General features: G+C 33.4%; 5 protein-coding genes and 1 pseudogene across 7 annotated transcripts; 1 reads left to right on the top strand and 5 right to left on the bottom strand.

Annotated features, from left to right (window-relative positions):
• Positions 1–10,351: 10,351 nt before the first annotated feature.
• TFIIIA (transcription factor IIIA) lies at positions 10,352–13,049 on the bottom strand. The gene is made up of 6 exons (XM_085750764.1): positions 12,842–13,049; positions 12,319–12,456; positions 11,351–11,646; positions 11,014–11,245; positions 10,769–10,912; positions 10,352–10,684 (listed from the first exon to the last, which is right to left on the bottom strand). The coding sequence occupies exons 1-6, from the start codon at positions 12,968–12,970 to the stop codon at positions 10,532–10,534; spliced, it is 1,092 nt and encodes a 363-aa protein (XP_085606890.1). The 5' UTR covers positions 12,971–13,049; the 3' UTR covers positions 10,352–10,531.
• An 8,472-nt stretch (positions 13,050–21,521) lies between these two features.
• LOC146935607 (uncharacterized) lies at positions 21,522–23,357 on the bottom strand. The gene is made up of 3 exons (XM_085757640.1): positions 22,690–23,357; positions 22,303–22,595; positions 21,522–22,221 (listed from the first exon to the last, which is right to left on the bottom strand). The coding sequence occupies exons 1-2, from the start codon at positions 23,196–23,198 to the stop codon at positions 22,331–22,333; spliced, it is 774 nt and encodes a 257-aa protein (XP_085613766.1). The 5' UTR covers positions 23,199–23,357; the 3' UTR covers positions 21,522–22,221; positions 22,303–22,330.
• Positions 23,358–23,402: 45 nt separating this feature from the next.
• Positions 23,403–25,468, bottom strand: LOC146935606 (uncharacterized). The gene is made up of 2 exons (XM_085749070.1): positions 24,848–25,468; positions 23,403–24,480 (listed from the first exon to the last, which is right to left on the bottom strand). The coding sequence occupies exons 1-2, from the start codon at positions 25,006–25,008 to the stop codon at positions 23,403–23,405; spliced, it is 1,239 nt and encodes a 412-aa protein (XP_085605196.1). The 5' UTR covers positions 25,009–25,468.
• A 681-nt stretch (positions 25,469–26,149) lies between these two features.
• KEG (protein kinase KEG) lies at positions 26,150–39,093 on the bottom strand. 2 transcript variants are annotated; one of them, XM_085750762.1, is made up of 17 exons: positions 38,413–39,093; positions 37,826–38,215; positions 36,278–36,640; positions 35,951–36,181; positions 34,848–34,970; positions 34,424–34,760; positions 34,182–34,339; positions 32,864–33,021; positions 32,139–32,260; positions 31,922–32,056; positions 30,763–30,887; positions 30,466–30,570; positions 30,121–30,360; positions 28,742–29,078; positions 28,470–28,658; positions 28,041–28,346; positions 26,150–27,806 (listed from the first exon to the last, which is right to left on the bottom strand). In XM_085750762.1, the coding sequence occupies exons 1-17, from the start codon at positions 38,763–38,765 to the stop codon at positions 26,592–26,594; spliced, it is 4,887 nt and encodes a 1,628-aa protein (XP_085606888.1). In that variant the 5' UTR covers positions 38,766–39,093; the 3' UTR covers positions 26,150–26,591. The 2 variants fall into 2 exon arrangements, with proteins under 2 accessions (XP_085606888.1, XP_085606889.1); XM_085750763.1 differs by having other exon boundaries at positions 37,826–38,209.
• Positions 39,094–50,337: 11,244 nt separating this feature from the next.
• LOC146935604 (putative disease resistance RPP13-like protein 1 pseudogene) lies at positions 50,338–54,548 on the top strand (annotated as a pseudogene). The gene has a single exon (XR_015030282.1). The product of XR_015030282.1 is annotated as a putative disease resistance RPP13-like protein 1 pseudogene (transcript).
• A 2,459-nt stretch (positions 54,549–57,007) lies between these two features.
• LOC146935603 (protein FAR1-RELATED SEQUENCE 5-like) lies at positions 57,008–60,947 on the bottom strand. Its single transcript, XM_085750761.1, has 2 exons — positions 60,854–60,947; positions 57,008–60,028 (listed from the first exon to the last, which is right to left on the bottom strand). Exons 1-2 carry the CDS (start codon positions 60,867–60,869, stop codon positions 57,945–57,947), a joined length of 2,100 nt encoding a protein of 699 aa, XP_085606887.1. The 5' UTR covers positions 60,870–60,947; the 3' UTR covers positions 57,008–57,944.
• Positions 60,948–62,019: the final 1,072 nt, after the last annotated feature.

The following is a 62,019-nucleotide window of genomic DNA, read 5'->3' as shown; positions in this document are numbered from 1 at the left end:
ATTTCCCTTTCATATTGTTTTTGAATTCCAACTTGGAAGTTGGAAATACTCTTTTTTGTTCGGCAAAATCGTGGCACGATTTTGGTTTATAAATTGGAGTTTTAATTCGACAAAAATCGGGCCACAATTTATAGAAATTGGGGCACGATTTTGGATAACATTCATTTGTACTGTGTATTAGCTGGAAAATCGAAAACACTATTTTAGCACTCTTTGACCCATTTGTTAAGTAAGCTTGGTCAATCTCATGGAAACCAAATGAGGGAACTTTTAGGATATTTAGATACTAAATATGTTGAGGGTCATTGGGTGAGCTTAAAATCTTCAAGATGTGAATCTTGAAGAACCATAAGAGGGGGCTCTTGGGTGTAGGTTTGTGCCTTTTGGGGAGAGATTCATGGGGTTGGGAAACACATCAAAGGAAAGTCTTTGTGAGCAACTTAGTGATTCTTAGGAGACCAAAAGAGAAGATCCGTAGGAAATCAAAGGCTAAGGGTTGGTTCTCTTTTGGGGGTTAGATTCTAGAGTTGGGAAACACCTTGGGTGAGTGAAATCATTCAGTCTCTTGCTCATGGGATGAGATTGGGAAAATGGTAGAAATTAAGTTTGTTCTTGGAGACTTTGTTGAATCTAATTTCTTGTAACCATTTTGTATCTCTTTGTAAAGAACTCATTGATACTGGATTTGAGAGATCAATCTCTCCTTTAGAGTATGTCATTGTCTGACCAAACTGGATAAACAATTCTTTGATGTTGTTCTCTTTTCTCTACTCTCTTTATCTTGTTTATTCTTTAGTTCGATTGTGGTTTTGCTTTACACTTGGCCGCTAGATTAGATTTAAATCTGTTGTTGTTGCTTGTGGTTATTTTAGTTATTGGTTGTCATTGATACTTATTCTACGAATCTAAATTTCATCGATGTAAGGTTTGAAGTTACCAAAATTCACAACATTTCTCTATATCATGTGTAGATACAAAATATTTACCATCGTTTAATGGTGATTATTCTTCTCTCTCACGAGTCTATTAAACACAAAATAAATCATTTTCACTCACAATTTCTTTCATATGAAAAACTTAAAGATTGAGTGACTGAGCTCTTTCTCTGACACAAATATATGTAAGAATTGTTCCACAAAGTTAAGGATAGCGATCACTCATTTAGCTCAAGTGATATCCAAATTAAGTTTCATATATTCGCGAAATTATTTTCTCTGTTTTGTGTTTATTTTATTTGGAAAACCTTCAAACAAATATTTGTCTAGAATTTTTTTTTGAGGGACTTTGTCTAGAAATTTTAGAACACCGATTAAGGAATTAATTTTAATATAGGTTGACACTTGAATTTGGAAGGACTTAAAAATTCTCTATTTTTGACCCCAAATTATGATAAAGTTTTGATACGACCAGTAAATGTGTATAATTTTTTTTTCTTTTTCTTGAAAATATCTCTTACTATTCATATTAATACTATTATTCTTTCAAAAAAAAATATTAATACTATTATTTTTTAGTTGTAGTTGTATATGCTTCATTTTCTGCGACAGAATTTTCCAACTCGTCAAAATGGTCAAAATTTTCATATTCCATTAGTACTACTAGCTTGTTATGATCAATTCGTGACATGTGCTTTGAATTTGCGCAGCCATGACCAGTTCGTGATGTCTGCTTAGAAAATTAAACTCGCAACATAAAAATGAAATTAGACAAAAAAAAAAAATTTAAGAGGGTAATTAGACAAAAAAAGTTACACTCTTCTTAAGAAATTTGAATTCTCTATTTATTATATTGAAAAATCAATATTTAATTATAATTTTGTCGTCTAAGAGTTGACTAAATTAAATTTAGAGCATCTCTAACGGTGGTATTTGAAAAGTAATTTTTTATTGAAGAGTCTCAAAGACCGTCGAAAACAACAATAAGTTAGACGATTCAGGATCAACAAAAGATCGAAACATGTACATTTTCGGTTATGGAAAAACAAAAACACTATTTTTTTTTTTTCTCTCTTCACATACTGTGACCGTCAAAATTTCGTGAAAGAGAGACCAAGAGGCACAAAGTCATCAATTTTGACGAATAATTCAAATGTAGAAAAATAAAAGGATCATTCCCATTGTCTGAAAATGACATTTACAGAAATCCACTAAATGCTCTTCACCTGGTCGACTACAATACAAACCTAACATTTGGAACTCATGCATGCATGATTAGACAACGTTTTAATTCTGTGGCTTTTTATGGTATATATGGTTGGTAAAATATTGCCCTTTTTTACTAGGGTAAACTATTGCTTGGTGTACAAGTTGGTTGCTCCACATTTCAACCACAAAAAGTTTACTAGAATTTTTTTCTCTTCAACTAAAAAGATTAATTTTTGCATAAATTTATAAAGATTATGTGAGAATACTTAAAAATAAATACTACTAGTATATAAAAAATATAATGATTTATAAGATTTTTCTTAAAGACTTTTATATTACACAGAGGGTTATAACTTATAACGCCTAGGAAAAGGAGAATAAATAGTTAACCCAGTCTTCCAAAATTTCAAACTTCTAGCATACTTCAAACCTTCATATGCTCTCCAAAGCTCTGTCGTATGAACACTACACACAAATGCTTTTATCAAAGCCATCAAGCCATTCATTGTCATTATCTCTCTTTTTTAACAAACCAAAATGAAACTTATATTAAACGATAAAAGTTACTCCTCTCAGCACAAAGCGTGTCAAGGAAGAGCAATAAAGTTCAACTACAACACTTCACCAAAAAGAAGAAGCAAATAAAAAGCATATAATCAGCGTCCAAACAATCTAAAGGACGTTGCCACCACCCAATATAAACATTTACAACATTTTTCTTTGGCCACTAGCTCGATAAATACTTGACCTTATCCAACAAGTGAGACATAGATTTTGGCTTATTATTAAAGATTCTATCATTTTTTTTTCTTGCCAAATCACCCAATATGTAGCAAGCCACAATAAACGCACAAAAGATTGCTGCTTTTTTGAACCACTTGACAAATAAGCATAATGATGGAAATGATCCACCGTAGAATTTGTATCAACTCCCGAGACCTCCACCCAATCACAAACCAAGTACCATAGAAAATAAAAAATATTACAATTCAAAAATAAATGGTGAACCGATTCCACCCACCACATCCAGAAACACACAGAGAACCCTCGTCAAGTAAGACACCACGCCTACCTGAATTATCTTTGGTAAGCAACCTGTTTTGAAGGAGGCGCCAAACAAAAACAGAAATCTTTAATGAAACATCTTTATGCAAGATCAACTCAGAATTCACGTGTGCCTGATGCATACTCTTATGTCAGACATATTAAAACTTCATCACAATTTTTGGGAAATAGCAATATATGTAGTCACTGTTATTAGAGTGTGAGCCACTGCATAAACTTTACTCCTTAAAAGTTAAAACTCTACCGATTAGTTATAAAAGCAAGAAGATCATTTTTTTTTTTGAGATAGAAAATGTGAAATTCGTCTCTAGTTGTGGTATAATGAAATTTTTTAGATCAATTTGTTTGTCTCTAATTTACAACACTATTTCAACTTTTTTTTTTATATGGTAGTGAAATTTATTTAAAAAATACAGAAGAAATAAACAAACCTATTAAGATAACTTAAAAAAATGTTTATTTATTCTCAATTTATCATTGGGAAACAGAGATAATCAAAACCGTATCACGACTTGAAAGACCATAATTCCCAACTCCCACAAAAATAATACACAATCCCATACTTGTCTTTTTAATTTAAGTTCCAATGGTTAAAATATGTACAAGATTGAGATTGTATTTCAAAGATGCTCCCAAAATCCAAGAATGCTTTGAGTTGGAAACTTCAAATGCCAACCCAAAAAGATATAAAACAAGAATCAATATGGGAATAGGAGTGGAAGTAGTGAAGATGAGATTGCTATCTCTAAAAACACGGTAGATAAGAGCTTCTATTAGGCAGTGTAGGTGTCCCAATTCATTGCATTTCCTAAGATTGTGTCAAAATGGAAATGGGCTGTGCCTTTTGTTATTATTGTCATAATCCATGAGTAAATTATTGATTCTTTTCATTAAAATTAGAGCAATGATATTCTAACAACCAAAAATCAACAACTTTTGTGACAACCACCAATTTTCAAAGGAAAAGTAGATAGTGACACGGAAACCAAAGCAATAGAGAGAGAAAGTAAAAAATAATGTGAGTATGAGAGATAAAGTTGTCACATAGGTTGTCACAAAATGGTTGTTAGAATATCATTTCTCTTAAAATTATAGTTCAAGCAAGTAGAAGAACTTTTCAATTAGATAACTTCTAAAATTATGTATACTATTGAAAATTCTTAAGTACATTAGTCTCTTTAAAATAAGTTTAAGGAATAAATTGATGAACCAATTAGAATATCATAGTCAATGATTTAAAATAAGCGATTGTTTTAAAAAAAATTGTTAATTTTAAAGGCAAATTAGCATACACCTACAAGTGTAGGTCATAAGTCTCACATTGGATGAAAAATTGGATGTTGAACAACAGATAAGAGAATCCATATATTTAATGTCTTAAGATTTTGGATTACGATATGGTGTTCAATTCACGTGTGTGGTTGCATGTAGCTCAATGTGACGATCTTTAGACTACCCTCATGATCAATGGTATTAGAGTTTTGGTTTGGTTTGGTGCGAGAGCGGGAGTGAGATTCTAGTATTTGGATCAAATATAGGATGTGGGAGACTCAACTTGAGGGGGAGATTGTTGGCTTCAAGTGTGAATGTTTAGTCCCACGTTGAATATGAGTGAGTTAAATGCTGGATATATAAGAGATGCAACCCTTATTTTCAATACCTTAAGAATTTGGGTGGAGATATGGTCTCTCTCTCTCTCTCTCTCTCTCTCTCTCTCTCTCTCTCTCTCTCTCTCTCTCTCTCTCTCGACCCATTTTTACTTGTAGGACTCCCATGAACTCCCCTAACAAAGTAGCAGAGTCAATAGGTCATCCAACTTCTCGTATTGAAAGCCTTTCAACAATGTTGGTTATGTGGTGTGTGTCTCGTTGATGATATGACAATCGTTATAGGAAGAAGTATCACATTAAAATAAGTATCACATATAGTCTCCGATAGATTTGTGTTTGAAATTTCAATAGCGCCTAACATCACTACCTTTAAGTAGAACTTTAAGGTTTTCGACGTCCTTACAACTAAGACGATGATCTTATTTCTATATTGATTCATTAAATGCAAGACAAAAATATGGTTGTTAGAATTTTCAAATAATTTTCTAAAGAAATTGATATAGTGACCATTTGACATACTTTCTCATATCTAGAAGTCACCCTACAATTGAAGGACCAAGTTGAAGATTGATTTAAGTAAACTTTGGTTAAAATGAAAGCTGGCGTGTCAGAGACAAGAGCATCACATTATGATTATGGATTGTAATTGCAAAAATGCATGGGATTGAGGGTGGCAGAAATGTGCAAAAAGGGGAGAATATATGCAAGTTGGTACAAATCCCATATGATATGTCATTATCTGTTTTGGCTTTGTGCAATGTATCTCACAATCACGTGCCTTTTACTTGCCATATCATGCACCAACTCCTTTTTATTTTCTTCTTATTATTCTACTTTGTGTGCTACTTGGCTACTTAAATGAATGTGTTTCTTTCCATTTTCTAAATTTTGACTAATACATTGCACTATGCCCCCTATTTAGAAAACTCAAATCTTTGATTTACTATCATTAATTAATTAATTGAACTTGTCTTGTTGTTAAAGATGTGTTTTTCTTAAGTAGTTTGTCTTTAAACACCATTCAACACCAACTTTTTCAATTTCCAACACTCCACATCATCTTCTCTCTCTTAATTCAACACCCATTCAATTTTTACTCTCCAATGGTTTTCATTCAACACCCTACCCCACCACTTTTTATTTCTTATTCTTATTTAATTTTTGTTTTTATAATTACATAAAATTATAATTATCGATTATAATTAAATTAAAGTAATACAATTAACAATTTATTTTTTAGTTTAAAATGGAAAAACAAAATTTTGTAAAATAATTTATTTTTATTTTCTTAACTTAAAATGTAATACAACAAACTAAGCACGCGACACACAAATAATAAGATTAAGAGAGTGAAAAACTTGGTTTTTGTTTATGTATCCAAATGAAATGATCCAAGTCTCTATTTGTAGAGAAAAAAAAATTACGAATTTTAGTAAAAAAATAAAAAAATAAAAAAATTATTTGCAACGAAATAATTGAGTCCAAAGCATTAAGAAGATTAAAAATTGAAACAGCCAATCATGTTGCACCACCTGTCCCTCCTTCCCACAGAATTCGTTTTCTCTCTCCGTCCTCTGCACACTCACGCTCCTTGTCGGCGCGTGTGCTACACGCGCCAGGTTTTGGCCAATGAAGCAGCGCCGCGTGGCATCCGGTGCAGGTTTCAATTGTGTTGAATGGGTTCATCATCTCTCTCATCCATGTCTTCATTCAACACACATTAAACACACCATTGCAATGCTTTTGCCTGTTGAATGTCAGATTCAACACAACCATTGCAAATGGTCTTAGGTGGGTTAAGAAACGTGAAAATAAACATGTATTGTGGTCATGAAAAATAAAGTAAGATAAAACTTACATAAGTAGGTTGTAATTTTTTACACGAGGTCTATTTTTATATAAAAGTTTATGTTTTTATTTGCCAATATGTGTGCGTAGTGGTTTCTTACTATATTGTTTATATGAGTCGTTTTTCTTTGTGGGAGTCTTGATGTATTGATGTAGTGACATTGTGTATTGATTTTGAGATGAAAAATGTTAACTTGTGTCCTTATGGCACATGTTAAGGAACTTAAAATAAAAAATTTATCTAAGAAAATGTGCCAATTTATTATTCTAAAAATTAAAAATTAATATTTTGAAATAAATATTTACTATTTATGGAATTCTAAACATGTGCCTTAAAGGCACAAGTTAGCATGACCCGGGATGAGATTATTGAAAGTTTGTCTTGTATTTTGTTTAGGTCCAATTGTCTAGTACATGATAGCGGAGGCTCTTTGCAATTCTTTATAAAAGGTGAGTGAGTGAAGTGTGTTTACGTTGATGTTGTATCGGACATTCAATTATATAAAATTCATTATTTATCAAGGAAATAATGTGTGTGATTGTTTGAATCTATGGTTAGGGGTGTTTTTTTTTTTTTTTAAGAAAATATACTTCTTCCATCATAAAATGTAAACAAATATGGATCAACATAAGTTAATGTATTTAATACAAATTTTAAATTGAATGCATTCACTTTTGTTGAACAATTTTTTATTACATTTTGGGACGAAGAGAGTACAAACGTATCGATCCCTGATGTTTTTGGCGTGTTCTTAAAGATGTAGGCATGTAGTACTTTGCACTTTTCTTTTCCTTTCTTTCTTTTGCTAAGTTGGTGCGCACATCACATATTGTATCGAGATGCCATTTTTTGCGTAAAGTATGGCAATATACAAGTAAAGTAAATTATTCCATTATTTTCTAAAACAACAAAGATTAGAAATACAATTTAGAAACATTAGTGATTGTTTCAAGAAAACGTAAAGATTTAATTTACAGGTGAGGGTACATAAGTAAAGTAAGACATCTTAATTATTGTAATTTAAGCACATTTAAAATACATCCAAAACTGAGTGTATTAGGTGGTCGTTTCGTGCTCAAAATTACCACTCCTCCTCAAATACATGTAACCATGACATTATTCTCTCTCTCTCTCTCTCTCTCTCTCTCTCTCTCTCTCTTCTTTTTTAATTAAAGATTGTTGAGTGCTTGTTCATCAGACGTATAGAATTGAATTTTCAAGTCCAGTTAAAAGAATAACTATTCTTTGTACAACAATTTTAAGGGAATTTTAGAAAAATGTCACACCTCAATGTAGACTCGAGATGTTGTAATGAAGAATTTGGTTTGACTTTTGACTGTGTAGGAGCCATCTAAAAATCGTGTCTATAATGAATTTCTTGGAAAGAGATTGTGTATATGGATATCACTGTGGTCGTCAACAGTCAACCATTATTAGGATATGTACAATTTTTTGGTGAGCTAGACTCTTTAATAAGCTCTTATTAGATATAATTAAGAAATTAATAAAAAGAAGGTTTAATAGCAATTTTAGTTTTATTATTTATACTACTTTGCGTAAGTGGTATTCCGATTCTAAAATTTAACAGTTTTAGTCTCTTTATCAAGTATTTGGTCTAAAATATTATGATATGATAGATTTTAAATGAAGTTTTAAGCAAATTACTTACAATTTTATTGATCTTGTTTTTCATCATTCAAATCATATGCCACATTATTTAAAACATGTCATATCACCAAATGCTTTGTTTAAAAATACGATGGATGGACGAAAATCACAGTTAAGCTAAAAAAAACATGTCAAGAGAGTACTACTTTGCGTAAGTGGTATTTCGATTCTAAAATTTGACAATTTTAGTCTCTTCATCAAGTATTAGGTCTAAATATTATCATATGAAAGATTTTAAATGAAGTTTTAAGAAAATTTCTTACAGTTTTATTGATGTTGATGTTTTTCGTTATTCATATCATATACCACATTATTTAAAACATGTCATATCACCAAATGTTTTGTTTAAAAATATGATTGATGGACGAAAATCACAGTTAAGCTAAAAAAAACATGTCAAGAGAGTACTACTTAAATATTTGAGTTAACTAAAGAACATATGAAATTACGATAAATCAATGGTCAAAAGGTGATAAGAGAAATTTGAATGAACATATGTATAGATCGGACCTTCTTGAGACTCCGATATCAAAAACATTGATTGTAAGTCATCGTCATCCTTAAGATGAGACCAATAATGAGGTATGCAATGTGAGACGCTGTCTGTGTGTCACCATCTAATGAAAGAAATGGTTAAGTGTGCTCCCACCTTATAATATACATCTCCATTGGTTCTTTCAAATGATCAAAATTTTTTAATTGAGATAAAATGATAGAAATTGTAAGAAAATGAAATCTTGTGTTTTGTTCAACAATGCTAGGTTCAATGATGTTCGATTTTGAATCAACGAGAGATTGAACTATAATTACATATGCATCACAAAACAAAACCAAAAAAATCTATCAAAACATTACATGAAATGCAAAAAATACAGTGCAGTTTTGATTTGTAGCTATCGAAAGATGCATTTCGATCACCTAACAGATGTTTCAATGTTAGTGAAATTTATGAGGGAATTCTAGAGTAAAGCAAGCTTTAGTAGCTCTCTTGCTTTTGCTAATCTGCTTAGTGAAATTTCCTCCTGCAAACGACTCAAGTACTAGAGCAACAATTTTTTTAAGAAAATACTAGAGCAACTTTCTTTGCTTCTCATGTAGGAATTGTAGGAAAACAGATTCAGTGTCCAGGTTATAGGACAGGTTTCCCCTTTAGTCTTGTTTATTGTGATCATTTAGACCCATTTAGTCTTCAAATTATAGGATAGGATTCCCTTTACTGAAATCTCTTGTTAATGCATGGCATTTTCTATTTAAAAGAAAAGAAAAATGCAAATCACACTTCATTATACAATTCAGAATTTTTTGGTACATTTCATCACGTAGGGTTGTTTGTAGTGCAGTTAAAAAACTATCTGATCCAAAATAAAAACTATGTGCAAATCGGTTTGTAGGACAACTTTTAAAAAAATATATATATCTGATTTCAGTTTTATTTGGATCGGTTTTTTTATATTCAAAATACAACTGTAATTTTCTTATTAAGATTACAACAGCATAAAAAATAGGTAGAAGGAGAATTGAAGAGTTCTGAGAAAGTAGTCTAAATACATCAAATCCAAACAGTTTTCACAAAACAATTGCAGAAAACAATTGCAGAACTATTTTGGATTGAATTGAATTTAAATGGATTTGAACACCCTTTTATCACGCACATAAATTGGATCATCCCAATTGCCAATTGGTTGCAAGATACATGGAAATCAGTAACTGGAAATAAAAAGAGGTCAGTCTTGTCAGAGTAGTCAAGGTTAGGTTGATAATTGCTAGACCAGAAAACATTGAGTGAATGAAAGCGTGAGCCACAATGCCATATATGTTAAACAATTTCATCAAACATATAGATTACTAATGTGACACAACCCATATGATTATGTTATACACATGCAATTCAGTGCACTGAAACTTAGACATTAGACTAGTTTAAGCAACTTAATTATCATTAGTAATAGTCTTATTTTTATTTTGAAACAGCAAATTGGCCATTCTTTTTATTGCATAAATAAAAGCACACAATATAACTGTCAATCATAATTCTTCCTTTATATATAAAAAAAGATCATCACTCATGACTATACATTTATCTAGTGTAATACTATTACTGATCATAATCCTAAATATATAATCTCTACACAATACAATCAATCAAACCAGGTCACCACATAACTTTTAGCCTAGAGAGAGAAGTATGATCCATCTCACTGACAATCCTGCACAAATAACAAGTTCTCTAATTGACTAGGTGGGGTAACTCTCTTCCTAACCAACATTTCTACTGTGGGGGGACATTTTCTCTTCACCCCTCCCCTTGGCCTTGACCTGAATTCTTCATCAGCTTCTTCAAAATCACCCTATATATGAAGTAAATCTTGATGAGCATTTCAATTCATCTCAATTTTTTATACCACAAGAATAGGCATGGACGGAGAACTTACAAGGGCAAAAAGATGTTTTGCGGTCTTTTCATGATTATCTCTCACGTGTTTGTAAGCAAACCTCATCCCACAATTAGGAAACCCACACACAAACGGCTTTACTTGATAGTGTACAGCCTTCTCATGCTTATGTAGATTAGATTTCTGTTGAAGCACATCCACAATTAGAAGTTAAAAAATGTAACAAACTTTGGAATTAAGCGTAGTGTATGCAATGCCAATGTATGATGGAGGAGGTATCTTACAGTTGAGAACGTGCTGTCACAACCCTCAAACTGACATTTAAATGCTTCGGATGAATTGCTGGCTTCGTGTGTGCGGAGATGCCTCTTCATATTCTTCTTCAGTTGCTTAGTCCCACAAGTGTCGCAGGTAACATATTGATGGCAGGATTTAACATGAGCTTTAAGGCACTCGGAGTTAGTGAAAAATTTCATGCAACCAGGCTCTAAGCACACCACTTCAATTGTATCAAGCCTAACTGCAGAATAAAGGTTTTCGTCAAAATCATGACAACAACTTTCATAAATCTAAATAAAGGACAACACTGCAAACAGTTGACATAATTGAAAGAAAGGAAACTTGCCATGAGAATCTTCATGCTTCTGTAGTTGTGATGCATATCTGAAAACCTTTCCACAGCCAATTTCAGGACATACAAACTGCTTCTGATTTTCACCACTACGAGGAGGGGTAGAACTTTCATCATGCATCTCTTCAACGTGTCTTTTCAAATTGCTTTGCAAAGAGAAGCCACTTTTGCAATTCTCGATAGGACATTTAAAAGTTTTCCCTTGATGTTGTAGAAGGTGACGATTGAGATGATCCTTTCTTCTGTAGCTCGCCTTACAATCTTCAAGGCTACATACAAATGGCCTCTGTAACAAATCACAAGAAATTTTTAATACTATAAAAAGAAGCGAACAGAAATCTGACAACTACTGATCAGCTTTGTTGATAAGAACAAGAGACACATGAACAAACTGCAAACCTCGTTTTGAATTGAGCGTGACCGAGGCAAAATCCTTGATGAAGCTTCTCAGGAGGTCTCCCAACCTGATACTATTTCACCAAGGCCAAGCGTGATGCCTCGCGCATATTGGAGTTCTTTGTCTGGGATCCAATGCTTTCACACTATAATGTCCATAATAATTTTATAGATCATTTTAGTGTCTAAAAGATTACTTTCCTGCAAAAACATGTATCTTCAGTTCACTCATTCATACTTTTCAAGGAATAGAATTCTGAACCATCACCAAACATAGAAACATGCATATCATCTTCAAATTTATCCATACAAACTATCAAACGATGTAAAATCCTCATGAATAAATTAACAAGTGAATTATTATAAAGTTTATACTAGTTTAATTTAGAAAGCTCAAAGCTCCAATAACAAATATTTACAACAAAAACAACTAATAAATCATTTATAAGTATAAACTAGTTAAATTTAGAAGCCACATTAAACAATTATACACAACAAAATCAAACAAGTATATACTGCAAAATCAAATAGAACCATGTGATGTTTATAATTGAACAAATACCTCAAGGGAATGACTTTGCATATGCTGCAACAAATAAGCATGTTTTTTAAAACTAGCACCACATTCCTCACAAGTATTAGCTTTCAAACCACCCTCTGATTCAGGTTCAGTTTCAACTCTTGCCTTCTCCGCCTCATCCTAAAATACACAAAAAATGTCAACAACAATACAATACACCATACACAATCAATCACACATATTTGACCATAGAAGCTATAATTGTATAAATAACTAAACAAAACTAAATTAAACTTTAACCTAAACAATTAGGAATTTTAAAAACCCTAAAATTATAGAACTAAAAAGAATTTAAATTTTTAAGAAATTGAGTGACCCATTAGGTTTGAACTGTAGATAAAACACTGAATTTCTAGAAAAGTAAAACAATTAGGAATTTCATGAGCTCTTAAACCTTAACAAACAAAACCCTAATACTCAAAATTTGTTCATTTTTTGAAGAAAATTGAGTGGCCCATTTGGTTAAAACTATAGATCGAAGATTGAATTTCAACAAAAACAGTACCTTGTGTTCAGAATTGATGTGGGATGTAATTAGGGTTTTTTTGGATCTACAGATACCGCAGAATTGGCAGTAATAGCGTCTAATATCTCTGAATTTTGGGATTGCATCGTTTTGGATTGATTCTTCCATTGTTGATAGAAGGAATTGTGGGGGAAATTGAGGGGTTCGATCCTTCCAGTGTTTGTAGGCAGAATGAATGAGTGAGGCTACTAGGGTTCGAGATAAGTGAGAAGGGTGTGTATATATAAGGTTGCTATACGATGTCGTTTTTGCATAGGGTTTTGAGTTTTGATCCTGCAAAAATAGTTACTATTATGTCTATTAGTTAGGATTTGGTCAAAAAAAAAAGTTTATTGGTTAGGCTTAGGCTCCTCTCTTTGAAAAAATTATAATAATTGTTTTTTTTTTCTAATAAAAGATTGTAATCTATTAGTTGCCAAATTAATAAAAAAAAATGTTGATTTCTTTAAAAAAAAATAATTTTATCAAACACCAAAAAATAAAGGTTGGTTAAACAAACGGTAAGTCCTAGAATTCAACTTAAAGTGTTTGAATCTCCGATCATTTGGATCAAACTTAGTTAAATGTGTTAAATTAAATTCAAACACGAAATATGTAGTATTTAAACTCTTGGAGGTGAGTTTGAATGTCATATGATCAGTTGCAATGTATAATGTATTCAAAAAAATAAAAACCTTAATTGCAAAATCTTATATTCTTTTATTAGAAAACGAATATGTTAGCAATTGTATTGGATGTTCTTACTCTTTGTTTGTATATAGTGATAGCGTAATACAAATTATTTGATAATAAAATATGACGTCAACAAATTAGTCATGTTCAAAGAGATCTGAATAGCTAAGTTAGTTTACAACTTTGTTCTTAACTTATCGGCATTAAAAACATTGTTTCTTGTTGCAAGATGTTTTTTATTCTCTTAAATGGAGTGTCTCATTTCACGTATTCAAGTCATTGGCTGAAAAGGTATATATTACTGCATCTAAAATCGCTAAATCTCACCTAATGCCATCTACCCCTACTTCCCCTTTTTCAACTTCTAAAATTAAAATTTCTAAGTTTCACGTTTGATTAAATTCTGCAGTATGATTTGTTTTTGCAAAGAACTCGCGTGCATGAATTTGTCCACGAATATATGAAACGACCCGAATTTGTGGACCTCATGCAAAGATGTTGTGTGTTGGGGATGGCAACCAAGATCAAGATATAACCCTTTGTACTTATGTCATCTCAATTTCAATTGAACTTTATTAAACATTACTTTTCCCACTCCTTGAAAGTGTGTGTTGGTGTCTGGCACTGACATGAGACACGTCACTGACACATATTTCTACATTCAATTTTCAAATTATTAAGAGTGCCAACATGTTAGTGTTGGGTTCGTATTGGTTAAGTCGATACTTTATAGGTTAATAGACATATTTTTTTATAAGTTCATTATCATTTGATGAATGGAAGCAACATATTCATACATGTAGTTTGTATTAAGAAAGGTTAGTTGCAGATAATTGACTTCATGTAGTCGGGATCAAACCTAACAAAAAGCTACAGTGACTTTTGACGGCTAACATAAACCAACAAACTCCTTAAACAAAAACACAAAAAAAACAATAACCCGGCTAATTGGTTTTCTTAAAAGGATGACACACATGAGGAGTATGAAGCTGCATGCATTGTCAATCTGTCATAAGTCAGTATCATTCATCACACAATCTTGTTTGCTAGCAATTTTTTTAGCTTAAACGATTAAACTATATTTTTCCTGCTCTAAAACTTTGTTGTGCTAAATAAGACAGCGGTATAATTTACAAACTGATGATAAAAACATTCCCAAAAAAACATGTTTAATTTGACAAAAATGTGTTTCAATTTTATAATTATAAAATTGTACTTTATTTACACTTCACTACAAAACTTTTGAAAATCATGAAATGAAGTGAAAACAAAGGGTTAATTTCATAATTAACCATAAACATAAAATTGTATCCTCAAATCAAACAAATCTATATTTAACCGTGTATCCGACATTGTATATAGATTTCAAAATTAAATTTTATTGACTTCATGTTTTGGTTTGATACACTACAATTGGATTTTCCTCTAATAAGATTTTTAGCGAGAAAGTTGTTTATTATAATATATATATATATATATATATATATATATATATATATATATATATATTTAAAACATATTTTCATCTTCAACTCTAGTTGCTAAATAATAGGTAAGGATTCTCTTGCCTAAGTATTGGCTTTATTTGGTAAGCATTATCTTAACTTGTTTTGTCTAAGTATTGCTTATTAATAGAAATCCGACCTCACATAGTGGGATAAGGTTTGGTTGTTGTTGTTGTATTGCTAATTAATAGAAATGCAAATAAAGTTCTCTACTCGGTCTCACTGTTGTCGTGCCCGGACACAGCTGGTTGGGCCAGAGCCGCCTTCTGAGCCGCCTTCTCCTTGCGTAATTTCTCAACCAATTCAAATCATTCAGAAGCAGTGTCACCAGTGGGCCCTTTTACTTGTCTCCATGATTTACAAACTATCATCTTCTGATATGCAGCATTGAGACCTCGGATCATAGCTTCTCTGTCCCAATTGACACCTCCCTTCTCTAAAAGATGCCAAAAATTTGACTCAAACTGAAACGTTGTCAAAAACTGAGGCAAAGAACTCTCAAATTCGGATTTTGTGACCGTATGTGCATTAATTGTTTTTAATATTACATGCCAAATAATTAGTATGTAACAATTTGTTATGCTCGTATGTTTGCAAATGTGTATTTTATTTTATGTATTTGTGGAAAAGAAAATAAATAAACATAAAAGAATAGATAAAAACAAATTAGAGAACAAATAAATAATTAACTTTGTTGATATTTCCCGTCTAATTTTAAAGTGATAAAAAAAGTGATAAATGATGTAATTTACAATTTTTCCAAAAAAAATATAACGTTACTAACTATTATGCAAATATTTATAAAAAAATTAATTCAGTCGTTTGAAAGAAAATAGAAACATAATACTTAAATGTAATAAGGTTTAAAATTGAGAATCTCTTCGTATTTCTAACATATATAATATTCATTCTCACATGACAGGCATGATTCAGAGACTTATTTAATACATAAAAAATAAGAAAAATATGTGTTCTTTAGAAGATATATTGGTGGTTCAAATGTAGTTGGTGTTGTTATTTGTGATTGAGATACATGACTTCAAAAGTCATATTTAATACATGAGGAATGAGACAAATACACACATTATTTCAAAGTTGTGTTTAGTTTATGAGCATTAGAGAAAATCAATTGTGTTGATTTATCTACTATTCAAAATTACTTTTTTATTTAATTAACAAAGCATGCATTCACCATGGTTCAATAGGTTTTTAAAATGATTCTTTTCAAAAATTGATTCAAGCAAATTGTGTATAACGTTAAGTAAAAAATTACACAAACGTTAAGAAAAAAACTGCACAACAACATTAAATGTTGTAATGGTTGTTTACTTAGAATGATTTAAGTTGATTAATTTTTAGCTCATTCCATATAAAAAAAATAGATAAATTAGTAGCATATGACTTTTTTTTTAACAAAATAGTAGCTTATGCCTTTTTTTTGAAGGAATAGTAGCTTATGACTTGTTGTAATAGTTTTATAATATAAGATATATGAATACACTTTACTAAAAAAAAAACATATGAATACACTTCTTAATAAAAATGTTGTAATGTCTAATCTATTAAAAAAATAAAAACCTTAATTACAAAGTCTTGTATTCTTTTAGAAAAAGAATATGCTAGCAATTGTAATAGATGGTCTTATTCTTGAATCACAACAAATCGTGAATGTTTTTGTTTAGTAAAATGTAGTCATATGAATACATTTCTTAAATGAACGATTGAAACTTAACTGACATATGTTTTTGTTTAGTATAATGCATTCATATGAATACACTTCCTAAATCAACGATTGATGTGTACGATCACAACAAATCGTGAATAACACTAATATTTACCTTAAGACTTTGCTTGAATAACTTAAAAATTAATGGAACAGAATATAACGAAATAGAAAAGAACGGAACGAGACAGAACAAAGATTTCATTTCATTGTTTGAATATTTTATGATGGAATGAAACTAATTTCCCATTACATTGTTTGAAAAGTGGGCGTAGTGAAACGCGTTATACTTTTTTATTCCAATTTTACCCTATTAGATAAATGCAACAATTAAGCATCAATATTGAATCTGCAAGGCTGTAAATGGCACAATTCTCATTCAGTAGCAAATCATTTGGAATTTAAAAACTAAATTAGTTATAAAGCAACACATATGAATATTACAAGCTTATACGCTATCCAATTTCAAGTCAAGCATCAATAATACTATCATAGTGGTTCGCTCAAAGTCGCTTAAAATAGTAAACTACCAAGAATAAAACCATTTTCATGGATATAATAGATGGTGTTACTCTTGAATCACAACAAATCGTGAATGTTTTTGTTTAGAAAAGTGTATTCATATGAATACATTTCTTAAATGAACGATTGAAACTTAACTGACATATGTTTTTGTTTATTATAATGCATTCATATGAATACACTTCCTAAATCAACGATTGATGTGTACGATCACAACAAATCGTGAATAACACTAATATTTACCTTAAGACTCTGTTTGAATAACTTAAAAATTAATGGAACAGAATATAACGAAATAGAAAAGAACAGAACGAGAGGGAACAAAGATTTCATTTCATTGTTTGAATATGTTATGATGGAATGAAACTAATTTCCCATTACATTGTTTGAAAAGTGGGCGTAGTGAAATGCGTTATAATTTTTTATTCCAATTTTACCCTTAGATAAATGCAACAATTAAGCATCAATATTGAATCTGCAAGGTTGTAAATGGCACAATTCTCGTTCAGTAGCAAATCACTTGGAATTTAAAAACTAAAATAGTTATAAAGCAACACATATGAATATTACAAGCTTATAAGCTATCCAATTTCAAGTCAAACATCAATAATATTATCATAGTGGTTCGCTCAAAGTCGCTTAAAATAGTAAACTACCAAGAATAAAACCATTTTCATGGATATAATAGATGGTCTTACTCTTGAATCACAACAAATCGTGAATGTTTTTGTTTAGTAAAGTGTATTCATATGAGTACATTTCTTAAATGAACGATTGAAACTTAACTGACATATGTTTTTGTTTATTATAATGCATTCATATGATATGAATACACTTCCTAAATCAACGATTGATGTGTACGATCACAACAAATCGTGAATAACACTAATATTTACTTTAAGACTCTGTTTGAATAACTTAAAAATTAATGGAACAGAATATAACGAAATTGAAAAGAACGGAACGAGAGGGAACAAAGATTTCATTTCATTGTTTGAATATCTTATGATGGAATGAAACTAATTTCCCATTACATTGTTTGAAAAGTGGGCGTAGTGAAATGCGTTATAATTTTTTATCCCAATTTTATCCTTTTAGATAAATGCAACAATTAATCATCAATATTGAATCTGCAAGGCTGTAAATGGCACAATTCTCGTTCAGTAGCAAATCACTTGGAATTTAAAAACTAAAATAGTTATAAAGCAACACATATGAATATTACAAGCTTATAAGCTATCCAATTTCAAGTCAAGCATCAATAATACTATCATAGTGGCTAGCTCAAAGTCGCTTAAAATAGTAAACTACCAAGAATAAAACCATTTTCATGGATACCTTCGTTATATATCATAAAAACAAACAAAAACCGAAAAAAGCATCACTATTAATTTAGGCAAAAAAACGAAGAAATCTCGGTTAAAAAACCAATATACGAGAGCAAAGATGAAGAGATGCAAAAAGATGAAGAAATCAGAGTTATCTTGATAAAGTGAAGAGTTGCAAATAGCAAAAGCAGAGGAGAACGATGAAGAGTTGAAAACAGCATAGATGCGTATAGTGAGAGCAAGAGGAATAAGAAAGGGTGAAGAGAGAAAAAAAAAAAAAAGGAGGAAAGGAAGGGGCATAAATGAAATTGAGGAATGGAAAGTAGGGATAAAATTGTAATTTATTATTAATGTGTTCCGTTCCATTGAATACAATACACCCCAAATTGAGGGGAATAGAAAATTGGTTAAATGAGTGGAGTGGTATTGGATGGAATGGGTTCCTTCCAATCCATCACTCTCCATTCTACTCCATTCATGTTTTACAAAACCAAACAATAGAATGTGGGTCTATCCTACACTCCATTCCATTCAATCACTCTCCACCAATCCATACATAGCCTAAATGAATTACTACTTTCTTAGAGAATTCAAACTTCATTGGATACTTGCAGTCTCGTGACTGAAAACAATGTTATTGGGTATTTAAAGTTGTCTTCTGATGTTGTCATATGGGATGGATGCATGTAAACCAATGGTTGATACATGTAACTTCTGGTAATCACAGTTTTCTTAGGTACTATGAAGGAGGCCTTAGGTACCGTTTGACCAGACTTTTTTCCGGTCTAAAAGCTACTTTAAAACAAAGTTAAAATAAAGCTCTTTAAGGAAAAAGCTAAAGCTGTTTGTTTTCTTTATTTTTTTTTAGTTCTAAAGTTATTTTTAAGTTAAAAGTTGCTTGGCAAAATATTGTACAAAACATTTTTTAGTTCTAAAGTTATTTTTAAGTTAAAAGTTGCTTGGCAAAATATTGTACAAAACATTAAATTTATTATTTTTTTGGTGGTGTCCGGGGTTCAAACCCGCGACCTTGCATATATTTATACTTTGTCTATATCAACTGAGCTAAGCTAGAGAATAGTTTTTTTTTTCTTCCAATTATACTGTATAACAAATTTTGTTATAAGAATATCATATTTTTGGTGTTATTTAAAAAGATAAGGATTTATATTATATGGTATTATATTTGTTACATTGTTAGTGTCATTGAAAAAGATATGTTTAGTTTTTTTTAATAAGAAAAAGATATGCATATATAGTTTGTTACAATATAAATGTGTAAAATATATATAAGTATATTTTTTTAGGCATTTATACTTGTACTTTTAATTAAAATCAAAATTTTATAAAAATAATAATTGTACGCATTACGCAACACTAAAAAAATTATACGCATTAGCGTAACAAAAAAAATAGACATACGGACATAAAATATTACTCTAAACGCTAGTGTGTGTGTGTGTGTTTGTGAGGTTGAAGAAAGGGAATAAAAATATTTGGTGTCATTCAATGACAGCATGAATAAAAATATTTGTGAGGTTGTGATAATTAAACGATATTAAAATTAAATATATAAGTGATAAAAAGATAATAAAATTCCTTCAAAAATAGATAATAAAATTAAATTGATCCTCCTTTAAAAAAAATTATATGGACTGGTTAAAAAAAATGGAAGACAAAAACAAATTGAAAAATAATATTAAAAAATAGGCTAAAGTGCACTTTTCCCCCCTTAACTTTAAAAAACTTGCAATTTTGGCCCCCTAAGTATGAAAACTACAATTTTGGCCCCCTAACTTTTAGCCCCATTGCACATTTCATCCTTTTGGTCAATTTTGACCAAGTCAACGCTGATTTGGCACACGCTGGCAGGCCACGTCGGTATATATTTATTTTTTATTTATTTTTGCGCCACGCCAGAAATTAGCAGAATAAAAAAAAAAGAAAAAAGAAGACAAAAAAGGCTTTGGCACGTGTGAGAGTTCAACGGTAATATCCTAGGTTTTAAAAGCCCCAATTTTTTCCCCAATCTCCATTTTTCCTCCATCGATCTTCCTCCTTTCTTCTTATTGTCTTATTTCGATTCATTCTTTCTTGTTCCTTCCTTTCGTTTTCCTGTTTTCTTGTTCCTTCCTTTCGTTTTCCTTTCTTGTTCTTCGAATTTCAGTTCATCATCCTTTCTTCTTCTTTCGATTTGCAGAAGAAATAAATGGGTGAACCATATTCATCAACTTCAACTGTGAGTGGGTCATCATATCTGGGCAAAACGAAATTGGTATGTTACTGTGGCGTTGAATCGCCTCTAGTAACAGCTTGGACTGACGAAAACCCAAGAAGGAGGTTCCATGGATGTGGGAATTATTGGCGGAGAAGAAAGTGCAGTTTTTTTCGTTGGTTCGATCCAGAAGTTCCTGAAAGGCAGAAGAAAATAATCAGAGGCCTGTTGAAGAAGAATAATGCATTGAAGAATAAGGAAAAAAGGCTTGTGTTGACTATTGTAATTTTAGGAATGTTGTTGTTTGCTACTGTGTTGGTGATTTTCACTAAGCTTGGATAAGTTATGTATTGATGTTACATTGTTATTTTGTGATGAAAACTTATGTACTGATAAACTTGGATAAGTTATGATGCATTGATGTAATGTTATGTAATGTTGTTATGATGTAAGAAATGAAATGAAAAGTTAAGATCTAAGTTGGAATGATGTAAACATATGTTCAATGTTGCTATAATGTTTTGATATGTTGTTGTCAATTAAAATCGGCAAATTACATACCAATTGAAAAAGTACTTAGCATAATGTAACCACAAAACAGATCTTCACATTAACATAGCAAAATACTTGACATAACAGAGTACTTAACATTACATTACATCACCAAAATATAAATAAGAGTACTTTATAGGTTCATAACTTAAGTCTTAACCTAAACATAAGTCTCATCATCAAAAGATAAATAAGAGTACTTTATAGTACATCACCAAAAGATAAATAAGAGTACTTTATAGTACTTAACCTAAACATAAGCAATATATAATTAGGAGTACTTGACATTACATTACATCTCCAAAATATAATTAAGGGTAATATCAGTCTCATCATGATCCTTCATTCCTTCATAGCTTCATAACTTAAGTCTTGTTCACTGATTGTTGTGTCCCAATATTTCCAACCTCATCAATTGTCCTTTTAACCCCTATGGTTCTAGACTTTGTAGGCACAAACAATGAAACCTCACCAACAAGAATATTGGCACCTCTGCTTGTTCCAAATTGGTTGCTTGCAGTAGCATTAACAGCAGTGGTTGTAACTACAGAGGCAGAAGGTCCAGCAGCTTGAGTCTTGTTGACTGAAGTTGTAACAGATTGAGTATTGTTGTTTGCAGCAGACTTGATAAGTGAAGTTGTAGCAGGTTCAGTGGCATTATTTGCAGCAGCAGTTTTTGTTTTTTTCCTTCCCTTTGCAGCACCAGTTGTTGTGACAGTTGAATGCATATTGGTTGTGCCACCTTGTGCAGCAGCATTTGTGCTAGTTTGTGCATTTGTGCCAGTTTGTGGAGTACTAGTTGTGCCAGATTGTGCTTCAGGGTGTTGCATAGTAGTTTGATCCTAAATTGTTAGTGTTGTAAGTATTGGTAAATTTTTAAGCCTAAATTATAATACAAATCAATCAATAAGTAACAATAATACCTTGTTCCCTCCAGGTGGAATCCTTCTATCAGCACCTGTCTTTCCCCCCACATGTCCTTTGATTATGTCCAAGCTCTTTGCACCTTCTGCATCTCACAGTTTCCTGATTTCTCTTGCCCTTCTTGCTGGTTGATTTGGGTTCATCATTCTCCTTCCTTCTAGCCTTCTTAGGCCTCCCAGGTGCCCTTCTGGCCTTAGGTGGGAGTATTGGTTCAGCATTCACTTCTGCCCATAGTTTTGGCCCATTTGAAGGAAGGATCAGATTATCATATGTATCCAGGAACTTTTGTTTCCTACCAGTTGAATACAGAACAGAGAACTCAGCAACCATGATAATTTTATAAAACTCAGAAAACAAAAAACAAAAAAAAAGTAATATACACTAACCTGTACCAGTGTGCCACATAATCATCAGGGTTAGCTTGATTGTAAAAAATAGCAGAAATGGCATGAGCACAAGGGATACCACTTAAATCCCATTTTCTGCATGCACATGTTCTGTCTATGAGATTGACAGCATAGGTGTCAGTTTCATCAGTGATAGAAAACTGTGAATACTGACTATCACCATGCCATATAGGTGTCCAAGCAATTGCATCCCTTTTGGCCTTTTCCAATATCTTTCTTATCATTGGACAAATTTCCCCTTGATACCTCAGCATGTAATCCTTTAACTTAACTATTCTATTTGTGATATAGAACTTCAAACCCTCAACAAGTGAAATTATTGGTAAATCCCTTAAATCTAATATTGCAGAGTTAAATGCCTCACACATATTATTCACTTGCAAGTCACAGTTTGTATGAGTGCTATATCCTGCCCTAGACCACATACCTGGTGCATACTGTCTCATTTCCTCCCAAGCTGGCACACTTAACATTTTCAGACTTTCCATAGCTTTGTTTTACTCATGCATTGTGTTGGCCCTTGCTGCTCTCCACAAAGCATCTTTCAACTTCTCCCCAACATGCCTTTTTCTCCAGTTTCCATACAAATGTCTGACACAGAGTCTGTGCTCAACATGCTCATCAATAGCAGCTATGGTATTCACCAAACCCTTGAAAAAAAACATACACAAAGACAAATTAATTACTGTAAATTAGTTACTGTGCTTAAGTATTGGAACCAGTTTTTTTGCCAACAACTTCCCATTTAACACTCTAATTTTACCAGTTGGAAAGCAATTGTGAATAGGCTTCAAGCTAGAAAGTACATAATGAGTTTGAGAACCTACCCTACTAAATCTAATATGATATGGACAACCTGGATTACACTTGACCACAATTCTTGTCTTCTCATTCTTCTCTAGGTACACATTCTTCTTGTTCTGCAAACCATACTCTCTCACAGCAGTTTTAACTAAAAGACCAGTTGCAAATATCTGACCCTCCTCAAATACTACAGGTTCATCATTAGTACCCAACTTAAACCTATTCAGTTTCTTCCTTCTTGATCCCTCTTCTTCATCAGATGCACCAGGACTTTCTAGTATATCTGAATCTTCATGCTCATCTTCAAAGTCTTCCAAACCAGTCACTTCAAGGTTCCTAGATTGTTCAACACCAACTAAAGATTGACTATGGTTAACTGAATGACTACCAAGGGTTGGGTTCACAGTCTGGTTAGGCAAAACAGTGGTCCAATCCCATTCTTCATCAAAGTCACTATCATCAACAGATACACCATCTACACTTCCTTCCTCATCTTCTAATTCATACTCAGGAACCTCTCCCTCCTCACTACCATTATAATCTGGATCAGATTCATCTAAGTCTTCATCAATGTCAGCTGGCTGCTTCCCTTTGTCAACTACAACTACCTCTTCAACATCACTATCATACCTGCTGTCAACAACTTCCACATCTTCAGATTCCACATAAAACTCAGCTCCTACTGCATCCCTATGTTCATTTATGAACCTAACCACATCCCTATCAGATTTCAACAACCTAAGACCATCAACTATATCAAATCCTGGACATATATACCACAGCTTGTACTCCCCTACCACCCCAATCTCTCTGATCAGTTTGTCTAGACTTATTAAGTTCACCTCATCAGTGTTCCACACACCCCCAAATTCATGAATTTCACCCTTCTTATAAGCTACCACAGGGTCACAAATGAAGTAACCCTTATAGTGAAACCTTACCTTGAAGTAGTGGTTCTCAACAACCCTAAAAAGTAAGGAATAAATGGTACATTATTATTTCATTCAAGTTATAATATTAAACAGTATTTTTATACTGTATTGTAATACTGTATGTAATTTTATACATTATGTATAGGTATACAGTATACATACGGTATACTAATTCTGTGTACATACTGGGCAATTCATAAAGCACACAAATGCATACAATTGGTCATACGATTTTACACATCCAAAGGAATATACATTTGTCATTTCCCCATTTAAGGGTTTAGGTTTCAAATTTAACACAGTATTCAATACATCCACCAACCCTATTTTATTCAGAAATAAACAGCATGCATGTGCTTTCCAGCTATAAAACAAACCAAAAGAAAGTAAAGTTCACTTACTTTGATACATTACTGACACCACCAACCCTATCTCGCAGGTTTCCTTCAGTTCTTGTTGATTCCGTACCCTTCTTCATCGTCGTTGCTTGTGCCTTCTTCGAACTCGTCTTGTCCGAACTCGTACTCACCTTCTTCGACTTTCTATTTTCAACCCACTTCATTTCCAACGAACAGTTAAAACCCAGAACCTGGATTTCGTTTTTGGTATGAACAATTAAGTTTGGTTACGATTTACTTCTGATTAACACTTGGATTTGGTGGAAAATGGGATTGAGAAAGATAGATCAATTTTAGGGGGGGAAAATCGCTATCCCAAACTTAACCCTAGAATGTGAAACATCTGAGAAGTTCTCACGTGCCAAAGCCTTTATATTTTCTTTTTTCTTTTTTTTTTATTCTGCTAATTTCTGGCGTGGCGCAAAAATAAATAAAAAATAAATATATACCGACGTGGCCTGCCAGCGTGTGCCAAATCAGCGTTGACTTGGTCAAAATTGACCAAAAGGATGAAATGTGCAATGGGGCTAAAAGTTAGAGGGCCAAAATTGTAGTTTTCATACTTAGGGGGCCAAAATTGCAAGTTTTTGAAAGTTAAGGGGGGAAAAGTGCACTTTAGCCTAAAAAATAAAAGAAAAGGTTGCCTGCGTGAGTTGAAGAGAGGTGCTTATGAAATAAATTACGGAGAAGTAGTTTTTTGAAGTAGCATTCAACAACTTTTTGTTAAAGCTCATTCCATTCAATTTTATGCATTCTAAAAAAAGTACTTTTTTTCGAAGGTACTTTATTGATATTGTGTTTGGCCTAACTTCTCCTTAAAAATGTAGAAAAGCTGAAAAAAAGCCGGGCCAAACGGTACCTTAGAGTATTTCTCTAAACGGCATGAAGTTAGGTTGGTAACTGCAAAGAAGGGAAAGATCAAGACAGATTTACTAACTATCCATTTATATTTTATACATAGCATCTTCACCGAAATAAACAAATCAAATTAAAGATTAATCAAAATATATTTCTGAATATATTTCTGATCAGGATCCCGAGTTTGAATCCCCTAAAATACTAGAGGGACCATTTCAAAGAGAAAGACAAAAACAATTTAATGTTAAAATAAATACAAAGATATGCTTTTCTTCTCTCTCCAAAATGGACCCTTGAGGGGATCCAAACTCGGATTACATAGTTATCGTTTTTCAATGGATTGATCTCTGACTTCAGAGTAACTCAATGGAGACAATAGGGATTAGTAAAATGCTAATGTTGTATAATTGAATCAATTCAATTCATGAACTATGCATAACTGCACAATGAGCAAGTAAAAAAAAATGCATTTAAGTTGGCGACCAAGTACAAGTACGATTTGTACAACAAGATTAAATAATAAACATATATAAATATACACCTCAAAATCTGGAACTCCAAACTTATATATGTGAGTATATAATAATGAATATAAATGGTCCAATCGCCAATAGTTCACCTTAAATCTCTATACCTCAGTCAGTAAGCCAATCTTCCTTTCTCCATAACTTTAATCCATTCACTCTGTTCATTAACATCAATAAATTTGGCCAAACTACATTCCAACATTGATAGGAGTTACATAGTTCAGAGCACATATGGTAACAGGTCACATAAAGATTTCGATTTCTTGCACAAGATCAGACCCAGAAAAGCAATAGGCCAAAGATCTGAATGAGAAAATCAAGTTATGATGATACAAGCTTCCATGTTCCTATAAAATTTTACATCAGTTCTCATCAAGAGCAATATCAGCAGGGTCTCCTATCCAAGGTCTCCCTTCCCTCCATCGAAACCTTATTCTTAGTTTACCATTTGCATCTACTCCTACAACATGCCCCCTGCTGGTGTGCGTCTCCATCCCCCATCCCCACCGCGGTGATACAAGTCCATCTCTGATCCTTACTTTGTCCCCCACTTTATATGGTCTAACCCGTTCCATTTCACTTGCCTTACAAAGCCATAATCTCTCTACAAAACAGAATGACACCCATAAATTATCATCTTCCACCCGATGCACCACCCCGATGCTTGAATGACTCACTTCCCCCCAATGGTGGGTTGGAGTGGAAACTGATGCTCTAACCCTTACCCAGTCTCCAATACATAGCTCCTTCTCTTCTACCACCTCCACTTCTGATGGGTCTAACATCCATGTTCTTGAACCTGCTGGAGTGTATATCCGAAGTTTTCCATCAGCATCAATTGCTTGTATAGTACCAATACTAGCATGGGTGTGCCCTGACCACCCAAACCTAGGCTGTTTTACATATTGTTTAACTCTAACCTTCTGTCCCACAAAGAGTTTGTCAACTCTTTCAAGATGGGAACTTGGTCCCACCCATTTTTCCTGTTCCCCACAAAAGCCAACAAAAGTGCTTCTGTCAGTTTCACCTCCTTCATAACCTATTCCTTGAACGACACCGACACTACCTGGTCCAATTGATTTCCAATTATTTACGTTTTCTTTCAGCCTCACCCACTCTCCCACTTCAAAGATTTGTTCTGCCTGCAGATCTGAAGGATCGCCTTTCCACAGTCCCGACAAACCAAAGAATGCAACCCTGACTTCTCCATCCGCATGAATACTGGTTATAATACCTTGAGATTCAGGCTGAGCCCCGCCCCAACCAAACCTGGGTTCAGCCAAACCAGGTCGGAACCTAACATACTGCCCGACTTTAAAGCTAGGAACCTTTTCAACATCTGTATAATGAGTGATCCACTTCCCTTTACGGAAACAGCAAGCCAACTCCAAATATCCAGAATCCTGTACACTATGCACAACAGCTAAACTCTCTCTCCCAACACTATTCCAGTCATAACTTGGTCTATTTCCCAGGCTTGGTTTAGAGCGTACCCAATCTCCAACCTCAAATCCTGGAAGTCGTTCTGCATCTCCAGGAGAAACTTTCCACAAGCTCTGCCTACCAGTGACCCTCGCCTACAAACAAAAAACATTTAAAACACATTCGCTGATGTAACCTCAAGATGAAATCAAATCAAATAACTAATTAGCATTTGCAAAACTTTGATTTTAGCCATATAAAGTGGCAAAATTCCCCCACATATATGCTATTACCTAGGCAATGTTTATATGGCTTTATAAGATTTAATACTAATCTGGGTTTATTACTATTTAGGTCCTGTTTCGTAGTAGTTATGGAACTGTACTTACATTGAGGGCACCATCCATGTCAATTCGCACTATTTTTCCAACAGTTGCTGGTGATTCATTTGACCACCCAAGCCGTGGCTGATTAACGGATTGCATCACACGAATTTCTTGTCCCACCTCAAAAGGAGGAACTTTCTCCACATCAGTGACCGAGCAAGAAAAAGGCTTACTTCTGAAGCAAAAGGCAACACCCATATCACCATCCTCTTCCAAGCTATGAATTACACCAATACTGTTTCTTCTAATATCCTCCCATCCATATTTTGGAGAAGATACCGAAGCTTTCACTTTGACCCAATCTCCAACCTGATTTCAGATATATTAACAATTTAAATACAGGAAAACAATAATAAGGCATTACACAGTAAGTACAAGGTAACAAACTTAAAATGGAAGCAAATGATCAACATCAACCAAAAGAATTGTCACCTTAAAATCTTCCACCTTCTCCATATCAGATGGATCAGCTTGCCATGGTATGGGTCGATTTGGTATTTCTATTATTAAGAGACCATCATTCTCAATCTCACTTATTCTTCCAACACTGTGATGTGTCTCACCACCCCAAGCATATCTAGGTTCTGCGACAGACCGCTTCACACATACCCTATCACCAATCTGTAAGACAAATACAAATCATGTAACAAAAACAGGACAAAAATATTATGCCAGAGAATTAAAATAATCTACATTCCTCTTACCCTAAAAGGAGGAACATGCTCAATCTCCTCTGGTTCACAATGCCATGGATTTTGAACATAGCTCAACTCGACTAACAAACTACTGTCAGGTCGGATACAGTATACAATGCCAATGGTTCCTGGTACCACATTTCCTAATCCATGCTTTGAAGTTGTAAGGGTTGGACGAACACGAACCCAATCTCCAACCTTGAACTCCTCAACCCGTTCCATCTCTGCTGGGTCAGCTTTCCATCCTCTGGATGCTCCAGGAAATCCAACACGGAGGATTCCATCCTCTGGGTCAACACATAATACTGTCCCAATGCTGTCACGTGACTGCCCACGCCAACCAAACCTAAAAGAAACAATGATCATCGAAGTTAAAGGCAAATGGGTGAAAGCACACAAGGCCCAATAAACAAAATTTAACAGACCAGATATAAGTAGGCGGCCTGTATATAGCTTCTTCTGTTCATTTTTAGTTGTAACTAAAGATTTTTTTACACATACCAATAAAATCAATAAATTATGTTACTTTTGATAGAACTCTTTTTCGATAATATCATTAACTATTTATCATGCCACTCCACCTATTTATCTCACTGCAACTTAAGGATATAGTTGGCAACAATAGCTAATATTGCATTGAACTTTGGAAACAAACAACAATAGTCATCTCTGGCATGTCCATCCCTTTAGAGTTAGCTTCAGCTTGAGTGCAAGTTTGAACATATTTACGAATAATATCTTAGACAGAGAGAGTGATTCATATCATAATATATGAGGATAATTTGCATTATTTTAGCGACACATGATTGGTCTCATTTTTAGGGATCTTGTAAGGAACCTTGTCTTATTCTTAGAAATTTTATCTGATCTTTAGTAAGTTACTTGCTCCCTTGATTAAGATCAGAAGTCTAGTACTTGACCTTTTTGTTTTGCATATATAGGGGTTAGGTTTTTTTTGTCTTCCATCGTATCAATCGAATCGAATGTCTAATACTATGCCAAGTGGAGAGTCTCAAATTTTTTCCTCGCTAAACCCTATAACTTCAACCGTCATTAAGATGTATATGGAAGCTATAGTGGTTTAATTTCTCTTCTCCCTCTTATTTTATCTTCACTCTACATTTTTTCCTGTTTCACAAATTGGAATTTGGAAAAGTTTAACTTTTTATCCCGTGTTTTTCTCAGGAAAAAATGGCATGATAACCAGAAGAGTTGTTACTAAAAGGAACAGAAACTCCTCCACATTACACAGGATCTATGCAATCTGTATGTAACTAGTGTTTAAAAAAGATAAAAGGAACCCACCACCCACCACTGCAGGCGTTTAACTTAAAAAAGCCATTACATTGCATTCATAAATAAGTGTTGCAGTTATGCAAACATCATACCTAGGTTCGCTTACATCTCCTTTCAGTTGTACATGCTGTCCCCTATCCAACGGTATGAGTTTTACAATTTCACTTGTCAGAACACGAACCTCGCCCGAACAAAATGAAACGATGAGTTCATCATTATCTCTGCCTGGCACACTTTGCACAAAGCCAACACTATTTGGTTTAGCACCTTGCCACCCATGTTTTGGTTCTGTGACTGTTCTTTTAAACTTCACCCAATCTAATACGTCAAATCTACATATAGCAATAAGTAAACAAATTTTAATGCATATTTGCTGCATATGGAAAATTATAAATATCATATCCAGTAAAAAAATCCATAAAATGTTTTTCACCCACGTTATAGGAGATAAATGAACTCCTCTATTCACGAGTGCCTCCATCAAATCTTCGGATAACCACTCTCGGGGTAAACCTTCTAAGATGTCTCGTAGTGTCTTGCCTCTATCACAAAACAAATCTATCAGTCACGGTAATGATTTGGAATTCAATGTGTCTAATATGCTGATGTAGACGAACAATTAACAGCTAAACACAATATTTGTTGAGAATAATTATTCAGAAGTTTAAAGAGACTAAAAAATAATTGAAATTTAATGAAAATGCAGTGTCTTGAGCTGTGAGCTTGTGACTTACCTGTGGTTTCTGACTTCGATATCAGCATCAGGATTCAATAGCATCACAACAAGCCAGTCCAGATTTTCACGTATCATTTTTGCTGTTTCAGCTGCTATATGGAAAGCATTATCACCATCATCATCCTGCACAAAAATTACATTAGAATCATAACTAACAAAGATGTAATTGTAAGCTTCCTTCCGAAAGATAGGGAAAATATCAACTTTCAATTATTTCCACTAAGTAAACAAAATTCAAAGTAAAAATAAGTTGCCTATACTAATATTGGATCATGCACAAATGAAAGTGCAAAGGTTCAAATACATGGTTAATACAAGGAGCACGACAAATAAAAAAAAAAAAAAAATACATTTCACTGTCATGGCAGCAAGCACATAATCCCAAATATATCAATCACAATTCACTCCAGAATTCAATTCAGTCATTTTAATTAATAGAAAAATCTCGATGTTCATTTTATGTCTTCTCCAGCATACTTGCTAAGCTTAAATAGCAATCATGTTCTCTAGACGTGATAACCCTCCAACCGCCTTTAACAGTTTAGTTTATCAAAGATTAAAATTAAATTACTCGAGAATGGCTACAGCAAATACTGATCTCAGAAACAAACAAGTCATACCGTATAATGAAGATCTGGTGAAGTAAACAGATACAACTTTGTTTATGGAATGAGAAAACAGGGTAAATAAGACCTCATGAGCAATGACCAAAGAACCATCCACAATAATGCTACCAGATCAAACTTTAACATTATTAATTATTCGAATTTGGGTTACGCCTAACTCAAACACAAAAGCTTGCTCGGGGCCGAGTAATGCCTAAGTCTTATAAGAACTACTTTGACCATATCTCTACTCTCAAGTCAATATGGGATCTCAACACACCTCGTCACACACATAGCATGGCATCTAAAGTATGGATAAATGTGGATCGATAATAACAGATCTAAGATATACTTCGATACCATATTAAAATTTCAACTAGGCCCAACTCAACTGTAAAAGCTAGCTCAAGGGACTAGATTTGTCCAAACCCTATAAAAACTATTTTGGCCATATCTACAAGTAATGTGGGATCTTAACATTAATTATAGCTTTAGTTATAATTATAATTATATATGTGATCGAATGGGGGAAATGAGAACTTGTAATAAAACCTGCAAATTATAATCCGCCCCAGCATCTAGAAGCAGCCCAACACATGTCTTTGCACCCCTAGCTAAGGCCAAGTGAAGAGGTATACTATTGTGCACATTTCGAATGTTCACATCAACACCAGCAGCAAGAATAACCTACTCAGAGCAAGCAAAACATATTAGCGCATTCAAAATATTTATGGATACATTGTCATTTTAAACAAGGTGATCCACAAACCTGAACCAAGTCCACGTCATTTGTCATAGCAGCCGTATGCAAAGCTGTCCTCCCATTCTGTGAATCTTGAGCAGATGGATCAGCTCCTGCTGTAAGCAATATCTGCACCAAGTCTCTCCCCTCTATATATGGCATGAACAAAAAAGAAAAGATGATTAAACTATTTTGTAAAGAGAAGAAATAGCAAAAACAACTTTAAGAATATCCATGCATTAACTCTTAAATTTGAAGTGACTTTTGAAGGCAAACATGGGGATTCAACTGAACATTATTGAGTTATCACACCTAAGGGCATTACTTCAATTATGATCAAAATGAGCATAGCAATTAAACAATCTAACATCGTGATGATACTTTGCTTCCACTCAAACCCAGATGAATAACATTGCTTCATGCTTGAGTTTTCTTCCTTTATTTCCTTATTAAACTTTGCTCACAGTTTTTCTTGCACTGGAGGATTCCTTACCCTTCAAAAGTTGTTTCTCGCCTTTCTATCTGAATCCTTGAAATTGACATGTAGTCAATCTTCAAGGATTACTGGAAAAATTTTGGATATCTTTTTCTTGAAACATCATCCTAGTGATTAAAATACAGCTAACATTACAGCTTTAAAATGGATGCAATATAACAACCAGGCGACCAAATATTGTAGTAAATAAATAAATAGCTCAATAAAAAAATAGCCAATCCTCAAAATCACAATCAAGCAATGATGATTTGCATACCACTTTCATGGTCTTTCTTAGAAGCGGCTGCCATGCACAAGGCAGTGCCAATAGGGCTTGGTATGTCAATTGCTTCAGCAATCTCATCAGCAGTTGCAACTTCCACCCATCTCTTCACAACAGAAACATTCCATGTTACTACGCACAAGTGCAGCGGTCTACAACAACATAGAAAAACTGTATGATGATTTGCACATATGCGATAATTAATAATAACAACAGAACATTATCTCACTGTGTGGGTTCAATTATGAACAAAATGACACAGAAGGATATTCTTATCTACTACTGTCCAATGTATTAACTGCACAACAATATCATCTTAGACTTGGAACGTAAAATTCCAAAGAAAGCAATGCGATTCTCGAATTCTGGGTATGCTTAAATTATCAGATTAAGTTTGAATTGGATCTTTGGAAGAATAATAGTAACAGATCCACTAGTATATTACTTCATTTTTTTTTGTATACAAATTATTTCTTAGTAGAATTCATAATTATTTTCCTAAGAATTAAGAAACAGAATTCCTTACTAAAAATGATAAAAACATTTTATGTCATATCCTTTGCTACTCAAGAACCTAGAATAGGTTGTTGCAATAGGTTCAAATAGGAATAACAGGCTTTCCCTCCAGCAAACAATAGCATAGCGTAGAAATATTAAATTGTACAGTAAAAGCAAAAAAGCTATCATCTTCAATGCCTAACCTAACAATAATCCCTAACTCTATCATCAGAAAAGTAAAATCTTATTCCTAGGATACATGCATAAAAGCCCGAGATCTGTAAAGACCAAGAGAATATATAAATAACTATTCAAAAATCTTACAACATATGACTGGAAATTTTGCAGCAAAATATAAAAGGAAAACACAGTGATGATGAAAAACTAACTAGAATAACTAGCTTCACTTATGTAGTATAATGATACTCAGCTTCAATCATTATTGAAACCAGAAATGCAGATTCAATGTAAAATTGATTTACAGAAATATATCATCCTGTTACCATCCTTAAATGTTTTCAATGATACAAGAGGATAAGAAATAATTAAAGTAATTCATAGCACCTCCTCCAGTCAAGCTACATCTTTCAACATGAAGGTACTATGCTATGAGTGAAAAAAACATGCAGCGAACCAGAACACTATAGATGCGAAACTTCAAGTTGATGACAAATACACTTTCGAAAATCTGTTTTTCCTCAGTCTAATATATAATATGTTAACAAATATCCCAATAGTTAATAAAGTTTATATACCTCTACACTGACTACTATACAAATTCTAAAATATAGAAAATCGAAAAGTCGTTACTCACGTCAAATTTTTTGAATTCGAGATGGCCATTGATCTACAGCCTCCATTTTCCACTATCACAAGAGCACAGTCTGTGAACTTCTTGGCAATTGCCCTATGAAGTACAGATTCACCTTCGTCATCCACCGCATTGGGATCAGCTCCAGCTAAAAGTAACTCCTGTTATTTGTCCCCAAATAATTTAGGTGAATATAGCATCAATGAAGAAAAGGAATCATTAAGTAAAATTTAGTGAAAACGCACTCGCATACAATCTGGCTGACCATGATAGGCACACACGTGAGCTACTGATGGGCCCAAGCCATCTCTTAACCGTGACCTCACATTAGCATTTCTTTTGATAAGGCTACACACACATTCATGGGACCCAGCTGCTAAAGCAAAAACAAGAGGAGGATCCCCGTCTTTGTCCAATACATCAACATTTGCCTCTGGATAATCCAGAATTGTCTCGACCAGTTCTGCACTGCCACGTCTACAAGCCAAGTGGAGAGCTGTTTGCCCATCAGCATTTTGAGCTTCCAATAGAGAAGATATGAAGTTGCTTTCATTTTCGGATGCAGCCTTGGCCAGAAAGTCTCTGTACAGTAAATACAAAGAGAACAAATGTAATGACAAACAAAAATTTAGTACAAGCTAGCTCAAGCCATAAAAATCCAGCACCAACCTAACGCCAGTGACATCCCCTTCAGACACAAGTCGATGGAGACGATTTGGGTCCTGAGGAATTTCTAATTCAGGTACTGGGGAAGCCTCTGTCACATTTGATACAGAGCCCTTAACAAGGTCACTGCATAAAAAAGAAATATTTAACATTTTATAAGATAATCGCTGTTCATTTAACATAAAGGAAGCTCTTGGAATTGAAAGAACTTATTTGAGTTTATCTTATGACATAAGCACATATATAATGTTTGAGAGAACCTATCAAAAGAGAGTATGACATTCCCACAAGTTGTTTTATCATATAATTTTATTATATAAATATATAATAACAAATTACTAAAAAGATTAATACAAAAAAGAAAATATATGAAGAAATCCCCCCCCCCCCCCCCCCCCCCCCCCCCACACCCACACACACGGACATATTTGATAGCCTCTCCTATAAAAAAACTGGAAGTCCCAATTCCATTTGGAATTTCATCAATTACTTGTCTATCAAAAAATTAATTGAATTTAGCTACCTTTCTTCCACTCGCAATTATAGATACTTGAAAAAAAGCATCTATATAACCACAATTATATGACCAATCATATATAACATTATTATTTTATCAGCAATAATTTTTTTAGGAACACTTTTTGGAAATAAATTAAATAATTTCAAATTTTGTAAAGATGAAAAAACTGGTTTATAGAAAAAAGACGCTATAAATATTCCTAAAATGTTGCATTTATATATATATAAGCTTAAGAGAAGCTAACCCTTTCTCCTCTTCATTCCCATCCATCAACAAATTCTAATTTTACGGTAAAAACAAAAGTTGAAAACGCAAATAGATTTTTGATTCGCATATACAAATGGAAATAAACTCTTGAACTGTGCATGTACGAAATAAGCTCTCATATGATAAGCACTAATTGAATAAATACTTAATTTAGTAGTTTATACAAACGTTCCTTGAATAAGAAAACTCTGCATTGAGCACATTCAAAATCAAGCTCACATTTCCATACTAAATCAGAAACACCATAACTGCTCAATCAGATATTATAAAAACCAACCTTGAAGATGAAGTCATGGTTATAATAACTTAACAAACTTACTTATCAGGGCTTGCAGGAGGACTGCGTGGTATTTCTTGCAAATGACGGAGAAATATTGCCAGCATTGCATTGAAGGTAGGTCTTTTAGATGGTTTGAATTGTAAGCATTCTCCAATCATCTTCCACAATTCCCTTGGAATTCCACCACCAACCACACTAGCATATTGTGGAGGCTGTTTCTTTGCCTTGACAACTTGTCGATAGATTTCCTCTGCACTTAAACCAGCCCAACTGCACAAGCATAGTTTTTCCCTAAGGAATTTGAAAAAGAAGATCGAAGAAAATAAGGAAAAAAGCTAGAGTAAATAATGAGTTTTCTCCACGTACGGAATGGCACCCGTGCACATCTCGACCAATGTACAACCAAAACTCCAGGCATCTGATTCGGGAGATATACCTATTCCATCATCCCAGAACAAATTTAATGACTTCTTCACAGGCTCCCAGGCCTCTGGTGCTGTATAATGTGGGCTGAGCATTATACATTCCATACAGGAATGGATCTTTGCGGAGTCGCACTCAGGTCTAGCCTTCCAACAGGAAGGCTTCTTCAGAATTGTAGCAAGTCCATAATCAGAAACCACAGCATGACCATTTGCATCAAGAATTAGATTGGAAGGCTTTAAACTCATGCAGACAACACCTGCAGCGTGAAGTTCAACAACCCCTCGTGCAATGTCTGCCCCATATCTACATTTGCCAAATTACAATGTTACTATTATGGCTGTAAAGGCCAATAGAAATGCTATACGGAATAACTCATATACAACCAAAACAATTATTAAGCTGCCTATATAGCATGGATAAGAAATCAGGCAATTAAATTAACACTAATGCAGATCGTCACAAAAAAAAATTAAACAAAATGTACTGCTATTAATAATAATTGATTGATAATTACCTTTGTATCCATTAATCATTTTTATAATACCACTTTACCTGTGTATGGCCGGTTTAATTTAACTTCATCAGATTTCGTGTCAAAAGTCTTCGTATCTTTTAGCATAACTCTTAAATCAAAGGACAAATAATTCTGACTAAATCTTCTCTAAACGATTCCATTCAAATATTTCTAGAGCAACATAAAAACAAGAGACTGGAGTAAAATATAAATATTTTAGACACCAAATAAACCATTCAGATTTAATAAAGCCACCAAGATAGAGTTTCCTTTCCAAAATTTGATTAGTATTCATCCAAAACCTAACAACATTGTGATGTATCCTACTTATACCAGTCAAATCACTACAATACTCATCATGGTTTCAAATCATATGTCACATCAGTTAATAAAACGCGGTCTCATTTCATGTAATCCTATTGAGTTTTTAACAACCACATAATCAATTCGACATTCATAATTTTCATGATATAAGGATCAATTAGCACCATTAATAATTGCAACCTCAACATGCAACCAGTGTTGTTAAATAGTAGCTACAACGGCGCTATAGCACGCGTAGCGGAATTTGATCAAATCGCTATTGTTCAAGAATACGCTATTTGGTATAAAATATTGTGAAATAGCAGCTACGGTGGCGCTATAGCACTGGTGCATACCGAAATTGGAACAAACCGCTATTTTCCACAATCTGCAATTGACAACACAACGTGCAACACAGTAGAAACGAGAAACTAAATTGAAAACCATGATTGCATTACTAATCCAACACAATAATCACCCACTATGCTACTTAGCATTTGTCAATCACGGGTCACAGAAAATAGCCGTTAGTACAAATTCCACTACTATACCGGCTACTAACGGCTACTCAATACCTAGTCAAATCAATTTCTTCCAATGACATTAATCAAATCAACAACAACATGAACAGAAAAAAGCTAAATCAAGATAAAATCAAAATTTCAAAAAACCTTAAGACTTGTTCCAAAGTGAGTCTTCCTTCATTCCTTAGCATCTCCGATTGAACCGATCCAAAACACTTATCCATCACAAGACACAAACTCTCATCAACCTTCATAGCACCATGAAAAGTACAAACATTCCTACACCACATCGAAGTCCTACGCAAATCCTCCAATTTCCCCAACATCCAATCCAAATCCATTCCCTCATTCAATACCACCTTTTTCACCGCCACTTGATGCTTACACCTTCCACCTCCAATCACCGCCGACCACATCTCCACTCCAGCTCTCCTCCCTTCCCCAATCCTCCTCACCAATTTCAAATCCTGATGCACTCCAACCTCAATCACCGGCGCACATCCTCCCGAACTAGACGCCTGCGATCCACGGCTGTTCCTACACATAATTGAGCAAATAATAACTCTAATTACAACCTCTTTTTTAAAATAAAAATTAATTTTATATTTTAAAAAATTTCAAGTATAAAGTCTATTTTAAAAATTATATAAAATGAATTTCTCAAGTATCAAAAATTATAATACGTATGTATAGGTAAATGAATAGATATATGATTATTATTGTTTAATACATACTTGCGGCAATTTAGTTTCTGATCGTCACCGTCGTCAACCTCGCTGTCATCTCTATCCTCATCATCATCGGTGAAATCACAATCACCGCCGGCGCCGCCTCCGGCTGCGGCGGCGGAATCGGCGGCGGAGAGGATTAACGAAAGAACAGCGTAGTTTTTGCGGAGAGCTTGAACTGAGTTACCGACGGTGGACACGTGGCGGCAACGAGGACAGGTGAGATTAGCGTCGGAGGAAGATGAGAACATTCTAGAAAGACACTCTTTGCAGAAGCCATGACCGCATTGAAGAAGAAGAGGAACTCGTTCTTCTTCGTTGTACCGCGTTTGGCACACCGAACAACAAGGGATTTTCATTTCTGCTTACTCTTTCTCTCTCTATCGTGCTTTTCGCTTCTATTTATTGTGATTTTGAGGTGAAAAGAAAAGCGCGTTTGAGTTTGATCGGAAATTGAGGTGAAAGGATCTTAGTTTAAAAGGAAATGGAAGATTTGAAGGGTGTGAATAGCAGATCTCTATGGGTTAAGTAAAGGGAAAGGAGTATGAAGTTTGTAGGGTGAGTTTTAAGAGTGATCAATTAGGCTAATGATGAAGGAAAGGCTAATGATGAAGGAAATCTAGAGAGAGAAAGGAGTTTAGGTAGAGAGAGAGAGAGAGAGGAAGAAGAGGTTGTGATTTGTGAAAACTGGGGTTTTTGGTATTCATTTTTGTTTTTCTGACAAATGGATTTGGCCTAGGTCGGTAGGAAAAAATGGAAGGAATTTGGGTTGGGTTGGGTTTGCTTGGACTTTGAACTTTGAAGCCCTCAAAACACTTGCATGCTTGATAGAGAAGTGGAAAACAACTTGATGAGTTTTTTTTATTCTAAGTTTATATGATATCGTTATACCGCAAAAGGATTTAGTGTGTGTTTGGACGAGCAATGTGGATATGACTGTTACAGAGAATTTATAGTTCTTATGTCGTGGTTTTTAGAAGTTATAATGTGTAGTTTTTGATTCAATAATAAGATAAGTATCTTGTCTGGGGAGGAGTAAGTTTGTAAGAATGAAACTCAAAGGAATTGATGGTGGTATGGGTCGAATTTTCAACGTGTTTGGAGATCTACTGATAATTTAAGTTCTGCAGATACTTGCACAATATCTTCTATTTATAGATTTGCACGTGTGTTTATACAGTTAGATAGCTTTTTCGAATAGAAGAAGTTTGACTTCTCGCGAAGATATCTTTGTCTATTGAATTGTGAATACAAAGATAATATAATCATTTCTGATTCGGCTAAATATGGATATATGATATAGATGAAAGAAAACCGGTAAAACAAATATGGAAAAAATGGAAAAATGGATGGATGGAAACCATTTGGGTTGGCTTGGATTGGACTTTGAACTTTAAAGCCCTCAAAACGCTTGCATACTTGATAAAGAAGTGGAAAATAATTTGATGAGTTTCTTATATTCTAACTTTATATGATAAAGGATATGATATGATTTTGTTATACTACAAAAGGATTTAGTGTGTGTTTGGACGAGCAATGTGGATATCACTGTTACAGAGAATTTATAATTCTTCTGCAGTGATTTTTAGAAGTTATAATGTGTAACTTTTAGTTCAGTAATGCGTTAAGTATCATGTCTGGGGAGTAAGTTCGCAAGAATGAAACTCAAAGAAATTGACAGGGTCTGGGTCAAATTTTTGATTTTTTGGAAAGCATATTGATAATTTAAGTTTTGCAGAATATCTTATAATCATTGATTTGCACCGTACATACAGTTAGATACAAAAACATTCTAAAATAGAAGTTTGACTCCTTTCATAGATATATCTATATGTATTGAATTGCGGATACAAAGATAATATAATCATTTTTGATTCGGCTGAATATAGATATCTGATATAGATGAAAGAAAACCAGTAAAACAAATACAAACACACTTAGCATATGTTTGGTAACTAACTGGGTCACCGTTTCTACTTGTCTACATCTTATACAGTATAATTATGAAGCTGATATTTGTTATTTCTCGATAAACTCGAGAGGTTGCCGTCATTTCTTTATTGTCCCTTTGCTTACATAGACTCTCATTCTGTCGGTCTCTCTAGAATTTACTTTGAATTTATTTGGAGTTTATATACGATAAGCAATGGGTGAATATGTTTGTAAGAATGAAACTCAAAGGAATTAACGGGGGACTATGTCGATTTCTTGATGTGTTTGGAGATTTTGTTCATAATTTCAGTTATACAGATACTCGTACAACATTTTTATTCATAGATTCACACATGTGTTTATACAATTAGATACAAAAACTTTTTTAAAATAAAAAAGTTTTGACTCCTCCCATTTATATCTCTGTATATTGAATTGCGACTACAAAGATAATAAGATCATTCATGATTCGATTAAATGTGGGTATCTGATATACATGATAGATGAAAGAAAACCACTAAAACAAAAACAAACATGCTTAGCGAGTGTTTGTGTTTGCGGTGGAAACAAAGTAAATGTGCGTCTACAAAGAAACTACAGTTTGTAGTTTCTCTTTTTCCAAGACAACTCTCTCTCTCTCTCTCTCAACGCGCGGCAAAAAAAACGTATAATCAAACACATATTTGGTTTAGGTTTGATACCTCAATGGGTCATTGTTGTTGCATGTTTACAACATTTTTCATTGTGAAATTGTAAAGATGACCTTTTTAGTTTCTCGCTTAACTTGAATGGTTGTTGTAGTATCTTTAATCTCCCTTTGCTAGCCTCTCATTCTCTCTCTTTCTCTAGATTTTTTCTTTAATATTATTCAAAATGGTACAATCTTACCATTTCAAGGACCATCTTGAATTCTTTCAAAAAAAAAAAGGACCATCTTGAATATTCACTCAGAATGGAAAACATAGTTGCGAAATAGTTTTACTATTGAAATGTACATAAAAAGGCTTTCTCAAAGGCTTATTCCATAAAAGAAATATACCACAACACTTATTATAATACTTTTTTTTTAATACACCATCTTTTATTTAGCGAAACTCATCTTAGTTTTGTCACTTTATTTGAATCTTGTTTGGATAAATATAACTCAAGATATGATATTATATTTAAGCGATTTTCATCTAGTATGTTGTTTGCATTTATATATTTTTTGTCAATTTTTCAGCTAGTTTTGCCATCCAAATGTTGGAATTATATCATAAAGTCTTCATTAAACTTATAGTGGTGATGTTATTTTCATATGACGATAGTTTTATTCTAAAATGATATATCTACTACACAAGATATGACATAATTACTTACCACACAAAATCATATTTCAACATCTCTGTTCTTACTTCCCCGTCAACTTTTTTTTGAAACTTCCTAGTCAATTTTGACTTGGTAAACACTTGGTTTCATTTCTTTATTGCTTTAATGTATCGGTAAAATTATGTTAGAATGTTCTGCAAAGACCGACCTAAATTAGAGTTTGATCTAACTTGTCTTGCTCAGCAAAAAGGTAAGTGCACAAATTTTTAAAAAAATATCTTTTTTGTTTAAATCATGCAGCTCATCTATGCATATATTCTTTTATTAAATTTTGTTGTGTGCGCGCGTGCGTATGTATGTGTGTGTATATATTATCCTAGCAAACCCATGTGTGTGTGTGTCTATATATATATATATATATATATATATATATATATATATATATATATATTATTTTTTATTATATATTATTACATAATATCTACTTTAATTTGAGGGTTAAATATGTTTTTGTCCTTATAAATATATGAACTTTTTGTTTTAATCCCTTTACAATTCTTCTTCGACTTTAGTCCTTCAAAAAAATTTCATCACCACTTTTGTTAAAAAAATATTTTTTTTAACAAAACATAAATTAAATATGAATTTTTCAGCGTCAAAAATAGAAAAATTCATATTTAATTCATGTTTTCTTAAAAAAAAATCTATTTTTTTTAAGAGATTCTTATAATATTCTTAAATTTTTGTAATATTTCATTAAAAAATATGAAGTCTATACATGTGTTGACTTAAAAAGGATGGACTAAAAGTGGTGGTGGAAATTTGTTCGGACTAAAAGTTGAAGAATTTTTTTAGAGGTACTAAAACGAAAAATATGTATATTTACAGAGACCAAAAATATATTTAACTCATAATTCAATTGTTTTTTTTTAATAACATCATGCTATCTAAATTTATTTAAATACTACTTTCAATATTCAATTCATATATTTTAAATTTTAAATTTAAATTTGAAAAAAAAAAAGATGACATGTTTAAGATGAATGAAACACACGTTGTTAAGGACAAACTTGTAACAAAAATATCTCCAACTAGTTTATTTGTTTTTGAGTTCTCTTTTTTTTTGGTTGTGATCGGGGTTCGAACCCCGGACCTTGCATATTTTCGAGTTCTCTATAATCATGGTGCAATTTAACTTTAGAAAAATAAATTATTAATGGTAAATCCCCCCAATGTCTTTCACTCTTTTAGACTTTTCAAAATTATATGTTTATATATGTATGTATGTCTGTCAGGGGATTCGAGAGTTATTTTTATGTAGGGGTGGCAAAATGGGCCCAACCCGTCGGTCCGACATGTTTAGCCCGCTATTTTTGGCGGGTTGAGTCGAAGTTTTGAACTCGCTTTCTATAGTTAGCTAGCCCCGCATAACTCGTTGAACAGGCGGGGCAGACTCGTGACGGAGCGGGCCGGCCTACTTAACTCATTTTTCTCTTTTCTTTTAGACTTATTTTATCCTTTTAGGTTTATTTTGGTTGTTGGATTTGTTTTATGTTGACAAATTTTCATTATTATGCTATTAAATATGATGTTGAGTTCGACAATTTTTTAATTATCTTGTTTTTACCACAAATTTACTCGTTACATATTCTTTTATATTTTTTATGATAAAAGCAACATATGCTTAAAAAAATGATAAAAGCAACATAATTATTTTGTAACAATTAAGTTGTAAAAAAAATGCATTAAAAAAGTTGTTTTTCTCTCTTTAAAAAATTAAAGTTTTTTGTTTGGCGGGCCGACCCACCAACTCGTTTGTCTGCCACTAAACAGGGCGGGGCGAGATTTTGGACTTGGTTAACTAATTTGACTATGCTCGTCTCGTCCCGTTTTAAGCGGGTTTAGACGAGGAGGGCCTAAATGGGGCGGGCCAGCTCGCTTTGCCATCCCTAATTTTATGGAGGATTGTTTTGTATGACAGATCAGTGAGCAAGACTATCAGTTATTATTTTGGTGTTTAAAAGGAGTAAAGATACATTGACACCCTTTTTTCTTGTACCACTCATACACACTCCCATGTGACATGGGTACTTTAGTAAATTTACACACCTTTCTTTTTGTTTTTTTATTCATTCACCAAACCATTCTCTCTTACAAATTTCTCTTTGAAACTTTCCCTCTCTCGTTTGTTCCTCTCCTCTATCTCCCTTCTGGTGCCTTCTTCCACGGTGACCTACCACTGACCCTCTTCTAACCACCCTATCTCCCTCCTCCCTCCTTGTTTCTGATCTCCAATTCTCAAATCTAAATAAAAAACAAATCAGAAATAAACAAGATTAAGCAAATCAGAATGGCAAGGGGACGAAGCCGTGGTTCGCGACGACGACAATGAGAAGAGAGAAGCGGGAGAGAGAAGAACAGTGACGACATGGTGGTGAGGTGAGAGGAGGATGGAGGAGGAAGCGGCAGAGGTAAAAAAGTTGACGGAGACGGAGTGGGTCGGACGGATGTACCCTATATCTGAAACGAAAGGAAGGGAGATCGTCGTTTCCATCACTGTCGCCGGAAAAGAAGTGGGCCGATGACGGTGGTGGATGTGGCCGGTGGTGGTGTCCGGTGAGGGAGAAAGGAGAAAAAGGGTGAAGGAAGAGAGAGACTGAGGGGGGGCTTTCAATTTTATTTTTTGATCTTTTTGAGCTGTCATTGTTTATTATTTATTATTGGCTTGTGGGAGGTGTAAAATGGTACGTTGCCACCTAAGAATGTCAACGTAACATCTCTCGTTTCAAAGTTGCCAAATCATCTCATTTGTTTCTAAAATCTACTTTTCACTCAATTCTTGATATTAAGATATGTAATTTGTTTGGTTATGATATGAACCTATAAATCGTCCTCGTGAGCTTAACTCAGTTGGTATGGACAATGCATAAAATATGCAAGGTCTGCGGGATTCAAACCCCGGCCACCACAAAAAAAAAACGAACCTATAAATTTGGTTTAAGTAACTTATGGCGAACATTTGTACTTTCTTTACATAATTTATTCGTTTACATCAACTTTTTGATTGTTAATTTTTTGAAGAGTATATGTTTAATATGGTAAATATAACCTGACAATTAATTGTTTCACAAAAAAATTAAATTCAGTTTCTCCTAAAATTACTCATTCGAATGAACTTATACCACTTTTTTTTTTTTGGTACAAGAACTTATACCACTTTATTAATTCGTATATTATACTATTATTGTCTTGTCCGATGAAATATACGGTTTAAATGATCCTCGTTCAAAACATAATTGGCCACTACAACAAAACAAGGTGTAAGTTCGGACATTAGTGTTGTCCTTTAATTTGCAAGTACAATGTGTCCCTCCAATCATTCCACCCGACATCAACATGATGCGAGGTTTGTATCATGTGTTGCACATGAGTGACAAAATGTACAAGTGTTTCTTTTGCTTCTTTTTCTACCTTCTAGATTTTTCAGTTAATCGTTTTGCCATTCAAGGATGTGTATTTTTAATTGATTTTTTTAAGGAATTGATTTTTTTAATTAGTTTCTCTAAATTTTCTCTCTCTCATTAAAAATTATATTTGAAGTATTTCCTCCGTCCCAACATATAAGCAAAAATTGAAACAAAAATTAATGAATTTGGTTCAAAATTTGTACCAAATATATCAACTTATACTACTCATTTTTGCTTATATTTTTGAACATAAGGAGTATGTCTGTTATTAAATGCGGCTATTTTTCTTATCAAAAGTCAATTTTTTTTCAAAACATCAAAATTCAAATATTGTTTGCTATATCTACTATAATATATATTAAAGGAAATATCCGGTGAATTTACCAATTTGCCCCTAGGAGGGGCATTTTGGTAAATTAATAATTGGAGGTGGTTTTTTTTTAAGGTTGGGTTTTTTTAAGGTTTGCCTATGAATTTCCATTTTTGCCCCTAACCAATTTTTTTAATTATTTTCTAATTTTTATATTTTTAATAACTTTTAATTATTTTTCAATTTTTTCTCCCAAATTCAGTTGCTTCTACATTGCCGTTGTGGGAGATTAAGGTATCGTTTGACCCGACTTTTTTCAAACTTCTCTACATTTTTAAGGAGAAGTTAGGCCTATGAATTTCCATTTTTACCCCTAACCAATTTTTTTTAATTATATTCTAATTTTTATATTTTTAATAACTTTTAATTATTTTCCAATTTTTATATTTTTAACTATTTTTCAATTTTTTCTCCCAAATTCAGTTGCTTCTACATTGCCGTTGTGGGAGATTAAGGTATCGTTTGACCTGACTTTTTTCAAACTTCTCTACATTTTTAAGGAGAGTAAACAACTACATTTAAAAAGTTGGTAGTAAGAAACATATATGTGACTTTATGTTCTTTTTGTCAAATACTGACTTCTTATTGACTTTTAAAGTAACAAATAATTATATTCAACGGATGAATATAACTATTAATTTTAAAGTATATATGTGACTTTATGTCTCTTTGTCAAATACTGACTTGAAAGCTTATGATAAAAGATTTTATTTTGCTCAATTTACATTGTTATAAGAATACCATATATGTGCCAAACAAAATCATGGTATCTACTTTTAGCTATACTCCCGTTCTTAGTTTGATAGGCTGTTGCAATTGTAGAAGTAAGACTGAGACTTGTGTGCGGCCTACTCGCATCGCCAAAATTGTAAACATGATCATTCATCAATATCAATATAAACGAAATTGTAAACTGAGACTTGTGTGCGGCCTAATGACTTGAATCATGTTACACCATTACATGTTTCTTAGATTTTAATTAAGAACCAAGGTCGTTTGAATCAAGTGACAATCTCAACTCCTTGAATAATATATTGAGTTTAAAGCTCAAGTGGCAATATTTTTTATTCAATATACAATCTCATTCTTTCTCTACTTTTTATTTTTAAAAACCTCTCATTTAACTTTTAAAGTCTATTAGATTTATTTGTAATTTTTTAAATCTCTAGATTCTAAACAGGTCATTTTAATTTTGAAAGTTCGAATAATTTGTGGATATAACACAGCTTAAAATTTGGATTGAATCTTATTTCTACAAAATTTGCATGTAAGGCGATGATTGACCACTACGTATAAACACATCTCATTCAATGAGGTACTTTCGATAGAAATTATTAACATGTTTGTATAATTTTAAGAATCTTTTAATGTTGCTTATACTTATATTCCTTCTTAGGCTCTCTTTTTTCTTTTACTCATTCTAAGGCTCACTTGAAAATATAAATATTACTCTTCTATATAACTATATGAACCCTTTTTTGAAGTATATGAACTGAAAATTAATTTCAGCAGTATTATGTAATTTAGTAATAAAATGTTGCAAATGAAGTTTTGCATTTGTATTTTGGTTTTTCTTACCATAAAGTTTAAATAATTTTATTTCATGTGGACTTTCACTTATCACTTGATCATATGAATTGACATATACTAGCATCACACACAAACTAGGAGGAATAATGAAGGGATTATTGGAAAGATTATGAAGGTTGAGTGACTCAAAATATGAAAGTGAACCATGAATAGAAGAATTCAGCTTTCTCCCTTGAAACATGAGGAAATTAGGCTCTTTGATGTTACCAAATTCAGAAGGGATTGAACCTTACAAAAAGTTTTGTCCTAAAACTTTCATCCTTTAACGGAAAAGTTTAGATAAGTTTCTCGAATTTCAACTAATTTTTTTTTTTTTAGTTTTCCGTAATTTGCACATTTTTCATGAACAAAATATATGCTCTTTTCATGAATTAAGGCTTTGTAATGCTTTGATAAATATTTTAGAAAGATGCGCATTTCTAATGTTTGTGCAATATGCTTGCTTCATTTTCACATTTATAAAGGACAAAAATCTCTTAAAAAAATGTGGCTATCTCCCTTAATTTACTCATTTTTCCTTTAGAACAATTTTTTTACAAAATACGTTACTGAACCCCGTGCCTTAGACCATGCATCACAAATATTTGGATTATGCGACCTTCATTCTCAAATTTACGAAGTATGGTAATATTCCGTAATTTGAACATCTCTCCTTTAAAACAAGTTTTTTAAAAGTACGTATAATTCACATGAAAGGACTCGATACTAAATTGCAGTTAATATCTGCCTTTGCTGTAGATCACGTGAAATGATTATATACGTTGAAATTGAAAGGCAAAATGATATAAATCAGATAGAGAGGCATTCAACTATCTGTCTGATTCAGAAGTTTGTTCACCTGAAAGGATTGGATACTAAATTGCAATTAATATCAACCTTTGTTGTAGATCATGTGAAAGGATTTATATACGTGGTACTAAATTGCAGTTAATATCTGCCTTTGCTAGGGGTGGCAAAAATACCCATGCCCACGGGTACCCGTGGGTAAAATCCATCACGGGCATGGAGCGGATAGTTAAACGGGTATCCACGGGTATAATAAACGGGTATTTGACTACCCATTATTATATGGACACAGGCACGGATTGGATTGTATCCATACCCACGGGTACCCATACCCGATAATAAATTAAGTAAATTACTAATATATCTTTATATATCATATCTTATTACTTAAAGTTGGTACCTTATTGAAGAAAATTTTACCGCCCACCTAAAAATCCTCAATAATAACCTATTTTTATTTTAAATTTTTTTAATTCATCTTATTAAGTTCACCGTTTCCACTTCATTCACATTATAAAACATATAGATTATATAAGGATCATGAATTTTCTATGAATTATGCATGATTTATGAAATTTTGAGTGGATTATATATGGATGTTTAAAAGTTGAAGTTTTTTGGTAATTAAAAAAAGTTATTATTTGTACCAAAAAATAAATAAATTCAAAACTCCATGGGTACCCATGGATACCTCAATACCCACGGATACCCGTATAGTGGGTACCCATGAGGATACGGGGCGGGCACTAGTATCATATTTATCCAACGGGACGGGGACGGGTATCATATTATCCGTACCCATGGGTATCTATTGACATCCCTAGCCTTTGCTGTAGATCATGTGAAAAGATTTATATATGTTGAAGCTAAAACACAAAATGATATAAATCAGGTAGAGAGGCTTTCAGCTATCTGTCTGATGCAGAAGTTTGTTCACCTGAAAGAACTGGATACTAAATTGCAGTTAATATCTGCCTTTGCTGTAGATCATGTGAAAGGATTTATATACGTTGAAGCTGAAAGTCAAAATGATATAAATCAGGTAGCTTTGGTAATAGGATTTTCATTGGTTTATAGATAGATATCAATTATTACTGGAAAAGTGTTTCTACCGCTGACTAAATATGTTTTCATTTGTTACTCGTGATCAAGCCATTTTGAAGATTTAATTTTGTAATCCGTAATGCAAGAGTACTCTAAATATTGTATTATGGTTTATAATTATATGTCATTTCGCAATCTATCATTCCAATATAAATATTTTGTCAAATACGTTACTGAACCCCCGTGCGAAGCACGGGTTTGTAACTAGTTATGACATGTGAAATAATAATCTTTTTTATCTTCAAAGGATTTACTAGTTTGATCTTGATTAATGTATTAGGTTGAACCTTTATATAAGTACTACTAGTAAACTAGTAAATTTACCGATGAACATAGGTTGACCAACCCAAAAAAAAAGAAGACCAATGTTGTAAATTCATGACCCACATGTTTTTTTTTCCTTTTTAAATTATATAAATGCAATTTTCTTTGTAAGTGCAATTTTCCTTGCCGTAGGCTCTTCCCTTCATCTTAAACTCTTTTCATATATTTTTGATCTTCTTCCTAAAGGAAAAAGATCATACTAATTTAAGAAAGATAAAAAACTTATCAATAATTAATATTATTTTAGTTAGAGAAAGAATCAGTTAATCTCAATCGATTCAACTTTAACCAAACTTTATTAACCATATAATCTAATTATTACTTGTTACTACTCCCTCCATTCCTTTTCTTTTGATGTTTTAGGTGATTGCACAAATATTAAGGAATCATTAAATTATAGGAATAATTGTATGGTTTATACTAAAATACCCTTACTTACTCCTTGATTTTTTTTTCTCAAAATTCTAATCTCCTTAATTATTGAAACTCACCACACAAATTGCATTTATTATTTAAATTTCCAATTTTCAAAGTGTGTATTTCAACAAGGGTAAAATTGGATAAAAAGTATTAAAAACTCTAAAACATCAAAAGTTTTGGAATAAAGTTTAAGTTCTAAAACATCAAAAGAAAAGGAATGGAGGGAGTAATATTTTATGGGAAACGTCAACATGTAACCTTAGAACACGTGGTAGTATATAAAAATTAATTTTATTTCTCAATAAAATATTTGCTATTGTGGAATTCTAGGCACATGTTAGAATAACTCAAATTTGTTCCCGTGAGCTTAGCTCAGTTGGCAAGAACAATGCATAATATATGCAAAGTCCGGAGTTCGAACCCCGGACACCACCAAAAAAGAATAACCCAAATTTTATTTATATCGAAAAATAGAACACATTTTTTCTTTGAAAATAAATAAATAAATGAGATAATTTGGAGACATACTTTTACTATTTCTGTATTTTTAATTTTTAATAAAAATGTGCAAAACAAAGGTGACTTTAAGTTTTTAATATAAACTTTTACTCCTCTAAATATTTTTGCAATAAATTGGAGGTTGCTTACACACCACCATTGACCTTGAGAGTTGTTGCAAAAACTCTTCACCTCCACCACATATTTTCTTAAAACTACATGATATATTGTCAAATTTTGTGTCTCATTGGATCCAAATATCCAATCCAAGCAACAGAATATACATTGATATGGCATTTGTTGGAGAAGCATTCCTCTCAGCTTCTTTGGAAGTATTGCTAGACAGAATCATATCTCATGAGTTCCAATACTTTTCTAGGAACAAAGAACTTGACACATCACTCCTCAAAAAGCTGAAAATAACACTGTTGAGTCTTCAAGCTGTGATGAATGATGCTGAGGAGAAACAAATCACCAACCCTGCTGTTAAACAATGGTTGGATGAACTCAGAGATGCTCTCTATGATGCTGATGATTTGTTGGATGAAATCAACACTGAATCTTTGAGATGCAAATTGGAAGCTGAGTCTCAAATTCAACAACCTTTCAGTGATCAGGTTTTGAATTTCCTTTCTTCGCCTTTCAAAAGCTTTTTTAGAGTTGTTAATTCTGAAATACAAGATGTTTTTCAAAGATTGGAACAGTTTTCATTGCAAAAAGATATCCTTGGTTTGAAACAAGGTGTTTGTGGCAAAGTTTGGCATGGAATACCTACTAGTTCTGTTGTTGATGAATCTGCTATTTATGGTAGAGATGATGATAGAAAGAAACTCAAAGAGTTTTTACTATTAAAAGATGGTGGAAGGAACATAGGAGTGATATCTATTGTTGGTATGGGAGGGATTGGAAAAACAACACTAGCTAAACTACTTTACAATGATCTTGAGGTAGGAGAGAATTTTGACCTAAAAGCTTGGGCATATATATCAAAGGATTTTGATGTTTGTAGGGTGACAAAAATTCTTCTTGAATGTGTCGGTTCAAAATCGGTTGTCACGGATAACTTGAATACTCTACAAGTGGAATTGCAACAAAGCTTGAGAAATAAAAGATATTTGCTTGTTTTGGATGATGTGTGGGATGGAAGTTATGATGAATGGAACAAACTGAAGGCCGTTTTTGAAGCCGGGGAAGTGGGAAGTAAGATCGTCATCACAACACGGGATGAAAGCGTTGCATTAGCAATGCAGACTCATCTTCCTGTCCACTATTTGAGATCTCTTCGTAGTGAAGATTGTTGGTCTTTACTTGCGCATCACGCATTTGGACAGAATAACTGCAGGGAACAATCGAAACTGGAAGTAATTGGCAAAGAAATTGCAAAAAGATGTGGTGGCTTACCGTTAGCTGCAGAAGCCGTAGGGGGTCTTCTCCGCACCAAATTATCAGAAAAGAACTGGAATAAGGTATTAAAAAGTAACATCTGGGATTTGCCAAATATCAAGGTGCTACCGGCTCTTCTGTTGAGCTATCACTATCTTCCTGCTCCTTTGAAGCGATGTTTTGCTTATTGTTCAATTTTTCCAAAGAACTCCGGTTTAGATAAGAAGATGGTGGTTATGCTATGGATGGCAGAAGACTTGGTACATCAGTCCAAAGGTGAAAAAACTATGGAAGAGGTAGGTGAAGAATACTTTGATGAACTTGTATCACGGTCGCTAATACGTAGACAGATGGTCAATGCGAAAGAAAGCTTCATGATGCATGACCTTATCAATGAATTAGCAACAACTGTTTCATCTGCATTTTGTATCAGGCTTGAGGATCCAAGGCCATGTGAAAGTCTTGAAAGAGCTCGTCATTTGTCGTACATTCGAGGGAATTATGACTGCTTCAATAAATTCAATATGTTTCATGAATTGAAGTGTCTTCGAACCTTACTAGCCTTACCGTTAAGACATTGGTGGGCATCGAAATATCCTAATCTGAGAAGCCATTATCTATCAAGCAAGTTACTATTTGATTTGTTACCTGCAATGAAACGGTTGAGGGTGTTATCTTTGTCACACTATAACAATATCACCGAGTTGCCTAACTCTTTCGTAAATTTAATACATCTGCGGTATTTAGATCTCTCCAACACTAATATAGAAAGATTGCCAGATGTAATATGCAAGCTCTACAATCTTCAAACCTTATTGTTGTCGAAATGCAGCTCTCTTACTGAATTACCCGAGGACATTGGAAATTTGGTTAATCTACGCCACCTTGATTTAAGTGACACTAAGTTGAAGGTGATGCCTATACAAATAGCCAAACTGCAAAATCTTCAAACACTGTCTTCATTTGTTGTCAGCAGACAATCAAACGGGTTGAAGGTTGGGGAGCTGAGAAAATTTCCACATCTACAAGGGAAATTGTCAATCTCAAAGTTGCAAAATGTTACTGACCTCTCTGATGCCGTTCATGCCAACTTGGAGAAGAAAGAAGAAATTGATGAGTTGACATTAGAATGGGATCGTGATACAACAGAAGACTCGCAAATGGAAAGACTTGTACTTGAACAGTTGCAGCCCTCAACAAATTTGAAGAAACTCACAATCCAATTCTTTGGTGGAACCAGCTTTCCGAATTGGTTAGGAGATTCCTCATTTTGCAACATGATGTATTTGCGCATCAATGGCTGTGATCATTGTTGGTCACTTCCTCCCCTAGGAGAGTTGCTTAGTCTCAAAGAACTCTTCATTTCTGGACTAAAATCAGTGAAGATGGTTGGTACTGAGTTTTACGGAAGTAGTAGTTCCCTTTCCTTTCAACCATTCCCCTCCTTGGAGATTTTGTGTTTTCAGGAGATGCCAGAATGGGAGGAATGGAACATGATTGGAGGTACCACTATCGAGTTTCCTAGTCTAAGGCGTTTGTTTCTATGTGATTGTCCGAAACTCAAAGGAAACATACCACATAACCTTCCTTCCTTAGTTGAACTTGAGTTGTCAGAATGTCCTCTACTCAGGTCACAAGAAGAGGTTGGTAGCAGCAGCAGCATTCGAAGGCCATCACATCCCGAGTGGATGATGATTGGACACAATTCTCTCAAACAGTTGACTATCTCAGGCATTGTTTCTCTGAGTTCTTTCCCATTAGAACTTCTCCCTATAACATTAAAATCTCTCACTTTCCTTTCTTGTGAGAATCTAGAATTCTTACCTCATGAATCCTCACCTATTGAAACTTCACTTGAGAAATTGCAAATATTCAACAGCTGTAATTCCATGACATCCTTTCATCTAGGCTGTTTCCCTGTCCTCAAAAGTCTCTTCATCTTAGGCTGTAAAAATCTAAAATCTATTTCTGTTGCAGAAGCTGATGCATCAAATAGTCACTCCTTTCTTCAAAGTTTATCCATATATGCCTGTCCTAATCTTGAATCATTTCCATTTCATGGACTTGCTACGCCTAACCTAAATAATTTCATGGTTTCAAGTTGTCCTAAGCTTAAGTCACTACCTGAACCTATTCACAGTCTATCCAGCCTTTATCAATTGATTGTGTATGGACTTCCGAAACTGCAGACTTTTGCACAAGAGAGTTTACCAATCAATTTAAGGATACTTGAAGTGTCGAATTGTGGGAGTTTGTCTACTTCAGCTATCACTAAGTGGGGTTTGAAGTACCTTACTTGTCTTGCTGAGTTGCGAATTCGAGGTGATGGTCTTGTGAATTCCCTGATGAAAATGGAAGAGTCATTGCTTCCGAATTCTCTCGTATCGATACACATCTCTCATCTTTATTATCAGAAATGCTTAACAGGGAAGTGGCTTCAGCATCTCACCTCTCTTGAAAACCTTGAGATTTCAGATTGTCGCCGGCTTGAATCCTTACCAGAAGAGGGGCTGCCTTCCTCTCTTTCGGTACTGACTATCAAGCGATGCCTTTTACTACAAGCAAGCTGTCAGAGCAATGAAGGCAAAGAGTGGCCTAAGATTGCACATATTCCATGCATAATTATTGATAACAAAGTGATAATATGAATGTTCAGGTAAGTAGCCCAAAATGAGGATTTTCAGCATCTCAATATTGGTAGCTTAGCCCTAATATGAACTTGTGTTGGGAAACCTCTGTCACCATTCAAAGGTGGTTTGTGGAATGTGGATCCTCTCCATTTGCTACTAATTGTAGGTGGATGATTTAATATTATAGACAGTAGTACATGCTGTAACTTTCTTTTATATTATTCCTCTAGCTAATGGACACCAAAAAGATTGAACAAGAAGAGCTTCATTTGTACAATTCTATATATATTTTTAGAACTGATATGAGAAGATGATATGACTATTTTGCACATGTTCAATCCTGCGATAACTTCATTTGTACTTAAATCAGTTACATATAATACATGTCATAATTTTTTTTTTTAATTTTTTTTTTGTGGTGGCCGGGGTTTGAACCCCGGACCTTGCATATTTTATGCATTGGCCATATTTCGTTGAAAAATTACATTTGTGACTTACATTTTGCGTGAAAATTTGTACATGTGAAGACAATGTGACTCTACGTTTTGACCTTGATAAGTTGGTTCATATGTTTGCTTTAGCAAAGAGATTAGTTAGCTGGAACCAATTTTATAAATATTACATATACTTTAAAAAAAAAAAAAACTTTTAGGACTCCATTATTCGAAAGTTATGTCTAGTGATTTAATTTTTGTGTGAAATTTATGCAGAGGTCAGTTTGGTTTTACACTTAGGTTCTAATTCTAAAGAGTCACATTTATGTTCCAAAGAGTTACTTCAACAGAAAGAGAACAATTACAATCAATTCAATCATAAACATACTATATAGGGGACACAAACGGAAACTTACTAGATAAATATGATATGATATAGAAAGAATAAACTCGGAGAATTAGTTTTTGCAGTTGCATGTAGAGGATATCCGGTTCAAAAAATTAAAAATAAATAAACTCTTATCTTATTGTGTTTGATGGCCGCTGGATAACAATATACATAACTTATTTTATTTTAACTTCAACGGGAAAAAAAAAAATCACTAATGCCTTAGTTCAATCTTTCCATTGTGAATTGTCTATTAGCCAGTGAAATAACATAAAACTTAACAAACAATCTTCATTTTAACCAGCTAGAACTTCGATTGGCATCATATTTAGTGGGACAAACAACATAAAACTTAAGATACATAATGAAACTAAAAATAAAAATCAGAAGCATTAACATTTAGATATGAAATTCATAACACATCATCATTCTAAAACCTTTCTCTACTCAAATCCTGTAAATTAAAAACCTTCCACAATTTAATAGCAGAATCTGAACTCAACAACATCTCAGAAGACACAGGATGACCAGCTTATGAGATCAAGAAGATTGAGAAAGACTAAATGGAATTTTATTGAATGATAATAGTGGAGGTAGGTTACAGCAAAACTGAAAAGAAAGAAAACAGAATCTAGTAGAGGGCTACTACTATCCTAGCCAAATGGCTCCCAAGAGAATACTCTTTTTCCATAACAGAATTCCAAGCTTACACCACTTTATTCCCTTATATAACTAATTCTGAACCCAAGTTTGCTGCCAGCTCAGCATTCTAGAAACTTCTTGCCAAGTCACTTGATTCATACATGCTTCCTTTCATAGACACTCCTTTTTTTGGGCCTGTCGACAAACTCCTCAAGTGAGGTCCTTCACTTATTAGGCGAAACTCCCTCATTCCTATCACCAGCCATCACTAGAATTTCTGGCAGAATTGCTGAAGTGTGTGAGAGCAGACTGCACAAAAATGTTTCAGAGGACCATTTCTTGGATGCAAACTCCACTCTAACCTGGAAAGAGAAACTGACACAAATTGGATTTCATTTTTAGTTACTGTACAGATTTCAATTCTCAAATATACATGAATCAAACATACTAAAGAAGCTAAACATAAACAACACTTGAGTGTATTGTTACAATATAATAGATTCATTTATTTTCACCCACAACAATCTTTACCTCGATGATGTGAGCCGAAACACGGTTTTCATTGTTTCTAAAAATGCATTCTACCTAGCAAGCCTTCTATCTTCTCACTGTCACAATTGTTCATAGATGAGCCTTTCATCTCTTTGTTAAGAATTTAAATGAACACATTTTTTAGAATAAATTGATAATATTTTTAGAAAGTAAATATGTGATGATAACACAGAAACCAACAAGAAATCTCACGGACACTCATATGATCACTCAAATCAAATTTCATCAATATTTTGTTGATTGAAGATTTCTTCATTTTTTACTATTTCTTCTCAAATTTTTGTCCTTTTTTATGCATGTATTTTTTTGACCCAAACAAAATCGAGTGATGAGAGATCCTAGACATTTTTATTCATATAAAAATAAATTTAATATGAATTGAAGTATAAAATTAATCATATGAATTTAATCACATACACGCCAAGTTAGTTTATGAACTAAAATAGTCAAACTATACATAGCCAAAGTTCATATAGTCTATTTAACGAGCTCAGTTTTCATTTGAAGTTTGGTTCACTTGGTTCAAGATCTAAGTTCAATGATCTCAAAATCAATTTTTTTTTTCTTCCATTTATACATGGTAGAAATTCTGAAAAAATTGCATGACATGGTATTCAGCAGGGGCTATAGAATAAAGTACAATAAAATAAATAAAGCTGCAATGCTGACCAATGTAATGGCAAAAAGAAAACTTGAAGCATCATTTTAGACAACTCACCTGAAGATTCATATTATCACTTTGTTATCAGTAATTATGCATGGGTTATGTGCAATCTTATGCCACTCGTTCCCTCCTTGCTCTGACAGCTTGGTTGTAGTAAAAGCATCATTGATAGTCACTACTGAAAGAGAGGAAGGCAGTCCTTCTTCTGGTAAGGATTCAAGCCGCCGACAATATGAAATCTCAAGGTTTTCAAGAGATGTGAGATGCTGAAGCAACTTCCCTTTTAAGCATTTTAAATAATAAAGATGAAAATTGGAGAGTCATTGCTTCCGACTATATGAGAGAAGTCGGAAGCAATGACTCTCCAATTTTCATCAACGAATTCATACGACCATCGTCTCGAATTCACAACTCTGTAAGACAAGGGAATGCAAACCCCACCTAGTGATAGCTGAAGTAGACAAACTCTCAAAATAGGACACTTCAAGTATCCTTAAATTCATTGTAAATTTTTTTGAGCAAAAGCCTGCAGTTTTGGACGTCCATACACACTCAATTGATAAAGGCTAGACAGACTCTGAATTGGTGAGCATTCAGTCTATGAAGTGGAAATGACCGAAGATTGGGACAAGCATATATGGATAAAGTTTGAAGAAAGGGATGACTATGCAACGCTTCCTCTGAAAAAGAAAAAGATTTTAGATTTTTACAACCTGAGATGAAAAGACTTTTGAAGACTGGGAGAGAACTAGCCGAGAGGATGTCAATGAATCACAGATATTGAATATTTTCAATTTCTCAAGTGAAGTGCAATATGGTAAAGATTCATGAGGTAAGAATTCTAGATTCTCACAAGAAAGAAAAAGGAGAGATTGTAATGTTGAGGGGAGAACATTTCTTGGGTAGGATCTAAGAGAAACTTGAACTCTTTAATAGAATTAAGTCTAATCACCATCCACTCAGGATGTGATGGTCTTTTATGCTGCTGCTATTCACCTCTTTTCGCACTGCGACGACTGGATTATGTCCAACCCCGTTTTTTAGCATTATTTGAGCAATCTTGCTTTCTTTATACCCTGCTCCCCACCAACATCCAGAGTGTTGACATTGTTGTCACTTTTTTCCGTGCCAATTGGTATGGATACATGACACAGCTCAAGTGATTCTGCCCCCACGAACTTTTTAGCCAACATATCATCAATTATTTTATTAGACTCTTCAAAAACTTTGGATAAAAATGTGTAAGTTTCATGAGATTTTGATGCTTTGTTGATCAATTTAACCATTTGAGGACATAACTCGCTGTATCGCCTCATGAAATGAGCTTTTATATCCAGTTCAATATGTTGCCCTTCCAAATCTTGATTACTTCCCAATCTTGCATCTCTTGTCCATCGCTTCAGTATATAGTGTTGAGGAATCAGCTTAATATTCATAACATCTAATACTTTCAAAGCATGACTGCATAAGATGCCATGTGTCTCAAATTTACGACAATCACAGACAACCTTTTGATCCATAAGATTCCCCATTACCGTCCGCTCCTTATTATTATCATAATTTGTGACAGCATACAACCCTTCTTTCAAATTCTTTACGCAAGTGCCTAGATATTCCTCATATTCTTCTTGAAATTCCTCAAAGGTTTTTGGAGTGTAAATGTTTCCGGCTTGTACAAGCATAGGAGCCCTTTTCATTTTCAATTTAGGCAACTCATGTCTTGACTCATAATCGGCCTCTGATTCATTGTTCCGTATTCCATGGACAACCCTTTCAAGGTGTGTGAAAAATTGAACTAAATTTAAATCTGACTTCAAATAATTTTTCAACTCAACATTAAAACTCTCACTTATTTGAGTAGATCTCATACCTGCAGTGAAATGTTTTCGAACATACGCCCATGCCCATTTTTCCTTCAATTGAAAAATCATACGGAGCCATGAATCTTCAGAAACATTATGTTCGACAAGTAAAACATTCCATGCATTCAAAAACACACCTTCCTCTTCATGTAGATCAATGCATGCTTCAAAATCTGAGCAGAATTTTGAACTCTCTTGATATAGATGGTTCACATGTCTCTGTGCATTTTCTCTCATACGCCAAGTGCACAATCCATGAAATGTTTCCGGCATAACTAAAGAAATAGCCTTAGCCATTGTTGCATGTTGATCAGTTAGAAGGGTTTTAGGCTTTTCTCCACCCATTGCTTTGAGAAAAGTTTCAAATAACCATTGAAAAGAAGGGATTGTTTCATCATATAGCAATGTTGCACCAAAAACAACCATCTGCTTGTGATTATTTAGTCCAACAAATACTCCCAACGGGCGATAATCCTTATTTGTCATGTATGTCGTATCAAAGGTGATGACATCACCGAAGTATCCATAATCGTTTATCATTTGTGCATCTGCCCAAAATACATTTGTTATTTGCTCTTCAACATCCATTTGGAAGTCATAAAAGAATGAAGGATTTTCACTCTGCCGTTTGAAATGCATCAACAATGCACCCACTTCACCATACATTAGTGACCGCATCCTTTTAGTTCGAAGATAACCAACAGCATCTATCCCACCATCTTGCTTGTACACATACTCATGAAAATCTTTTCGTTTTAATCCAGATTCGTCCGCCGCTACAACTTGAGATAATCGTGACTTAGATATTTGTCGATGGGAGCGAGGAGTATGAAAATACCCTGGCGGTTCAAGAAGATGATTATGTTGAGCTACAAAGTCAACAACCTTGTACTTACCAATCTTTCGATCAAGTGAAATAACCATACGTGCATCACATCCCGTTCTGGTTTCTACTCTCCCCTCTTTTGTCAAGTGATCTCGTTTGTCAACACCCCGTTTACCCTCTTTAAAGCACGTGAACCTTCTTGAAGTCAGAATTCCATCCTTTCTGCTTTTATTTCCATATTCTCGACGAATACCAAACCCAATTCTCCTACTATACTTATTATAAAATTCATATGCCGCTGCCTCGGATTCAAACTCCATTTCCAAGTGTGGTGTATAATCAACAACACCCGTTTCCCCATTTTGCACAATATTCACACCAATATTGTTCACCGATTTCTCTACACCTTCAACTATTGGAATTGTTGACCCATTCATGTTTCCTTAAAAATAAAAAATAAAGTCAACTTGTTAATAATAATATAAGTAAACAACCTGCTATGAATTCGATTAGCAACAACCAAACTAAAGTGATCAAACAAACACATAAAATAAAAATAGATAAAGGAGAAGAAGAAAGAAGACATCGATATTTATTTATCCAGTTCAACCCAACAATGACCTACGTCAGAGGGAGAGAGAGATCTCTCCAAACCACTACCAATGAGTTTATTAAGAGATACAACGGTTACAAAAAATTAGTCTTCAACGATAAACCCTAATATTTCTACCTTTTTCTCAAATATCTTCCTGTAATCAAGAGACTCAACGATTTCACTCACCAAAGTGTTTAGATTGTTTCCCAACCCTATAATATATCCCAAAAGTACTCAATTCTTAGATTTTGAACTCCTAAGAATCCCCTTTTAAATAAACCCTAGTTTGCCTCACACCTCTCCTACAAACTGTGCAGAAAAAACGCGAATTTATAAAACCGCGAGAGAACCGCAACTTCTCAGAATAGCGATTTTAAGGCACATGCAAGTATGCAACACAAACATTTTGATATCTGATTGTGTAATGTGTTGTCATTATAGTCTCTGAATGTATCGAAATTGCAGACATGTCTCAAGTGTCTCTTCAGTTAGTAATTTTGGTCCTCAAATGTGTTGTTCGTCAATTTAGTCAATAGCATTACAAACAAAAGCGACCCAGAAATGTATTTGCAATTTTGATACAATCAGAGAAACCATGATTGTTTACCCAAATAGTTAATATTCATATAAATTTAAAAAAAAAAAGAAAAAAAAAGAAGAGAAGAAAATTACCTGAAACGCTACTCATATGCGACGGTTGGGTGTTCGGAAGGAACGGCGGCACTGCACGAGGCGGTGGTACTCTTTCAACAGACGCTTTCAAGTTGAAGAAAAAGGTGTGACCTTTTTTCTTTATAAAATTGATTTTAAAATTTCTAATCACAACCGTTGATTTTTACCTTGCCACGTGTCAAATAGAGAAACAAGAAACGAAAGATTTCCAAGTTTATTTTTTTGAAGGAGGTTTCCAATTTTTTTTTTTTTTTCCTTCAATTTTCGATTTTTGCTTTATACGGAGTATTTTAAGAAACTAAATAGGCCCCACCAAAATCAAACCCCACACTTTGAGGTTTTGATTTGTTTAAGAAATAATCATTTTTAAGAGGATTAATTTCGTTTGTTATAGTATTTTTTTAAAAAAATATATGATTTAAAAAAATATATTCTAAAAACAACTTTAAATGATATGCAGTTAAGAGTGGATTTTTTGGGTTTTTTGTAAGCATTTTGTAAACTTTACTCCATCCGTTTCAAAATATAAACAAAATTCACTCTTTAGATTCATTCATTTTGTCTTGTGTTTTGTTCAATTTTATTTTAAAAATGCACCCAATATTGAGAATACATTTTAAGTAGCTCAAGTTAATCCAGTGGAATGACTTGATAATTGCCCTGCTTCAAAGAAAATAAATCACAAGTTATCTTAGTTCTTTGCCCTCATAGCCTATAAACAAAATTTCTTAACTAGAAACAACAATCATTGAATGTTAAGTATCTTAGTATACTTTAAAGTTCAAAATTTTTATTGGGTTCGAATATTTATTTAGATATTGAAGACCAATGAAAAAGGAATGATTAACATGAGCCCTTACCATCCATACAAGAAATCAATTGCTATATGATGGAAGATAGCAATCTATAATCTTATCAAAGCTCTAAAAAATTCGCACTCTTGATTCGCAAAATTTGCACTAGATGAATATTTGAATCTTTTTTTTTGACAAAATGAATATAATTTTCACGATGTTTATGCATTCTACAATGTTTTTATGCATTTCCATTGATGCTACCTTACTTTAAAATTTTGATTATAAAAATTATTCATTTTGATGTTGAGACCTAAACTGAGAAAGATAATATTTGAAATGAAACAACAATCAAATCTGCCACCAAAAAAA

The sequence above is a fragment of the Medicago sativa genome, chromosome 3 (genome assembly GCF_051527215.1).
Source record: "Medicago sativa cultivar Bolivia chromosome 3, Bolivia_mono, whole genome shotgun sequence".
Classification (NCBI taxonomy): Eukaryota; Viridiplantae; Streptophyta; class Magnoliopsida; order Fabales; family Fabaceae; genus Medicago; species Medicago sativa.
This window is presented reverse-complemented; position numbering and strand designations above follow the sequence as displayed.

Bases quoted from the DNA above. Each gene is read 5' to 3' on its own strand.
- KEG (XM_085750762.1), bottom strand. From the start codon at position 38,765: ATGAAAATCCCTTGTTGTTCGGTGTGCCAAACGCGGTACAACGAAGAA. The intron at 38,216-38,412 runs GTATGTATTAAA...AATTATGTGTAG, and splicing joins CAGAAACTAAATTGCCGCAA to GAACAGCCGTGGATCGCAGG. The intron at 30,571-30,762 runs GTAAGTCACAAG...GTTTTGTGATAG, and splicing joins ATCGAAGTCAGAAACCACAG to AGGCAAGACACTACGAGACA.
- LOC146935606 (XM_085749070.1), bottom strand. From the start codon at position 25,008: ATGAAGTGGGTTGAAAATAGAAAGTCGAAGAAGGTGAGTACGAGTTCG. The intron at 24,481-24,847 runs GTAAGTGAACTT...CTTACTTTTTAG, and splicing joins GGTGTCAGTAATGTATCAAA to GGTTGTTGAGAACCACTACT.
- TFIIIA (XM_085750764.1), bottom strand. From the start codon at position 12,970: ATGGAAGAATCAATCCAAAACGATGCAATCCCAAAATTCAGAGATATT. The intron at 12,457-12,841 runs GTACTGTTTTTG...TGTGTATTTTAG, and splicing joins ACATCAATTCTGAACACAAG to GATGAGGCGGAGAAGGCAAG. The intron at 11,246-11,350 runs GTTTCCTTTCTT...TTCTGCAGTTAG, and splicing joins CATGAAGATTCTCATGGCAA to GCTTGATACAATTGAAGTGG.
- LOC146935607 (XM_085757640.1), bottom strand. From the start codon at position 23,198: ATGGAAAGTCTGAAAATGTTAAGTGTGCCAGCTTGGGAGGAAATGAGA. The intron at 22,596-22,689 runs GTTAGTGTATAT...TTCAACTGGTAG, and splicing joins TATGTGGCACACTGGTACAG to GAAACAAAAGTTCCTGGATA.